This window comes from Micrasema longulum, unplaced genomic scaffold (assembly GCF_059751315.1).
Source record: "Micrasema longulum isolate JH-2025_06_02 unplaced genomic scaffold, ASM5975131v1 h1tg002270l, whole genome shotgun sequence".
Lineage (NCBI taxonomy): Eukaryota > Metazoa > Arthropoda > Insecta > Trichoptera > Brachycentridae > Micrasema > Micrasema longulum.
In genome coordinates, this window is record NW_028279428.1 from 1 (window position 1) to 54,408 (window position 54,408).

The window sequence follows — 54,408 nt, forward strand, 5'->3', positions numbered from 1 at the left end:
TCCATGTCTTTCTCGGTCTTCCTCTATTTCTGCATCCATGAACATTCGCATTGTAAATATTTTTAGTTCTTTCGTTGTCCATTCGCTCTACATGTCCAACCAGCGCAAACCTCTTTTTTACACATTATAGATATTTACAATTGGCGTGTCCCTACATTGTTTCGTTTAAAAAAAAAATGGTTTATTATGGGAACTAGAACCATTCAAACCCCCTAAAAAATCACAGTTTTATCTGCTGTCTTCGGGCGCACGGCGCACGGTATACAAACGGCGGCCTCCGTGGTGTAGTGGTCAAGATGCTTGACTCGCGCACGGAAGGTTCCGGGTTCGATTCCCGGTGAGAATACAAAAATTAGAATGTGATTTTTCTCAAGCCTGGTTGTTCTGTAATGTAATTCACCACTGTAATTGGGCCTCCTGGCCTGTTGTGGTGCAAAAAAAAAAAAAGAAAAACAAATATAACTATTTTTGAAAAACGCAGAACATACCGCTACATAAAGTTTTATTCTAATACTCTGTCTAAAAAAATACAAAATCGGTTCAGTTTTGATGTGCGGAAAACGGTAGCGCGAAACGTAGATTTTGTTTTTTTTAACAAAAGGTCTGACATGCAGTTATCTTTTTCCGCTCATTAGACATTACATAAAAAATAAAAAACAAATATATATTACTAAAACCTTTTTGATAGTGATAGTTATTAATGTAATTTATACAGGGTGTTCATTAAACCCTGTAACACCCGACACCACGGTGATCAGTATGAGCAAGAAGACATATTGGCACATTCAATTATTTTTTTAGAACGAATAAAATTTAAAAAAATAAAATATAAAAAAAAGCAATTGGTTGCTTACTTCTGCTGGAGCGAACGAGGAGGAGGAAGGGGGGAGTCTGACACTGCGCCGCGCTCCCCTCACTTCTCCCGTGCAGAAGTAAGCAACCATTTGTTTTTTAAATATTTTATTTTTAAACATTTTCTTGGTTCTAAATATTTTTTTAAAATGGTAATATGTCTTCTAGCCCATACTGATCATTGTGGTTTCTGATGTGACAGGGTTTAAATAACACCTGTATAGATGTTGTAAAGTACTGTGTTTTATGTTTTTTATATTATGTTTTCTTACTTTTTCGGATGTATTAACTATGTATGATATTATGTATTGTCACAAAAATGTTTTCTTTATATGTGCGGTCCCAAATGTGTTTTTAAAAATAATTCATGGGAGTATAATATGTGCTACACGTATTGTATGTTTTATTAATAATAAAAATAAAATAAATAAAAACGTACTGTATGTATTTTGAAAATAAAAACGTGTGCATGTCAATATTTTTTTTTTTTAATTGTAATACTTTCTCAATTTTTTAAATTGTTTAATGAGAGAGTCCAGTCGTTTTATTAATTTTTATATGTCGTATTATCAGCGCTACGATTTTTAAAGTTTTGTTTTTCTGAAATAACTTCGCGTGTGACGTCAGAGGATCTTTTCCGGTTATTTTCGATCAGTTCTTCCCATTGGTCCATCCAAGGCAAGCAAAATGGAAATCTTCCATAACTCTCAAATCATAGGTTGATTCATATGAACCAGTGACGTCATTCAAAGTAGTTCGTTTTTATTAAAATGTTTTTATAATTTTTTTTCGTACATTTTCTGGAAACTTTGCCGTACAATTGAATGCTCAAATTTTTACCTCGCGCAAGAAAAACATTTATTGTATTCAATTTCGCGTAAGGCTAAAGTTCCTCATTGTTTATTTATTTTTTATGTGTTACTCATTTTTGTTTATTTTCTATATTTATTTATGCTTTTAAATTGTTTGCATTCTATTTTTCATACATAATAATGTTCCCCCACTGGGGTTTCCCGTGCCGAGGGAAACATTTTACAAAATGTGAAACATGCCTTAAATTAGTTATTAAACAAAGTTAATATAATAATAATAATAAAAATACGTAATTAATCTAATCAATCGAATTGTTATTAACATAAAAAACAATATAAACTAAAATAATCATAACAAACATAACCAATTTATTCAGACCAATGGAACAAATTCCATAAGCAGTACAGGGGCATTTTACCTATTTGGCTTTATCCACTTATCGATCCGTGCGCAACCCACCTCTTTTAGTATTACTAAAAGTCCAGTTAAAATAAATAAATTATAAGGAACTTAAGGAAAGAATCTGATGGAGATCCACAAAAACAAATGCTGTTTGTAAACATTCAAAAACAAACTTTTTTATCACAAAAAAACATCTTTCCATTTTTTGTAAATGCATTCTCCTCGAATGCAACCCTGGTAGATCGAGTAATAAAACATTTATGCTCCTTTCTTCTTTTTTACATATTAGATTGAAGATTTTAATATCTACGAACACGCACAGCGCAAAGATCTATATTTTTCTGAAAATCGCACGTAAATCGGTTAAGCCGTTTAGGAGAAGTTCAGTGACGTCACACGTACAGAGGAAAGATAAAGACATAGAAATTAGAATAGTCCAGAAACCGCATACGCACATCAAACAGAAGGCGACTGAACTACTCATAAATGATTAGGTTTACGTTTTGACCCATTAGTTTCTTTGTAGACGTCGCTCAGTACGCAACTCTTGATTTGAATTCAACTATGCCGTGTTGTGTCCCTTTTAAATGTAGAAATACTGCTAGGATCTTAAAGAAACAGGATAGGATCACATTTCATATGTACTTAGCAAATGAATGTGTAAGTAGCAAATCCATTACTTAAAAATTGAATTATTTTTCCATCTCTCAGATTGTTGAAGAAACAAAATGAACATTTCGTTAGTGTTGCCAGGGTAGTAAATTTTTTTACCCTACTTTGCTCATCTAATGAAAGAACTAATGAAAATTGGACCTTGGATTAAACAACTCTGTGGTGGACATTTGACCGACTTTTTCTTTAAAACACGAAATGTTATTAAACATGATATAAAAATATCCGTTTTATGTAAAATAAAATTTGTTTTACATTTTGAGTTTAAACTTCATTAATTAAATTACTCTTATTAAATGACTCTTTACTTATTCACTCTGTTGTGTCAATCAATATTTCCGCGTGCACAATACAATTTTAGGGAAATTAACAGATTGCTTTTTTTTTACCTTACATTTGTGTTATAATAATATCTTTTACCATTGTGCAACATTACGCGGCGACATCACGAATGCGCGCGGCGAAATTGGGTCAAAGTGGGGGCATTATTGGACACAGTCCGATGTATTCAAATTTGATTCTACTCTTCTTCTGGACTATTCTTCATTCTATGGATAAAGATAATAGAGCAGAATAAATCAAAAATAAAATAAGAATGAAACAAGAAAGAATAAAAAAGAATAAAAAATAAAAAATATATTTAATGTGAGATTAAAATACTGAGTTTCTTAAATGAATGTTTTACGCAAATAATAAATCAGTATAGAAACATTATGTCGACTAGTATTGGCAATTTAATGAATTTGTACTTGAAATACAGAGTAAATATGGAGATCTTCGCTGCGTAACATGTGTAGGGTACAAGAAAAAATAGTTTAAAACATGAAGAAATCTGGCTCTCAAAACGAATCTTAATTGTCGTACTTCTGATCTTTGGCTCTTTTGACTAATGAGTTTGCCGACCACTGATCTTGTGGAACAGTAATTATCCTTTGTATCATTGGATGGAATGCGTTATGTTTATGAGCAATTTGAGGAATTATGAATAATTGCGTCTGTACATGTTGGTTTACTTACATAAAAAATACTTTTCGCATAATCGATCATTTACAATGGGTCTAATAAGTTTGTGACTAATATAAGTTTGTATTCTTTGTCATCAGATCTCGTCTTGTGGACCATGCCTACAGAATGTACTTCAAGAAGCAAACCTACTACAGAGTCGCCAATTTGGATAGCAGAATAGAAAATGCCGATCATAGGTAACGTATATTTTGTTGCACTATTCTGGATTCAAACTGAAGATATGAACTCTTTTTTTATATGATATATTTTGTTGCCCTTTAATAATAAGGAATATTTTTATGTTTTTTTAATATTTTTTTATTTCCTTTTTTAATTACTATAAAATAAAAGAGTACCTTATAATCTTTTACGGAATATTTTCTTTTCTCTTTCATAAGAAATTATATTACACAAAAATATTATACCTGTCTATGTATTGTAGGAGCGAAAATTTATAAACATTTCTTGTATACCCACGAACAGGCCATGCCTTTGTGGGAATTTTATGTTTACTAATCTTTTTGTTAATATGTATTTCATTAAAATGTATTTCATCGCTATGTAATTTAATTATCCTTTATTTTTTCGAAAACTCTGTTTTACCTCTTATGTATATTAAAAAAAAAAAATATAGTAGCCACGCACATAGTAAATTGTTATTAGCAAAGATTATGGAAATATCACATACTACATATCAGGGGCGAATCGTGTATAGAAGCGATTATGCGCAGCTTACCATTATATTTGACTAACCATAATAATGTTTTGCCAAGATTGTAAGATTGTAGTAAATGGAGATAGTTTGAAACAGGTCGAAGAATTTGTATATCTGGGTAGTATGTTTACTAGAGATGGAAATATGGACAAGGATATTGAAAGGAGGGTTAGTGCCGGTAACAGAGTTAATGGTGCCTTAAAGTCTGTCGTAGCAAATAAGTGTCCATCGCAAGAGGCTAAATTAGCAGTTCATAATAGAGTTCTGGTACCAACCCTAATGTATGGAAGCGAATCATGGAGTTGGAAAAAAAGGGACGAAAGTAGACTGAATGCTGTTGAAATGCGATCCCTCAGGCGAATGTGCGGAAAAACAATGTATGATAGGTGCCCTAATGTCGAAATTAGAGCAGAATGCAAGGCTGAGTTAAGCATTATTGACAAAATTAAGAAAGGTCTTTTGCGATGGTTCGGTCATGTGGAGCGAATGAATGATGAAAGAACGGCTAAAAAGATTTATGATGCGAATGTGTCTGGTTGTAGAAGTCGAGGAAGGCCGAGAAAGACATGGCATGATCAAGTACAACAAATTCTTGAAAGTGGTCATGTGAAAAGTCGGAATAATCGACGTGCGTGCATGAGAAGATGTATGAATGTGAAGGAAGCAAAGGAAGTGTGCCAGGACAGAGTGGTGTGGCGTTCTATCCTCTCTGCCTACCCCTCTGGGGAAATGGCGTGATGGTTAGTTAGTTAGTTAATAATGTTTTATTGTAAATTTATTTACAGAAAAACAAATAAATATTTAACATTTATTTTAAATCATTTCTACCGTTCTACTTTTTATCTCAATATAAATATGAATTCTAATAAAGCGCGCCCAGCGCCTGCGGTGAGCCAAGAAACTAGCCGATTATTCCAGTTTATTTTTTCATACAAATAAGTATACTATATTTTGAATGTATTAACCCCAGTGCGGGTTTTTTCTCCTAGATTCAACTTGCAGATTACACAAATTATTTGAAGATTCTTGATTTGAAAAGCAGTATTTCAAACATTGTTTCTTAAGGACTATTTTTCTTTGAGATGGTACTTTTGACATAAGACCATAATTACTTTCATCCGTCATATTGCAGGACATATAGCGCTCCATGCGCCCGTTTTTAGCACATTTAATTACTAGAACAATTCGGTCAGTTGACATTTCAATGGAATACCTAATATCGACTGAATTCATAGTGGTATTTTTTATTTATTTTTTAATGAATTATGTATTAAAGTAATGGATAATATATATATTTAATATAATATATCACGAAGTTACATCGTTTGAGTTGATTTCATGGATGAGAGTTGTTGTATCACACAGAACCACAGAAAAATATAAATTTATAGTACGTATTACTTACCTTATATTATGTACCTAATAATAATAATGTTTGGATAATTTATATAGCGCAATTTTTGTGAAAATCACCTAAAGGTAGCTCCTATGTAGGTTCAAATATATGATATTTTATAGCTTACCTGTTAATAAAATCACCATTCGCCACTGCTACAAATACCGTTAAAAAAAAAATTAATACATTTAGAAAAAATGTGTTTTCAAAATTCAAATATAGATATTGTGGAGAAATGTTGTTACACATGACTTTAAAAAAAGAATTGTTATGTTCCTGTCTAAACGCCATAATTGTGACGTCAAGATTCGTGACGATGTTCTATTTAAATTTAAACGGTCGCGAACAAAGTTCAAAATTTACATGAATCGTGACGTTTTAGGGGCGTGGCCAATGCAATGACCGTTTTCGCGGGATTTCAAAATTAAAAACATTTTTTACGCTAATGATAAGTAGTATTTTTTTTTACGTGACAGCATTTCATAGGCCTTAATTAATTTAAAAATTGTAAAAAATGGTGATATTGATATTTCTCTAATCAAATAATTCAATGAATTTTAAATAATTCTCGAACGGTAGCTCAATATAACTCACCTACTGTTAGATTACAGAATACCGGGAATGAATATGCATCATATTTCGATATATTTAGTTTATCTCCGCCTAACTTAAAAAATAAAGTGATCAACATATTTTTCATCAAAAAGAGCAAATCATCTTCAGGAGATTGGGTTGGAATAGTTATAATTTGATTGATTTATGTATTTTGTTATTGTATAATTTCTTTAAAATATATATGTATTTCAAGTAATTAATAATGTGTACAGTACGAGTATATTAATATTTCATTATCGATTTTTTTATATTTTTATTTTTAAGCACTCTTTATACCACATATATGTAAATGGCAGAAATGCCGTATATAAATAAATAGATACTCTGATACTCTAAAATGGCTCATAATAGTTCTCAATAAAACATACCATTCTTGATATCTTTGACAACAAGTTGTCTTCTTTCAAACGATCACTGAATCAAATTCAATTAAAACACTTCTCTTCCGCTTCCACTCCCACCAAGTCTACTATATACCATTGTGTCTTTCCATTTTCCTTAATAATAATTTTCTATGCATAAATATGCCATATGTAAAATGAACACAAATATAATGGAAGATATAGGGTTAGACCTTTTTATATCCTGTAATTATTTTCATGACTAAAAATTGTGTTGCTTTTAATTGAAAAAAATCTCTTATTGTTTTTATGTATATTTCATTTTTACTTTCTATGTTTATTCATTTACATATGTTTTATTTTTCTTTTTAATACTAGTATTTTACACGTATCTTATTTAAAAAAATATATAAATGGGATATTCTGTAATTTATTTTTGTTCTTCAATTTTTAATTACTAACGATATATTTTCAAATTTGTATTTATTTTATGTTATTTTATTTAACTTTTTGTACATAATGTTATTTGTACATTGGCGGGCTTATTGCCAAATGGCAATTTCTTCCAACCAACCAATAAAATAAAAGTTTTATTTTTATAATTCAAGTTACAGAACATATTCAATAGAAAAAAAAAAGATTAAAAAGTTAAAAATATATAAAAATAGAAATAAACGTATTCGTTTATAAATTACCTTAAATCAAAACTATTACTCAATGGGAAAAAGGAAAAAAGAGGAAAGAGGAAAAAGGAAAGGAGGAAAGATTAAGGAAGAGAAAGGAGATGTTTTTTCAGACGTGATTTAAACAGAGATAATGTAGTAACATCTTTGATGGTGGATGGGAGATGATTCCACAGTCGATTTAAGCTTCAATTTTTATTATTATCGGTATGTTTTCCAATTTATATTGTTGTTTAATTTCTTTATTACTAATTTTATATTTTATAATGTGTATTTGTGGTTCAATTTTTATTATCATCGGTATGTTTTATAATTTATAATAATTATGTCTCATTTATTAACTATTAATGGCATATTTTCTAATTTATTTTTATGATTCAATTTTTATTATTATTACTTGCATGTTTTCTAATTTATATTTATATTGATTTTTTCTAATGCTATTATTATTCTTTGAATTTATTAAGCGTCATTTCATGAAATAAAAAATAAAAAAAACACATGAAAAAAATAAGGTCCTTCCTAAACACAGGAATTTCCTAGCTAATCGGGACCTGAAACAAATAAACTCTGTACATTTTAAAACTGTGAAATACATAAATAAATAAAAATAAATAAATAAATAGGTTCCGTGTCCAAAGTCTAAGAACAATCTAACATGTTTATTTAATGCATATCTTTTAAATATTCAAAATAAATTATAAATGTATTTAATAAATACAGTTTAAATTTGTTTACAAAATAAATAATAATCTCCTGATAAAAACAATGATTTTTTATAATAAATACCAACTCACCAATACTAAATCAAATTCTTACACTTTTTTGAAAAAAGCATCCAATTTCATTTGCTTTGATTGTTGCTTCCTTTCTTGCAGAATCATAAACTACAAATATTTGAATATTCTTTTAATTTTAATAATAATAAAATAAAAAAAAATAATCATATATATAATCCTTTTTATTTTTCCTTAAAACAAAACGAAAACTAACTCGGTAACACATTCACATACTCACCCTTGAATACAAACGTCACACACATACAATTACGTAAACTCTTTTCTCATATACGCTGTATTATTAGATAACAAGGGATTTTTTAAATTTTCTCTAGTATCAATATATTTCTACTTATTTTTTAATGAAATAGCTGTAATTTTTTTTTTTTGCACCACAACAGGCCAGGAGGCCCAATTACAGTGGTGAATTACATCACGGTATACCCAGGCTTGAGAAAAATTACATTTTAATTTTTGTGTTCTCACCGGGAATCGAACCCGGAACCTTCTGTGTGTGAGTCAAGCGTCTTGACCACTACACTATGGAGGCCGCCATAATCCCTAATAAAATAAAATAAATAATTAAATAAATCATAAACGCTGTTCTGTTGTTGTTAAAGTATTTGTGTTAACAGTTTTGACATATACATAGAAGCCCAAAATGCATCAACCCAAAGTGCGTAAATAAAAAATTCAATGTTAGCAATACGGCTGTTAGTTTGATACTTAATAATTTTAGTAGATTATCCCATAATCGAGCAGCTACTACTGTGAAAGAGGAGGCAAAAAATAGAGCGATGAATGGGTATTGAAAGAGTTCTCTCATTATTAAAACGAAGAGATAGCCCATGCTGTGATAGAGGTTGGAAGAGCTCTCTCAGATAAACAGGCGAAGTGGGATTATTGTTATTGTTTTTAAAAAGAAAATATTTGCGTTCTTATGATTTGCCCAAATATTTCATTTTGATGGCCATTTTAAACGAGTTGTAAATAACTCACTATTAGAAAATGAGAATCAAGTTGGGGTAGAGTGGGATTCGAACCACGGACCTTTAAACCTTGAGTCTGAGACACTAGCCACAGGGTCACAACCGGATTCAAAATATTGTGAAGAAGTGATAGAATATAAATGTTTTTTCTATGCCTGATACTGAGCCAGTGGTCAAATTTGCGAAGATTAAAGATCTGATGACAAACATTCTGCAATCGTTCCAACTTATCAAGCAGTTCAGAATTAGCATCTGGATAACATACATCTGCTTAATCAAGGAGTGGAACATATACATCTAGATACAATGTGAACGAAATAATAATGTGATTAATTTGTCTTCTTGTTTTTCCACAGATTGACAGATGACGTGAGCGTGTTTGCTTCATCCTGTGCCCACCTGTACAGCCACCTCACCAAGCCGTGCTTCGATCTCCTCCTCATCTCGCTGACGATGGCGAGATTCACTCACAAAATGAAAGCCAACATTATAGCAGGTACGAATCTCGCCCTTTGTCATGTCAAGTTCTGTGGTTGACACGGTCAGTCTACATTGGCATCCGATTTATGCCTTTTGATATGCTAGTATTGCCACTTTTCATTCCTCTTTGTAATTAAATAGCCTAAGGGTTTTTGTTTTAAATAGCAATATGACGACAAAAGAGATGACTACTCGACTATTATTGACAAAATCCGCATCTTTTCGGCGAAATAACAACACATAATTAATTTTAAAAATCAATTTAAAATAAGAAAAATCTGATTCAGGTATAATTGATAAGACTAAGAATGGGTCTCTGAGATGGTTTGGTCATGTAGAACGAATGAATGATGAAAGCATGGTAAAACAAGTATATATGGCGAAAATGAACGATAACGTAAGACGAGGACGACCAAGGAAGACGTGGCATGATCAGATAAACCAAAATCTTAAGTCTGGTCATGTCAAAAGCAGGCAGAACCAAAGGGCATGTATGACAAGATGTATTTATTTATTTTATACTTTTACATTGTTTGTATTCTTTTTTTTATTCAGAATAATGTTCCCTCACTAAGGTGTCCCGTACCGAGGGAAACATTTTACAAAATGTGATGAAACATGCCTAAGATTAGCTATTTAACAAAGTTAACATAATAATAACATTAAAAAAAACGTAATTAAACCAATTAACCTAATTATAATTAACATAATAAATAATAAAAAACAAAAATATTCATAAAAAACATAACCAATTTATATATACCAATTAAAAAAAAAACATTAACAGTGCATACATATTTGGCTTGATCCACTCATCGATCCGTGCGCAACCCACCTCCACTATCCATTTCTTAATAGCGATTTTTATATTTTGAGAACTTACTAATTGTCCTTATGGATAATGGAAGTAGATTGTACACTTTAACCGAGTAGTAGGTCAATCCTCTTTGACCGAAGGTTGTATTTTTTATTTTTTTTTGCAGCATCAGGGTGGAGTATCTAGTAACTCTTGTATTTGTAACGGAGGGTAGAGAATAATGTTTGTGTGCGTATAGTAACAAAGTTTTTACATAAAGTTGTTTTATAGATTTTACATTAAGATTTTTAAATATACCGAGGGAGCTAGTTCTGATTGGGACTCTTAAGATAATTTTTATTAAAGCTTTTTGTGAAGTGTGAAGTGAAATAAGCTAGAAATGTATGCCAGGACAGACGTGTGTGACGGTCCATTCTCTCTGCCTACCCCTATGGGGAAATGGCGTGATGGTAGTTGTAGTAGTAGATAGTCACGTACTTAGAATCGGGTTGTTGTCCCGTGGCTAGTGTCTCGGACTCATGGATCAAAGATCCGTGGTTCGAATCCCAGTCTACCCCAACTTGATTTCCATTTTCTAATAGTGAGTTATTTACAACTCGTTGAAAATGGCCCTCAAAATGAAATATTTGCGTAACTTATAAGAAGGCGAATATTGCTTTTTATAAAAAAAAAAAACATTGAAAAAATCTACTTGATTTAAAAAGTCTTCTCATATAAAACACCGAATCTGATACTAAAGATATATGAATCATCAGACCAACTCTCGAATACGGGTTTTAGATATGGAAACTCTATTTTTTAAGGATACCAACTTGTTTGAAAGAGTCCAAAGATGAGACACAAAGCTGTCAGACTGTGCAAACTAAAACAAGATCCTCGACTTTGAGCCCACAGTCTCAGACTGGAGAAAACCAGATTCAACATTAACCCACTGAAGCATTTTTTGAGTAATAGGGTTGGTGATGGTTGGAATAAGCTGCCAAAAGAGCTGGTCTTAAGTGTGGAGTCTCAATAACTTAAAAAATGGGCTATATTTGTTTTGGAAAACTTAAAGTACGCTAACAGCCAACTTTTGTTTGAATAGATTTTAGCATATCAGCTTTAATCAGACCGCTTAAAATTAATTATAATAACTATATTTTATACTGTGTATTTTAGGATATACCTTTTCTTTTTTACCTACCTTAAATGCCAAATTGGGTTATTAGTACTACCCCTTTGGGATCTTTCGACTCTCCAACGTCCAAAAGATTATCAAACAACCTAGCTCTTTAAGAGATGTAACCAGAAGGGCTGGCCTCGTCCTAAACTCATGAATATATTTGCCAATTTACATTAAATAGTGACACATCCCTAAAATAACTATTACTAATTACAAAATGTTTTTTAAATTGACCTAAATTTATTGTCTTATATTTCACATAAAGATTCTTCTCATCGTTTCTTTGAATCCCTTAAAATAAATATTTGTAGATTTATGTTTTTCCTTTTTTTAAAAAAATGTTATTACTATTTTATTTTATTTTTACATCTGAGCATGTTTTCCATTCTTTATTTCAATTCTTAATTTTTAATTACTCTTACAAATTTTCTTCATTTTTAATATTATTTCCATTTGTAAATACTCACTACAAACTACAAACTTTAAAATATCTTTTTTTCACTTAAATTTTAATTTTTAAACAACTTTCATTTATGTTTTTCTTTTTCCTTCTCTTTTTTTTTACATATAATTGCTTTATTTATTTATTTTTTATTTATTTATTCATATTTTTTGCTTACAAACTATAAATTAATAATAAAAATAATGTGACCTCACTGGGGTTTCCCGTGCCGAGGACACTTAACACTTTAGTTTTTTTTTATTACATTTGAGAATAAACAAAGAAGACTCACTTATAATATGGACACTTCACTGGTCCATTAGAATTAAGTCTAATTGTGTAAAATATTAAACTTTGTAACTGTACTGTATGTTTCCTGAATAAAAGAAAATAAAAATAAAAATAAAAAAAAATTGTTTAGTTTGCGACTCGCCAACCCGTAAAATCTTTCCTACACAAGCTCCTTGCATCGTTATTCTAAAATACATCAAAAGGGCAGTGATAATTGGAGTTATTGTATTTGTTTCCAGGGCCGCTGTTTGCAGTGTGTGTGGTGGCGATAACCGGCAACATAATGCGCGTGCTCAGCCCCAAGTTTGGGCAGCTGGTCAGCGAAGAAGCCCAGCGGCACGGCTACCTGCGCCATATCCACTCGCGCATCATCGCGCACGCGGAGGAGATCGCCTTCTACGGCGGGCACAAGGTAACCGGGAAGCATATTCGAAATACCCGACGAATTATCTGTTATTATTTATTATCAATTGAAAGTTCTATCGAGACAAAAAAGCGCCTGTCATAATTTATTATGTCTGATGGTATACTGCTGAGGGGAAATGCTGCAGATATTGATTATGTTTATGTGCCGCAGAAGAGAGCTGTTCGAGTAATTTACAATATGAATCCAAGAGAATAACTCAGAGATAAGTTTTAAGAAATCAATATATTGACAGTCACATGTGTAGTGAACTCTTTTGCTGGAATGAAATGGTTAGTTTGACTTAACGCCGTTTTGTTGTAATGTTGCGTGAAATTGAATGAAAGATTCACTTAAATTGTTCTGTGATTTAAAAAATAATATGATGAATACAATATTATACAAATAATGATTCAATTAAATACAACACTGAATGAATTAACTGCGACACGAATTTTTTATGTGGGTATTTAAAAGTCTTAGAGAGAGAGAGAGTAAAAAGCTAACTGAACTGTAGCCGACACGGGACACGGAGATTCTATTGAGTTTCGATCGTGTCGACGTCGAGCAGTTCCAGAGGGCCTTACGCGTTGTTGTTAGCGGTAAAAATGCAGCGTGAGTGCGTGCCCATATATGTCAATATGATAATGAAAAATTGATCTGTGTGCGTAAAAATATTGTTGATTTTAAGAAGAACAGAGATTTCCATAGGTTTAACATGAGAAATAAAGATATGCCAGTTGTGTCCACTACTAATAATTCTTTCGCCTCAAACTGCATACGATTCTACAACAAAATACCTCTTGAAATTCAGGCTTTTGCCAACAAAAAATTAAGTCCAAGAACCGAGTCTGAAGCCTTCTATAACCAACGTCCGTTTTACTGTCAATGTAAGTATGATAGTAATAAAACATGATCATTCTCAAATGTATGTTACAGGTGGAGCTAAGACAGCTGTTCAGCGCTTACGATGGACTGGTTTCCCAGATGAACGTCATCTTCGGCCAGAAGCTGTGGTTCGTCATGCTGGAGCAGTTCTTCATGAAGTACGTGTGGAGCGGAACCGGCATGGTCATGGTCTCTCTGCCTATCCTCATGGGCAAGGCTAGCTCAGGTACCTTCTTCCGTAATCTGGCCCGGCTGGCATTTCCTCAAATATTAAGTTGATATGAGATGTTGTTATAATCGATTCCCTATACTGCTGCCATAAGAAAGAAAGATGCGTCTAACATTTTTTTCGAAAATGAGTTTAATACATATTCGGAATCAGGAAAACAATATGTATCTACTAAAAATACATCTATCTTCCTAAAATAACCACAACCCTATTATTTTCACTAATAAATGAGACTAAACTGCAAAAAGTCGCGAAGATTACCAAATATTAAAGGCTGTTCTGACTTATATAATTACTTAAGACCGATTAAAATACTTATTTTTTCTTCTATTCCGTTTTTAAAAACATTTGAAATGAATGTACCTACTCGTTTTCAATTTAATTTAAGATCTGCTGGTAATTTCGAAGTTAATGGATTATTAGGTCGGCGTTACTAGTTTGAAAAACAGTAAATGGCCAGTAGCGTCTATTTGATTTAGTTGAGTAGAATCAATTGGCATATGAACACTAAAAAGAAAGACGTTTACTTAATTACTAAATAAAAAGAGCGTTTCTAGCAAGAAACGTCTTTTCATTGCAGTATAACATATTTTCTTGTATTTTTTTTTACTAAAAATAAGATGAAAATGTTAATTTTTAAATATATAACATAAAATTTATTAAAATTATTATAAACAAGGGTTGCATAAAAAATAAGGTTCTCAATTTTTTTTAGGTTTAAGGCATTTTTTATTTGAACTGAAAAATAGATCATTGGAAAGCTTAATTTCTTAACTATTTTTCAACATAATCACCAGATTTTTCAATGCATTTTTGTTGACGACTAATCCACTTTTGGAATCCAGCTTCAAAGAAGTCCGCCGCCAGTCCGTGGAGGAATTTGGTGATCGCTTCCTGCACTCTTTCATCAGTTGTGCAAGATCACTCAGTGCAAGATCAGGGCTGTTTGTTTAACGAGATCCCAGCCAAAATTTTCGATTGAATCCTTGGTTTGGCGAGAGACAGTGCAGTCTAACGCCTTTCGTCAGTCTTTCACTCCAGTGATTTTGGATGGCTCGTTGCTATTTTCGAGTAAAATTTTAATCGACCTCTACTCGATAAAGTCTCAAACTTTATATGGCTGCCTAGTGCGGCCCCGACATATCGCCCGTAATCAACCATCATTATCAACAGTAAACATACTTTAATTCACAAATTTATCCCCTAAATTAAGAAAAAATGGTATCTGAAGTAAATATGTTGATATTAGCAAAGTTTTTAAGCAACATACAAAATCAGTGTAAATATTGGGAAAATATTCGAAATCAATTACCTGTGAAAACTGACTCCTTTAACACTTTTGACGCTCCTACTGCTGCAACCAAACATACTGCAATTCACCATAGTCGATTTTTTTTTTATTATAACGTAAATATCCAAGTTATTTACAAACAAAGCCAAGCACAGCGACAAAAGCATCCGATAGAACCGTTATGCCTATGTTGTCAAATAAAACAAAATGGCCACCAATTTTTTGCCATTCAGATGAGTCCATTCTCAAATCGCTACTTTTATAAATGTCTTCAATAGTTTTCACATGACTGCAACAAATTATTGTGTAAGCGAGCTTTAAGCATCGTGGCACAATACCGTCAGCTGCGAATGCTAGCGAACTACTAAATAAGCACCGCCCTTTTAAAACTATAACTTATTAGTCAATATAACTTGTTTGCGGCCTCCGTGGTGTAGTGGTCAAGACGCTTGACTCACACATGGAAGGTTCCGGGTTCGATTCCCGGTGAGAACACAAAAATTTTATGTGATTTTTCTCAAGCCTGGGTGTTCTGTGATGTAATTCACCACTGTAATTGGGCCTCCTGGCCTGTTGTGGTGTAAAAAAAAAAAAAATATTTTACAAAAAACAGTCAAGAATAGGGAAATATCACATACTACGAATACCGATAAAAATATATGAAATAGATTTAGAATAATTAATTGTATTTTCAAAATCTATATGGCTATTGAGGAGAGATGTTTTCAGAAATAAATTTAAAAACGAAATTAAAAAAAAAAAGCGTCATTAGAAAAACGCGACAATTTTGGCCTTCATAGTTGTGACGTCAAGATTCGTGACACTTTTGAATGGTCAGGAAATAATAAACATGAATCGTGACGTATTAGGGGCGTGGCCAATGGAATGACCGTTTATGCGGGAATTCAAAATTGCAATTTTAAAAATATTTTTTACGCTACTAATAAGTACCAAAATTATTTCTTTTAACTGGACAGTATTTGATAGACCTTTTTTACTTAAAAAATGTTTAAAAAAACGTGATTTTTACTTATTTATGGCGTCTACACTGCGCAAATATCGCAAACAGCTCTAGGAGCTTTATTCCCTCGATTGAGTGCGAACGGAACGAGGTGTCGAAAATGCTCTCTTTCGTCAAGAGTCGTTTAAAGGCAATGCCGCAAATATGCCATAATATGTAACTGCCAGTTTAATTGTCATAATTCAAAAGGGACCGTGTCAATCAACCGAGGTACATAGTCCCGGGATGGAACGACAGAGTTTCAAATGACTACTCAGAATCTAGAAGTGCATTTATTAAATGGATAGAAGCAGGAAAACCAAGATCAGGAGAAATTTTCGAATCCAGAAAAAGATTAAAAAAAATATTTAAAAAATCTCTCAAACAATGCCAACGTAACTCTAATCAAATTTAAATGGACAGTATGACAATTGCCTTACAAAATAAAGATTTCAAAAAGTTTTGGAGAAAATCATCAGCAATACTTAACAATAAAACAAAAATGCCTCTTTGTGTTAACGGAACTACTGGTGATGGAATTATAGCCGGTTTATTCAGAGAATACTTCTCTGAAACTTCCGGCTGTAATGATAATACAAAACCAGACTCGATTTATCTGTCAGCTAAATTTGGTAGCCTCGCTGCAATCAATAGTAAAGACATTGATGTTGCCATAAAACAAATTTCACCAGGAAAAACTGCTGGACACGACGGTATCAAAATAGAACATATACGTTACGCCGGCTCAAACATATCACAATATCTTTGTGTTCTTTTTACGGCGATACTAAACCATACACACCTACCGAGAGATATGACAAAAACATTGGTGATACCTTTAGTTAAATCTGGGCAGGTAAACTTGTCGGAAAAACAAAATTACAGGCCAATATCACTAACAACCATGATATCCAGAATCTTCGAAAAATTGGTGTTAAGAATTATTTCGGAGAAATTAAATACTTGCGGAAACCAATTCGGATTTAAAGCAGCTTTGTCAACAGATATGGCAATATTTGCCTTAAAACAAACAGTGGCCTACTATAAATCAAGAAAAACAAATACATACGCATGCTTTCTGGATTTGAGTAAAGCATTTGACCGCGTAAATCATAAAATATTATGGAATAAAATGGAGAAGAAAGGAATTCCATCTTGTATTATTAATACGTTGGCAGCCTGGCACACACAACAGGAAAATATTGTAAAATGGGGAGATGCTACATCTTCGCCTTTTTATTTGAAATGTGGAGTCCGACAAGGAGGTTGTCTGTCTCCGGCACTTTTTAATTTATATATGGATGATCTCACCGTGCTTCTTAATTTATCCAAAGTCGGATGTCATGTTAACGGCGTCTGCGCTAACAATATTAGTTATGCAGATGATATGGTATTATTGACTCCATCTATTAATAGTATGAGATTGTTGCTCAATATTTGCGAAAAATATGCAATTGACCACAATATGATATACAATGCAAAAAAATCTGCCGTACTTATATTTAAACACAAGACGTCACTTTCTGAGTTCGTGAACCCATCACCACCTGTATTCCTAGACAACAACAGTTTAATGGTAACTGCAAAAGTCAAATATCTAGGGCACATACTGACTGATAATTGTAAAGACGATCAGGACATAGAGAGACAGAGAAGAGCCATTAATGTCAGGGCCTCTATGCTAGCGAGACGCTTCTTTCAATGCAGTAACGAAGTGAAGAAAATCATATTTACTTCGTATTTGACGTCCATGTATACAGGTGAACTTTGGAACAACTATACGCAAGGAGCGTGGAACAAATTAAGGATCACATATAACAACTCATACCGACAATTATTCGGATTGCCCAGGTACTGCAGTGCCTCTGAAATGTTTACAGCTGGACGAATAAACACCTTCGCTGCCCTGCTTCGCCAAAGAGCCTGGAGCCTATGGGAACGCCTAAAAAAATCTAATAACGAAATTCTCCAAGCCACTGCAGAGTGGATCCAATCACCGCTGTTGAAGCGATGGCGCGATATGTTAAGACCACCATAAGTGCTGCAATATAAAATTTTATTTTATGTTTATATTTATGTTTATTGTTATATTTATGTTTATTGTTATATTTATGTTTATTGTTATATTTTTGTTTATATTTATATTTATGTTCATGTTTATATGTTCATATGGTAGAATTGGCTCTGCACTTTATAGCCATTTTACTGGAATAAAAATTTAAATAAATAAATAAATAAATAAAATAATGAACTTTGTATAGACGCATACGATAGAAAAAATAGATTTTCAAATATACACGGTTTTTCAGGGCCAGACCGCGAAACTTCATAGGAATATTCCTCATGGTAAGCTTTAAAAAAAATCCTAATAAAATTTTTCCAAAAAATCATTTGAAAAAAATTTAATCTCACAATGTAGTAAATCCTTAAATTCTCGGACAAGCAGTCCCTCCACAAACCTCTACCGCTCTCCTACCCAGCCGCTTCACTTGTACGCGTCGGGTGCGTATCGCTTCGTTGGTCAAATACGTTTTCATCACATTTTTTTTTGTCGAAGAAGGGTAGGGGTTTGCGGAAGGGATGCTAGTCCGAAAAATTTAGGATTTACTCCATTTTGAGATCATAATTTTAAAACAACGTTTTGGAAAATTTTTATTAGGATTTTTTCAAAGCTTACTATGAAGAATGTTCCTCTGAAAGTACAGTGTTTTTGTGTTCGGGTGAAAATTATTAATTCCATTTACCTGATAATTTTTCATTTAGTTAATTAAATAGGTGTAAGTAGGGGCTAGATTTCTTATTGTCCATGCGCTCTGTAGCTGCAAGACGTTCCGCTATCTAGCTCATATATATCATAATTGTAATATATCATAATTGGAGACGAGGAACTAGAATCCCAACCGTCCATGCGCTCTGTAGCTGCAAGACGTGTTGGGATATTTATTTATTGTACAGCGCCCTTGAGGTGATTTTCACAAAAATGGCGCTATATAAATTATCCAAACATTATTATTATTATTATTATTAAAGAATTACTCCATTTTGAGATGGTAAAAAAAATTATTTTTTTAAAAATTAATTTATGGAAAAATTTTATTAGGATTTTTTTTAAAGCTTACCATGAGAAATGTTCCTCTGAAGTTTCGCGGTCTGGCCCTGAAAAACCGTGTATAATAAATCAATGAGGAAGTTCAGTGGTTTATTTCAAATTTTTTATTTGTTAATAGACTGTAAAACTAAGTCAAAAATTTTTTTTTTAATTTTTACATGTATTATCGGCGCTACGATTTTTTAAAGTTTTGTATTTCTGAAATAACTCCGCGTGTGACGTCAGAGGTTCATTTCCGCTTATTCTCATTCAGTTCTTCCTATTGGTCCAGAAGCGACAAGCAGACCGGAAATCTTCCATAGCTCTCAGATCATAGGTTGATTCACATGAACCAGTGACGTCATTTAAAATAGTGCGTTTTTATCAAAATATTGTTTATTATTTTTTCTGTACATTTTCAAGAAACTTTGCCGTACAATTTAATGCTCTAATTTTTACCCCGCGTAAGAAAACATTTTTTGTATCCAATTTCCCGTAGGGCTGAAGTTCCTCATTGCACAAAATAAACAGCATTTAAATTTATTTTTTATCTTTTTTTTTTATACAAAATCGCAAGGTTTTTTTGTCCCTTCTGAACATTTTGACAAATGGTTCATCCACGGCATTGAACTCACATAGGCGATGTAATGTGTTCTGGTGAAATATTAAATAAATAAATTCTAAAGAGTTTCATATATGTACTTAGCAACATGAAAACACTTAGCATTGAATACATTTGACCCTGATATTAATGTCGCTTTATTTGTGGATAAAAAGGATGTCCATTAAATAAATTATCTTTATTTGGGATAATTATCTTTTAGTGCTTTTTCACACATTCAATATAAATCAAAGTCCAAATGTCTACTGCATATGTACGAATACATATTTTTCTAATTTCACCATACAAAGTTCAAACAGATAGCAGGTACGAATTGTCAATACTCATATTACAGTCATATTGAACTATTTTTTATTTTTTTAAGTAAATGTACATATTACAACAGAGATGAAGAACATTTAAGAGAAGGTTATTTAGAAGTCTAGGCATCTCTACAGGGCTCATGACCTGTCAATGGCTGGTTTAAGTGGCCACTTTACACACTGTGTAACATTCACCATTCTGCCCATATTTGAACATCTGTATTCCTTCAATTCTTTCATCTGTTGATGTTTGTGAAGTTAAAGAGCTGAAACCTTTATTTATGCGGGTGAGATTCATCCAATTGAATTATTTTACTTACATGCTAGGCAACGCCTGAAAATGTTATTTTTTCAATTTCTATACTTCTTCATGGACCAGGTAATTTATCATATTTATAAACAGGGTTTAATGAACACCCTGTATATAAAGAGTCAATATTAGTTCTACGTTTTTGTAGACTAGAAATATTTATGAATATTTGCCTCTCTCTAGTCCAAGCATCCACGCAACTTTTTGAAGCAAGCAATGTTGGACTGATTCAATGTGATTTAAATACATGTATACTGCTATTATTATTATTGAATAAATCTGTTATTGTTAGTCCAATATTTATTATACATCCCAATCACCGTTTGTATTTTTCATTCCCCTGGACACAGAGATAAATAATAGGAAGATGAGATTGCAACAAGAACAATTGAATTAAAGATTGTTTTGATTTGCAGCTCGAGACCAAGACGGTGCCATCAGCGAGAGGTCTCAGTACCTGACCACTTCTAGGAACCTTCTCAACTCTGCCGCTGATGCTGTGGAGAGACTCATGTCGAGCTATAAGGTAAATTCTTCTTTTATTAGATCAGAGGAGTATTCCATGTAAAGGCATCAATAAATGTTTCAGCTCACTAACTTTACAAACATGTTGATGTTGAGATGGAAGAATTGAAGGAATACAGATGTTCAATACACATTCCAATTGAAGAGCTTAACTATAAATGTTTAATGAAGCAGTTAAAATTAATATGTATTAGTGATAGAAGGGACATTTCAGATTTAGTGCTGCTTTTCAAGTTATTAAATAATTTTGAGTTTGTCCAAATTTTTGTAGACAAGGATTGGATTCAACTCCCTGGGGAGCTGTTTATATTAACATATTACAACAGAGATGAAGAACATTTAAGAGAAGGTAATATAGAAGTCCAGGCATCTACGAAAGAATTGAAGGAATATAGATGTTCAAATATAGGCAGAATGGTGAATGTTACACAGTGTGTAAAGTGGCCACTTAAACCAGCCATTGACAGGTCATAAGCCCTGTAGATGCCTGGACTTCTATATTACCTTCTCTTAAATTTTCTTCATCTCTGTTGTAATATCAGCGGCGGCCTCCGTGGTGTAGTGGTCAAGACGCTTGACTCATGCACGGAAGGTTCCGGGTTCGATCCCGGTGAGAACACGGAAATAAAAATGTGATTTTTCTCAAGCCTGGGTGTTCTGTGATGTAATTCACCACTGTAATTGGGCCTCCTGGCCTGTTGTGGTGCAAAAAATAAATAAATAAATAAGTAATATGTTAATATAAACAGCTCCCCAGGGAGTTGAATCCAGTCCTTGTCTACAAAAATTTAGACAAACTCAAAATATTGTTGATAAATTACCTGGTCCATGAAGAAGTATAGAAATTGAAAAAATAATATTTTCAGGCGTTGCCTAGTATGTAGGTGAAATAATTCAATTAGATGAATCTCACCCGCATAAATAAAGGTTTCAGCTCTTTAACTTCACAAACATCAACAGATGAAAGAATTGAAGGAATATAGATGTTCAAATATAGGCAGAATGGTGAATGTTACACAGTGTGTAAAGTGGCCACTTAAACCAGCCATTGACAGGTCATAAGCCCTGTAGATGCCTGGACTTCTATATTACCTTCTCTTAAATGTTCTTCATCTCTGTTGTAATATGTTAACTATTAAATAATGTTCTAGACAGTCCCGAACTTTTAAATTGTGTGAGTTTTTATGTGACACAGCGTGGGATGAGACAAAATACTTCTTTTGCTGTTGATTTGCATAGTTCAAACAATGCTAAATACTCACCTATTCCACGGCTCCACATGTTAGCGAACAAACATGGAAACTTAGATTTATTTCATTTATCTTTATCCAAATTAACATCAATACTTTTTAATCACTTCTTTTCCAAATTATAAAAATGTACCAAGTGTTATACTTGTTTTACTGTTTATACTATGATACATCGCCTCTGTTACTTCAATACTTTTTAGATTTAAACTCTTTATTTATTATTAATTTTCTGCATACCTATGCTAAAATTTCTTATTTATTTAATCTTTTTTTTCTGCTGATTTTATTTTATGTGACAATATTTTCTATACTTGTGTACAGGTGTTTTGTTTCATTATAATTGTTTTTAAATATTATTTTATACTTTGTCAAAGGCGTAAGCCGTCGAAATAAATAAATTGTTAAAAGGAAAATGAATATCTGTTAACACAACTGTTTCTTGCAGGAAATAGTGACTTTGGCCGGGTACACTCACCGTGTGGCGTCCATGTTGGTTGTGTTCGACGAGGTCTCCGACGGGAAGTATGTGAAGACATCCGTGGAGCAAGGAGCATCTCCCAAGATGAACAGCGTCAGCGGAAAGGATGACTTTAGGGTCGACTTCCTCAACGGGCAGCCCATTGCTAAGGGTATTATTACAGTTTTAACGAGATGCGTTTGGTTCAATCAACTATATTTGAAGTGAAAAAATTATGATATTTTAAATATAATTGCTAAAAATATGATAGCTGACGTTCATAACACGAGCGAGTGAACTACCCTCAAAGAAGCCCCGAGAGCTACTGGTTACTTGGCTACTGGCCTGCGTGACACGTGAAATTGTCTCTCTCGCTCGCGGGTATACCTATAGTATCAAAAGTGAGACATAAAAAGAGTTTCAGACACTCGTATATTCGGTACCCTTTATATTCATTAACTTTTAATGTATATTTGCAGTCTGCATTACATAATGAGTTAAAGAGCCCGTAAAGTAATGCAGACTACAATTTGTGAAATAAATAAATAATTACTGTCTCAAAAATGTTTTCCCTCTCTGTTGCAACATATTTAGATCTAAATAATTCTCTAGAGAGATCCAGCCTGTCTACAAACATTTGGATATACTTAAAACATTGTTTTTTTTACATATATCGGATGAAGATGGATTGGCATGGTTGAGCTAGAAGTCTTATATGTTGATTGTGTTTATGAATATATTGTATACCATTATTTGATTGCCCTTGTTTGTCCCTGCTACAAAGTTTTATATTCTTTTTGTTCGGCTTCTTGTAAATAAGTTCCTTCATGTAACTCTTGTAATTGGCTTAGGCCGTATAACAATTAATAAATAAATACGTATCGCGATACTCGATACGCGATATTCCATTATTTGGTCGCCACGTGAGGCTCGATACTCTTTAACGGTGGAGAGAGTGCAGAAAAAATTTCTGCACTATCTGTACCTAAAAGAGTGTGGATATTATCCTCGGCTCTTCCCAACCGACTTTTTGCTGGGGATGCTAGGCTATCAGTCATTATGGAGGAGGAGGGACGTTCATTTGGGTGTTCACTTCTTCCAGGTGATCGGTGGTCGCATACATAACTCAGAAATTCTGATGGATGTAGGTCTGTTTGTGCCTGATAACTATCTTCGACAAAGAGAGCATCGATTGTTTTACCTACCACGATGCAGAACCAACCTGCCAATGGTTATGCCGGTTGGTAGAGCAATCTTGCTACTTAATCGCATCGCCTCGGATGTCGACATATTTCACGACAGTGGGCCTTCCCTTAGGAAAGCACTTTCTAACATTTAATTTTTCTTTTTACATTTTGCTATATTATTTTAATAACATAACTATCTACTGTAATTTGTGATCTATTATTGTATTTAGAATGAATTAAGTCTTTTTTCTGTAATGGTTTAAATATCTGAATAAATAAATGAATATGTTGGATGTTTTTATATTTAAAAATAAATATCACAATATTTTTAAACCCTGATATTGAATATTGTTTACGCATATTGCAGGTAAAATAACATACCACGATGACCTCTCCATCGACCTGATCGATGTCCCGATCGTGACACCCAACTGCGACGTGATGGTGACTCGCATGAACCTGCACATCGAGCCGGGCCAGCACCTCATCATCACCGGGCCCAATGGCTGTGGGAAGTCGAGGTAGGTAAAATAACGCACCGCGACCGCTTCATCAACCTGATCGATGTCCTCGTTGTGACCAATCGGGTCTTCAAAACAACAAGGGTTCAACTAACATTTTTTACTTTTGACATTTACATCAACATTTTTTTAGCATTCTATGATGTACGAAAATTTCTAGTTTGTGTAATGTCTAATTTTGCTAATACAAACGCAAGATGGTTTTAAACGCCGACTGTAGATTCAAATCATTAAAGAAAACCGGGTTGTCTGGTTGGTGCAACCGGCGAAGTTCCAAGTGATTCACAAAGAACCTCGTTCAAATAAAACTGTCGCTCCTAACAGCTCGTTTAATATCTACGTTTCTCTTCTTCTTGCGGTGCCTTATCAGGTCCCCCCGGACACTGGCGATCACTACAGCGAAAGCATCTTGGTGCTGTGCTACTCTTATATTCCGCAGCCAGGACTACTGCTTATTGGATGTACTCGCCATAGTGGTTTCCCGTTGCCTTTTCTGGTGGATTTTTCTGTCTGAGTTACCTTAGCCGGTTGGTTCTGGTTTTTTATATTTTATACGGGAGTTGCATTATTTTTTACCTTGCTTATAAAATACAAGGTTTATATTTAAAAACTAGGCTTTTTCTGCTGTTATATTACTTTATTTTAGCTAAACTGTTGGGATTAGGAAGGATATTCTAATGTGAGCCAATCAGGTACTTCTCAGCATTTGCTCATGTAGCGAGGAAACCACTTAAAACTCTTCAGGAGAATCCGGCCTGTTGACAGTTGTAAACAGGCCTTCCGTTCCACTAGAAGAGTGTTCGGCATTTTGTTCCCTACTTTGGTTTATTTTACCAATTGCCTGCACTATATTGATCATGTGTGAGATGCTACCTCTCGTGTGAGTTCTTTATTGCCTATCACCGATCACCGAATGTCGCAACCAGGCTTCTGCATCGCGCCTCCAGCTGTTGTCTTTGAAAGCTCCAAAAAGGGCAATGCATCAACAGGTGAGGGACATCTTGAGAAGTTTCATCGTCGCATGGGCAGCTGTCGATCTCGGAAAGCTTGAAGCGATGCAAATGGATGCTCATGAACCCACCGCGACCTCCCTTGGTAAAGCTTACACTGCAACACATGGTTCTAGTTCGGAGGCACCAGAAACTCACCTTTCATCCTCTCGTTATCTGCTGTGATCACACCGTTATGAGTGTGATCCCGTTGCCCGGGGTTCGCGACGTGGACGCTAACGAGTTGGACTAGTCAGTAGTGTTGCACACCCTCCAGCAAGATGCGACTCACTGCGACCTTACCGACAGATCGAACCCCGTTCGTTTTTCAGTTTCTATCATTTTTGCTACTTTTAAATATATATTATTGGGAATATAATGATTTAAATTGTTTCATTCTTTCATATATGGAAACATATTTCATGTTTCATCTACGAGATGAACATTTTTTTTATTTTCATTTGGGGAACAAATTTTTCCCAGCTATTAACCCAATCCCAGCGGGAACTATTTTTAGACAGTCTGAAAAATCGTGCCCCGTAAGCGGCAACTGTCTTTAGACATTTTCGACTTTACAGGCTGATACTTTGATAAATAGACGATAGATGGCCAAAAAGTTTGCATCGAAATATTCCCTGAACATTTGTTAATGAGTGACATCTCTGAATAACTCCTAGGATTATATTTGTTTAGATTATAAAAGATTTTAATCAGAGCGGGCGAAAAAATGACCCAGCAGTTTTAAAATTCCCGCTCGGCAATGACCTCGCGCCGTATCTCGAGTGTCGTATTTCGTTATCTTTATAGAACTGTGCGTTGATCGTGTTATTGAATATCTTGTGTTACTGTTGTACTGAAAACATGTCAGAATTATATTTGTAATAATAACGACTTTAAATAAAAACTACTATATTAATTACATTAAAAACCTCATTTTGTATAGTTCGTGTTTTGTTTTTCTAAAAATATACATTATTTAAAAAAAAAAATAATAATAATAATCGTAATACCTCAATATGTCAAACCAACGAAAATGGTGAGTAGATTTGTGAAGAACAGTTTTTAAAGTAAGCTAGAATAGTCTTTCATTTTGAAAACGATATTCGAAATATTGTTGTTTCTGCCACGGAAAACTCCGATATTAACCGACGTTAAATTCACTTTTATTATTTTATATGTAGAATCCTAAAATTATAAGTATAATTATTTTTATTTTAACAATAAAAACAACATAAATATGTGTTTTGCTCCTCGCGCATCTTGAAATTTGAACCGATGCGATGTTAAAAAAAAAAAAACAATATTAGGACATAATATTAAATGAATTTTGAACAAATAATATTTTCGTTTGTTGAGTTATATTATAAGCAAATGCGTTCAATATGTATAATCTTAGAATGTAAACACTAATAATTACTGTGCTTAAGTGTCTCCGCGCTGTGTTCCATCAACACATTTATACACATGAGTGAGTACCTATAGTATAATGCTAGCGCTCTGTTCACAAATCGGTTAGAGCGCTTTTATTTGATTTTTTTATATTTTTTAAAATTTATTTTTCAAAAATATTTACAAAATATTCTTAAATTAAAGTCCTGCTGAGTTGCATATGAGTACATACAACTCGTCAGCAGGTTCTTATAAATTACATCGATTATTTACACTTAACCTACATTAACAATAATTTTACTTGAAAAACAATTACAGATTACATTATGAAAAATTAAAAACTATCACTAATACGAAAACTTTTTTCTAATAACCATAATTTGAGCAAACGTCGCACTCCTGTATTTAACTCAGTATTTTTAATATTGTTTGGTAACATGTTAAATATTTTAGGTATACTGTATTGCAGTGTCCTTTTGCCATATTTATTGCAGTATCTAGGAACAGCTAGCCCTTCCATACTAGTAAACCTGGTGTTGTAATCATGTACCAACTTGAGTTTATACTCAGAGTGCGATGCATGCTGACAAATTAATTTGTACCAAAGTAGAGCCCTAACAGATAATTTATTTACAGATTTATACATTAATGATATTGAAATATTGTGTCTCTGGCGGTATACATCTTTATGTAGTAGCAATTTGATCATAGAATTTTGCAAGGTTTGAATAAAATTAATATTAGTTTCACTTGATAACCCCCAGGAAGTTATGGCGTATCGTATAATTGATTCAGAGAGATAAATAAATGATTCGTAAAGTATTAACAGGGACATAATATTTTAATATGTACATTTTATTAGTTATTGCTCTTAATCGCTTACACAATTTTCTAATATGTACATCCCATTTAAAATTACAATCTATAGTTAAACCTTAATAAACATACTGCTCAATATTTTCACACATGCACGGTTGCATAATATCACTATGGATACACGTATAGTTATGTGATTATTGATGTAATTTCTTTGTGTACACATAAAAACTTATTTGATTATTGAAGTTCAAGTATTTGGGAAGATAACTAAACGATAAATTATACGGATAAATGCTTTTGTCTCTTATAACTAGACGATTTAAAAATCTCTTCCGTGATATTTAGCGCTTAAAAAAAAGCCGCCGCGTACGGGTGTCGACAAACGTAATCTATGCTTAGCGGGGAAAGAGTTAATGTTTGCTTCATCTGATTGGCACTTTGATTTAATTTAATTCATTTTGACCCGGTTTCACTAAGGCTGGACCGGAAAGCGATCTTTCGTCTTTATTGAGGGTCCAGCACTTAGCTAACAGATACCGGGGTCCCTAGCTAGGACTTCCTACTCAGCATTTACTTTTACGTCACCTCTCATTTTTGCTTCTCAGATTATTGTATTTTCATTCCAGTTTATTCAGGATAGTGTCCGGGCTGTGGCCTGTGTACGCCGGAGAGCTGAAGATCCCCCGTAACTACGCCGAGGAGGAAGAAGCCAGACAGGCTGACTCCGGAAAGACCAAGGCGATCCTCGTCTCCGAGGACCTGAAGAGACCAACCCTGTTCTACATTCCACAGAGGTACACTAATATTTGATTTTAATTAGTGCATATTGTACGGGATTTGTACTCCAATCGCATCATATCTTAATCATTGGAAACATGAAGACATGATCAGCCATATGCGACAGATGCACTCCAGAAAATATGAAATATTAACTTTTAAAACAGTCCTGTAATGTTGTGCTGCATTTTGCGAAAGATGACATGTTTTTAAATTCAGTTATATAAAAATGAAAAATTAACATGCATCTATACAGTCGAACTTAGTTACTATGAGGAAGATGGGACCAACTGAATTTGCTCGTTGTAAGAGAGAGGTTCTTTTTTAAAGCCAATAACCATTGTGGATGTGCCACAAGTAAACAAATTTTCCTTCTCTTTTTTATACTTTCATAATTAACCTTACATATAATTGCTTTATTTTGTATTTATTTTATTTTCTTTTATTCAGGAAACATACAGTACAGTTACAAAGTTTAATATTTTACACAATTAGACTTAATTCTAATGGACCAGTGAAGTTTCCATATTAAAAAGCAATTATATGTAAGGTTAATTATGAAAGTATAAAAAAGAGAAGGAAAAAGAAAACATAAATGAAAGTTGTTTAAAAATTAAAATTTAAGTGAAAAAAATATATTTTAAGGTTTGTAGTTTGTAGTGAGTATTTACAAATGGAAATAATATTAAAAATGAAGAAAATTTGTAAGAGTAATTAAGAATTAAGAATGGAAATAAAGAATGAAAAACATGCTCAGATGTAAAAATAAAATAAAATAGTAATAACATTTTTTTTAAAAAAAGGAAAAACATAAACACATATTTATTTTAAGGGATTCAAAGAAACGATGAGAAGAATCTTTAAGTGAAATATAAGACAGTAAATTTAAATTTAGGTCAATTTAAAAAACATCTTCAAAATTAATGACACATTATAGTAAGAGCAGCAATATATTGATTTTATTAACATATATAATATAAGTAATTAAAAGTAGTTTAAAAGTACAAAAACATACCAATGGCAGCAGAGAAAAAAGAAAAAATAAAGAAGGAATAACAAGTATAGCAAGTAATCTTTAAAATTTAAAAAAGCAATATAAGGAGAAGATTTTAAACCAAGAGAAGTCGATAAAATTTCATTATATTTAAATTTCATTTCATTATAATATGGAAACTTCACTGGTCCATTAGAATTAAGTCTAATTGTGTAAAATATTAAACTTTGTAACTGTACTGTATGTTTCCTAAATAAAAATAAATAAATAAAAAAAAATATATGGTGTGTTCAGAAAATAATGTGAATTTTGAAATTTTGCAGGTTCTGAGTGCCCGATTTTATTATGTTGGTATACATGCCCCTGAAGTATGCTAAAATTTTCAGCTTAATTGTTTACTTAGTCTGTGGCAGCCGCTAAGGTTAGACATGTTTTTATGAGCTCGGTGATTTTTGTTTGTTAAAAAAAATGGATCAAAGAATTTGTATAAAATTTTGTGTAAAATATCAACACCAACACATCAACGACCAATGAAAACTTAGAAAAAGTTATGAACGAAGTTGCTGATGATGTTGGCATATCGATTGGCTCATGCTATGAAATTTTTTCAAATGTTTTGGGTATGAAATGCGTGGCAGCAAAATTTGTTCCAAAATTGTTGAATTTTGAACAAAAACAGCGGCGAATGGAAGTCGCTCAGGTGTCACTAAATGAAGTCAACAATGATGCAGAGTTACTGAAACGTGTTATAACAGGTGACGAAACATGGGTTTACCGGATATGACGTCGAAACTAAGGCTCAATCGTCCCAGTGGAGTTCTGGATCGCCAAGACCGAAAAAGGCTCGACAAGTGCGGTCGAATGTAAGGGTGATGCTCACTGTGTTCTTCGATTTTAATGGCATAGTGCATAACAAATTCTTGCCACGAGGTTGAACGGTCAATGACGAGTAATACCTACAAGTTCAACGCCGTTTGCGTGAAGTGATCTGAAAAAAAACGCCCGGATTTGTGGCAAAACAATTCATGGCTTTTGCACCACGATAATACACCTGCTCACACTTCATCGTTAGTTTGTGAATTTTTTGCCAAAAACAATACTGAAACGATGCCTCAGCCTCCATATTCGCCAGACATGCCTCCATGTACCTTTTTCCTATTTCCAAAATATATAGAGAACTTTAAAAGGCTGTCATTTTACAAGCAAGATGACATTAAAAGCGCATCGCTGAAAGAGCCACAGGCTATCCGAAAGATGGAGTTAGAAGTGTTTGGAGGATTGGAAGAAGCGCTGGCACAAGTGCATAATATCTAATGGGGACTATTTTGAAGGCAAAAACATTCATGTAGACGAATAAATATATTTTTTTTTTCTGAACACACCGTAATGTAGTTTATACAGATAATTAAAAAGAATACTTTTAAGGAAAATAATAGATTCTTGCAAACAAACCATTTTCTAAATTTCAAATGCAGATAAATAAAAATGTTCTTCAAATTGTCTCCATCCAGGCCCTACATGTCCATCGGCACGCTATTGGACCAGGTGATCTACCCGGAGACTCCCGAGGAGTTCAGCGCGCGGCCTGAGGGGGAGGCCCGCGTGCGCTCCATCCTGTCGCTCGTGTCCCTCGCGCACGTGCTCGCGCGAGAGGGGCTTCACGCGCTGCGCGACTGGAGGAACACGCTCAGTGGGGGGGAGAAGCAGCGCATGGCTATGGCGAGACTATTCTACCACAGGTATACCCGATCTATTCTTGTTTTTGGTGATGGGAGTCGGTGCCTGATAAATTCCTGACTGAACGCTCAGTGGGGAGACAAGCAGCGTAAGATATGGCAACTCAATTCAATCGATTTATTAAAAAAAATAACAGGTACATAAGAAACTAAAATTTAAGACGTACATATTATAAAAAGAAAAAGAAAACACGAAAGAGACTCTTGTCAAAGTAGTAGGAGAATCCTGCTTCGTAAAACCCCTCCGGGTACATGGATCAGATGAACATCTAGAGCGATGTTGTTCAGCTTAGCTGTAGCCCTTCCAACAGGCAGGGTGGTCCTGTATATCGGAATATTACAATATAAATCTCCAAACTCGAAGGAACATGGCTGACGCCATTTTTATGTATAAAACTTTGAATAACATGATAGATTGCCCTAAGATTCTATCACTTATTAATTTTAGATTCCCAGTAACCAATCTCTTTTTAAAATTTCTAAATGTTCCACTAAATCTTTTCAAAATTCATTTGTAAATAGAACCTGCCATATGTGTAATCAGAAATTAAATTGTATTGATATTAATAACATATCTTTAACTTCCTTTAAAAGTAAAATTTCCAAAAAGAATTCAAGTTATGATGTTGCGCCTTGAATCCGCAGCCTATATTATGCAGGTTATGTGCAGTTCTGTATGTGGGCACATAATAAATGTACACTGTATGGTCAACTATAGTTGTATTATATGTATATTATAATGTGCAACTGTATGACCAATATTCAAAAGTAGATATATTTTGAATAATATGTATTACATTTACATTTCTAGTAATATTATAAGTTTTGTGTGATTAGTTATTTTATGGTATGTATAATTTTTATGTGACAACATTTACACTAACAGTATTATGTGGAAGCCTCTAATTGGACTTTATGATATGAATTTATGGTATAATTGATTCTTATAAATGTATAAATGTCTGTTGGCTTTCCAATGAAATAAAATAAAATAAAATGTGAAATAATCTATGCTGACGTACAAACCAATGCTCATCATAAGTGCTACAAAAATTCCCAAATTACTCAAAAGGATGCCTTACCACGGTAGATTAAAAGCATTAGAACTTACATCATTGGAAGAACGATGGAAAACAGGAAACTTGATAGAAACATATAAGATTCTCAATAATTACTATGGCCCCCTGCGTGAGATGTATCAATTAAATCCCAACACAAATTTACAGAGTCATAACTGGAAGCTCTATCGTCCCCAATTCCACCTCAATCCCAAGATAAACTTCCTTTCCAGCAGGGTGGTTTAATACTGGAATAAATAACCAAGTCTAGTTGTCTATTCTATTTTGGTGAACCAGTTCAAAAGCCGTTTGGATGCTTTTTTGAAGGAAGAAGAACTTGGACAAAAAGCAGTACACGAGATATAGGCGCATCAGCAAAAGCTGCCTGCCTATAACAAATAATAATAATAATCTCAGGATTATCGACTATACCGCGCAACAATCGATAAAAATGTGTAGTCAAATACACATTACTTCAAGTATCTAAACTGTTGTAGCCGAGCATACCCCGGAGAAACTCAGTTGGGTAGAGCCAAGAATAATATCCGCAATAATACTAAAGAGCTTAGGCTAATCATTGTAAAATTATGCTGACAATCTTGATTACCAATTGCAAAGCATCCAATTGTTTCTGTCTTGGTGAATGATGCAATGGTAAACTTGTATCTCGTGATCAATTTTCACCTTCAAAATAGAAACAAAACCTTTTCTAACTAACTAACTAACTAACCATCACGCCATTTCCCCGGAGGGGTAGGCAGAGAGGATAGAACGCCACACCACTCTGTCCTGGCACACTTCCTTTGCTTCCTTCACATTCATACATCTTCTCATGCACGCACGTCGATTATTCCGACTTTTCACATGACCACTTTCAAGAATTTGTTGTACTTGATCATGCCATGTCTTTCTCGGCCTTCCTTTACTTCTACAACCAGACACATTCGCATCATAAATCTTTTTAGCCGTTCTTTCATCATTCATTCGCTCCACATGACCGAACCTTTTCTCCCTCCGGTAATACTTTTTGGCCCATCAGTTTAAGGGGATGTTTCTCTGTGCATTTAATGACAACATTTGCAATATTTTTGCCATGTGTTTGAACTTTCAGTGACAATAATCCTAAAAGTTCTTCATTAGGACCATTGACAAGATACGCAAAAAGTGAAACTTAGGCTGTGTGAGCCACACTTGAGTGGCAAAGAGCCTCATGCGGCTCGCGAGCTTCGTTATGAGTGTGATCCCATTGCCCAGGGTTCTCGACGTGGACGCTAACGAGTAGGACTAGTCAGTAGTGTTGCCGGTGGGCTTTTGCAGCATTTTATAGAAACACACCTTCCATAAAAATGTTACTCACTGTGACCCTACTGAGAGTTTGAACCCTTATGTGCATAAACGTAAATAAATTAATTAAAATTGGAAATCTTAATGGTTGCTTGTGTATAATATAATAATTATTGATATTTACTTATCTTTTAGGCCCGTATACGCACTGCTGGATGAGTGTACCAGTGCCGTTTCTCTGGATACAGAAATAACGCTCTACGAATCTGCGATCAAAGAGGGGATCACACTCTTGTCCATTACACATAGGCCTAGTTTATGGTAAGTAAATTGACTCATAGAATGAAATCTAAATGGCTATCACTCTGAATTTAAGTTTTGTTTGAATGTATATAAAATTTTGTTTTGTTTTTATGTTTTTTATGATTGTTTATTTTTATTTTTGCACCACAACAGGCCAGGAGGCCCAATTACAGTGGTGAATCACATCACAGAACACCCAGGCTTGAGAAAAATCACATTTTAATTTTTGTGTTCTCACCGGGAATCGAATCCGGAACCTTCCGTGCGTGAGTCAAGCGTCTTGACCACTACACCACGGAGGCCGCCGTTTTAGTTTATATTGCTTTTTATATTGATGATAATTAGGTTAATCAGATTAATAATGTTTTTTTTAATATTATTATTATGTTAACTTTGTTAAATAACTAATTTAAGGCATGTTTTACTTTTTTTTTAATGTTTCCTTCGGCAGAGGACACCCCAGTGAGGGAACATTATTCTGTATAAAAAATAATACAAACAATGTAAAAGTATAAAAAAATATAATAAAAACTGGAGAAAATTATATAACAATGTTTCCGTATGTTCAAATGCTTGCAGACTGGCTGGATTTCCTCCCTAGGTAGTTATTCATACTTAAATTTATTTCAACAGAGAGGGAAAACATTTTTAAGAAGGGAATATGGAAGTCTAGGCATTTACAGGGCTTATGACCTGTCATTGGCTGGTTTAAGTGGCCACATTACACACTGTAGCCCTGTAAATGCCTAGACTTCCATATTCCCTTCTCAAAAATGTTTTCCTCTCTGTTGAAATAGATTTAAATTTGAATAACTTCCTAGGGAGAAAATCCAGCTAGTCTGCAAGCATTTGGACACACTCAAACATTGTTGAATCAACTACCTGGTAAAAGAAGCATAAAAATCGGAAAATTGTTTTCAGGCGTTGCCTAGTAGGTGATTTGGTTCAGCCGGATGAATCTCACCCACGTGATAAAGGTTTCACAGCTCTTTTACTTCACAAAAGTCAACATAGGCAGAATGGTGAATGTTACACAGTGTGTAAAGTGGCCACTCAAACCAGCCAATGAAGGATCATAAGCCCTGTAAATGCCTAGACTACCATATTCCCTTCTCAAAAATGTTTTCCCTCTGTGTTGAAATATATTAAAAAATTATATAAATATATGAAGTTTATAATGAAAATGTATTTAAATTACATGTATTTATATTTTATTAAAACTATAAAAGGGGCCGCTGGTTGGTAGTTCCATCAACAGCTATGTCCTCGGGCCCGAGGGTAATTAAGTGATTCTTTGAAAGCAAAAATTCCTGGACAATTACGAAGAAAAGTCGTACCTTAAAATGTCTAATATTTTGTGTTTTTTGTTTAGGAAATATCACACCCACCTCTTGGAGTTTGACGGGGCGGGAAATTGGTCCTACAAGCCTCTCAATCTGGTGGATAAGCAGGCGTCGTAGGGTCACTGTAATTAATTACTTCTAGAAGTTACTAAACGTTATCTAAAGACAATCACCCAATATTCAAATAGTGGACAGCGCCCTCGCCGTGACTTGCACAAAAATGACGCTGCGTAAGTAACTGTAAATAAAAATACGAACAAGAAAGAGGTCAACAATATTTTGAGTTTGTCCCATAACAAAAATGATCAAGATCGCTGCGATTGGTGTACCAATGCAGTGCCCTATGCACCATTAGGTGCGGAAAGGGAATGATCAATTTACAGCTTGCCTTAAATATTATTTAGGATGGCAGGAATTCGCTCCAAAACAAACAGGCTAGCCATCAAACTAAAAATGAAACAATTCTGCGACTACCAACATAGGCAGAAAATAAAGAAACTTATTAAGGGATACCAGTTATCAAAAAGTAAACTCGCCGTAGGTGGAGTAAATAAATATTAAATTTTAGGTCATTTGAAAAAATATAAGTGCAAAATTATGTGATATTTAAAATGAATTATTGTTTTTCCTATACTGTCTCGAAGAGAACAAAATATTCTTAATTATTTTGATTTATTTTTTTTATTTTTTTATATATATATTTTAACTCCCAGTGAGTGAGGCTCGATATTTTGTTGGATTCAGCATTTTGTGAGATTAATCATTTGAAAAGTTTTGCAAAATAAAAATATTGTAAAATTGATAATTTGGTAAAATGCGGGATTGATCATTTTGTAGAATGTGTAATTTTGTAAAATTAATCAGTTTGGAAAAGATTGATCAAATTGTAAATGTGATATTGATCATTTAAAAAAATGTGATATTGATAAATTAGTATAATGTGAAATTAATCATTTTGTAGAACGCGTAATTTTTTCAAATTGATGATTTAGAGAAATGCATAATTTTGCTAAATGTGAGATTGATCAGTTTGTAAAATGCGTAATTTTGAAAAAAAAAAACATTTAATAGAATGCATAATTTTATGAGATTGATAATTTTATTAAATGTGAGATTGATCATTTTGTAGGATGCGTAATTTTCTAAAATGGATGATTCTGTTAAAATGCACGATGAACATAATTATGTAAAATTGATAATTTTGTTAAAACTGAGATTAAACTTGTAAAATGCATAAATTAGTGAGATTGTCAATTTTCTGATATCAAAAATTCTTTGAAATTGATAATTTTATAAAATTAATGTTTCTTTTGAATATATCATTCATGACTGCCCACCATTAATGAAGCAGTAATGTCAAACTGTTGATTTTTTATATTTTCTAATTGACTTTTCTGTGGACATTTAAATTATTTAACTAATTTATCTATTCAAATTGTCTGCAAATAATTTGAGAACAATTTATAAAAAATATATTGAACCACCAAAAACGTTTATGGATGTATCAGTTCTTATTAAATTCTTTCTTAGATATTTTATCCAAAGTAGAAATTCATAGTAGATTAAATTAATTAAGAAAATATTGTATATTAATATGCAAATATCAGATTTATGTAACTGTTTTCAATAAATAATGGATACATTAAGAACCAAGGACCGTTTTTATCTAAAATTACATAATAAAAAGTTGTAAGTTCTTATGCGAGAGTTGCAAATCTGCTAAAACTAAACTTTACAAAGAGAAAAAATATAATATATTTTTTGCCTTGTTGTTAAACAATTAATCGAATTCGACCAGAATGGTGAATGTTACAGTGTGTAAAGTGGCCACTTAAACCAGCCAATGACAGGTCATAAGCCCTGCAGATGCCTAGACTTCTATATTACCTTATCTTGAATGTTCTTCACCTCTGTTGTAATATGTTAATAATTACTATGATATATTATTTATACGAGCAACTTCTAACTCTTTTTCATTTTAATTATCCGATAAAACGCCGCGTTGTTTTCGATATAAAATTTCTGTATAAAATATTAAACTACAAAGTAGATACTAACCTTCTAAATAAAATACAAATAAATGCGGGATTGAGAACACTCAGACATCGGGAAATATTTAAACTGCCTTTGCTTTCAAATAATGCTACATACCACACACCTATGGCCCGCATGTGTCGGGAATATAATATAGGTCATAAGCCCTGTAGATGCCTAGACTTCTATATTACCTTATCGAAAATGTTCATCGTCTCTTTTGCAAACAGATATTACAATATGTTAAGACTAATTAAATGCTTAAAAAGACAATGACACTTCTGGATTTTTTTATTCGATTTTTTGTGTTTTAGCTCATCGGGCATTTTATTAAATTCTGAATGGCCAATATTTTCCAAAGACCTTTTGCCGAACTTTGTTGAGCGAAACTTGGACACATGAAGATTCCCGGAGCAACGCATATTGTAGTTGTGAATATCATGACCAAATGTGTATTTTAAATTTGTGCGAGCAGAAAAGTTAATGATATTCAAAATAGTATTGGTTATGTCATGCAGTGGCATCACCTTGAAAGGAAGTATTTTTGTCTGTCGGTAGATATCCTTGACACGGGAATCCCATTTCAGTCCAAATGTTTCTCAGAGCTCTGTTCTGAAGAACTTGAGATCTGATTTTTGCTGGCAAAACCCCATATACATGATAGATAAGATAGGTGGGAATGAATCATAGCGTAGTAGACGGCAAACAAAACGGAATGAGGAATTTTGATTCTTAAGGTTCATTTGTCCGGTAAAAGTGTCACCCTGGATTACTATAGTAGTCCTCGCGAGTACTCTAGTGTTAATTATCTTGCAATGTATGTTTACTCGATCTAGATAGTTTAATTTTAGTGAAAGATATTTCAAATTTGCCTCAAATATCAATTAAAAGGATAATGGTGAAATCGCTTCAAAACAAACAAACCAAACTGACAAATTATATTTTATGTGTAATGCGGACTTCCAACATCATCAGAAAAAAAAGACGTTCTTGCCGATGCCAGTAATTAAAAAATAAACTTGCCGCTTTTTAATTTCGCTAGGTACGGGAGTAAATAAATCTTAAATTTCATTTACATTTTAATGAATACCCGGGCTGTAAGGGTTAAGAACACGACTGTAGTTTCGGGAGAGCACTCCTTATTTTTTGATTTGCAACTATCACATTAACCTTACAAAATACATAAACAAGTCATATTGTATTATTAATATTTAAAGCATTAACTTTGTGGTCAAAAATTTTAATAAATGTTATTAAATATTTGTATATAACCACTTACCGACTCTTCTATGTCTACCGGTTTCGAGACGTACCTGCCACTTTGTCAGGACACCAATCAAACCAACATGCAAAACCCACTATACACCTTCACCATAGTTGTTGCACAAAAATATAAAACCAACACGACATGCATTTCAATAAGCACATGCACTGATTAGGACAAACATGCACCGATTAAATTATGAAAATATTATTTTGTTTGAGAATTAATGAAAAAAGTAGAGGGGATGGAGGGAGGAGGGAGGAATATTTACAACTATGGTAAAGGTGTATGGTGGGTTTTGCATGTTGGTTTGATTGGTGTCCTGACGAAGAGACGGGTACGTCCCGAAACCGGTAGACATAGAAAAGTCGGTAAGTGGTTATATACAAATATTTAATAACATTCAGTAATATTGTATTTATTTCCTGGGTAAAAATATCCTTTTCACACATTTAAATGTTGTATATTTCTAACACTTTTTTTGTTAAAATATTATTTAATTATTTGTTGTAAAAATATCCCTTATGTATGCAGTTTTGTTGTAAAAATATCCCTTAGGTGCAAAGTTTTGTTGTGAAATTATCCTTTACCTACACATTTTTAGTCGTCGATATATTAATGACCTACTCTTAATTTGTGCTAAAATAAATGCATTAAATTCCATTTCATAAAAAAATTGTAAATTATTATCTACAAATAATATGATTTAGACATTTTTTATTGCACAATATCCTTTACAATGCTGATCCGGAGAAAAAGTATACATTGTATTTATATTTTCTGCATAGTGTAATTATATTTTAGCTTAAATTCAATTATTTAATTATATTTTACTGTTTTACAACCAGTGAAACGCCAAAGAAACATTATTTTGAAAAAATTCCAAGAATTTATTCAAAATACGGTTTTAACAATGATGTCTATACGACATTTAAAATCCATACCAATTCATGTGATTATGTATGTTTATTTTTAATTTTTTACTTATTGAACAATAACTTGTAAATAAATCAATAAATATGTTTTTATTTCAACAATATTTTTATTTACAAAATGGAAAATAAACTAATTGAGTTAAAAAACCATATTTGCAAGTGTATCTAGGAAGTATGTTCACTAGGGATGGAATGACTGAGAAAGATATGAAAGGAGGGTGAGTGCCGGGAACAGAGTAAACGGTGCACTTAAATTTACCTTGGCAAATAAATGTTTGTCACAAGAGGAAAAATTGTCAGTTCACAACGGAGTCCCGGTCCCGTCCCTGATATATGGGAGCGAAGTATGGACTTGGAAAAACAGGGATGAAAGTAGGCTGAATGCTGTCGAAATGCGATCTCTCAGGCAAAAGTGTGGTAAAACTATGTACGATAGATGCACAAATGTTGAGATCCGTACATTATGTAAGGCTGAGATAAGCATTATCAACAAAATCAAGAAAGGAGCTCTGCGCCGGTTTGGACATGTAGAACGAATGGACAGCGAAAGAACGGCTAAGAATATTTACAATGCGAATGTTGATGGATGCAGAAATAGAGGAAGACCGAGAAAGACATGGCATGACCAAATCCAACGAATACTTAAAGATGGACATGTCAAAAGTCGGAATAATCGGCGCGCGTGCATGAGAAGATGTATGAATGTAAAGGAAGCGAGATCTGTATGCAAAGATAGTGTTGTGGCGTTCTATTCTCTCTGCCTACCCTTACGGGGAAACGGCGTAATGGTTTAGGTAGTTTGAGAATGGCAAAAAGACACGCATTGCTTCCTTGCTGACAATAGGATAAATGGCATAATTTTTAATATGCATTTTATTTTCGGAGCCGTCGCACCCCAATGGTTAGGAACCCCGGCTTTAGGTGATGGCTAAAATTTAGTACTTTGTCTTAAAAGGAAAGAATCAAATAATGACTGCACCACAAAATTGCATTTTTTTCCGTAATAACCAATGTAGGATAAGGCTATCAAAAAAGTATGGTATTTATACAAATACTGGATAAGCCCATCAAAAAAGCAACAAAACAATATGGTATTTATACAAATACTGGATAAAGCTATCAAAAAAGTAGTAAATCAGTATGGTCTTTATGCAAATACTGGATAAGGCTATCAAAAAAAGAGTAAAATAGTATGGTATTAATACAATTACTGGATAAAGCTATCAAAAAAGTAGTTAAAAGTATGGTATTTATACAAATACTGGATAAGGCTATCAAAAAAGTAGTTAAAAGTATGGTATTTATACAAATACTGGATAAAATAGGCACCTACTTTAGTCGATGGTATTCATTTTCAAACCAATCTACCCGTACTGAGCTAATTAGTTTGTAAAAATCATTATTTTGTTCCATCATAATATCAAATATCACATACTTCTAAAATCTTCATAAAATTTGATGTAAACTGGCATAAACACTGTTAAATGCTTTTGCAAAAAAGACCACATGGAATTTATTCTTCAAACTGTTACATTTTAAAAATTAAACTATCGAAATTTGACGATGGTAACGATTTTAATTTAGCATTGAACGCAGAGTACAGTTTCAGCGCTACCTATTTGTTGAATTTTAAAACTTGAGTAGTGATTATATGACATCTGAGATGACGTAATGAAACCGTGTTTCGACTTGTTGGTAGATTGAAATTCGCCATACCTCCGTAGATAGATAATGGAAAAGTTAACCCCTTCAGACCTGAATTATTTTTTTTCGAGCCCTGACATCATTCCTGCTGAATCTTACGTAAAATGACATCCTAAATCCGAATATAATCCCGTTTTTCCCACCACCCGCCGTTTTCGGGGAAGCCCCGAATAATACTTTTCAATAATATGTGTAATTGTAACAAATAATAATAAGTAAATGTAATAAACCGGGCGTTAATTGGAGAGGACTCCATGGCTCCGATGACTAGTCTCAGGGTTTGGGATTGTACCCCGTCGAGTCTTTGGAGATTCTTTTTTAAATATGGTTCTAAAAGGAACGAGGCATAGTCGAGATGGCTCCGGATATACGCATAATAAAAAAGTCTCTGTATAAAAGGGTGGCTCCACACCATTCTTGCGAGACTGCTCTTAACGTATTCAATCTGGTTTGACACTTCTTTACCATATGATTGATGTATGAGTTTCATGTAAGATGAGTGTCCACTCGCAAGAACTTCATCTGGGTCATAAAAGGGACTATCTCATCTCCGTGCTTAATCTTTATGGTTTGGATTTTTCACTCTCTACAAAAGATTATGGTGTTACTTTTACCAGTTGATTCGAATGATGCACAATCCATTTGATTGTAGATTGAACTTTAGTAGGTGTAGTGATATATGGTAATGTGTTAGGATCTGTGAGATACCTGGCGTTGCAGGAGCCAGGGGTCGAGAGGTTGATGGTTTGTGAGGGAGGGGGTGGTTTGAATCAGAACTCTATTTTCTTTTCGTATTCATGAGCTTCGGTTTCTGTGATTTAACGTTTACCGTTACGAATTCGGCGGGGTCTGAAACTGAATCTATAGTGTCGCACGATGAATCAGATTGAGAGCCATCCGGTGGATCCTCATTTTTATCTTTCAATAAAAAGAAATTAAAATAAAGTATATTTACGAATGTTAAAAAAAAAGTTTTGTTACCTACCCGGTTTGAGGTTTCAGGACGACTGGAATAAAACAAAGTTATTCTGCTGTAGGCACTTAAATAGAAACAAAAAATATAACATTAACCCACTGTTTTTTTAACAAATTATTCAAATGAAAATATAAGAAACACAATAATATTTTTATGACACACAAAATCAACCGCCACCAATGAAAACCATAGACAATCCTGCTAACTTTGACGACTGTCATTGTAAAATTGACAATAAATTTGTATGTTGACCAAAATTGATCATAGATGGCACTAGTTTGATAATTTTAATTAGAGATGAAAATAATCGACTAAATTTACTAATCGAACTAATGAAATAATCGAATGAATCATTCGAATGAATCATTCATTTCCGGTATACCATAGACAGTAGACACAGAAATTTATTCAAAGACAAACTCCGTTTTACGGGAGAAATGTCCATGCTTTGGGAATGCTAGGTACTTTTTTTTCCTTTATAAGAAAGAGCTTTCTACCAAAATGTAATAACATCGGCCAAAAACAAGTGACATAGATTTACAAATGAAAATGAAAAACAACACAAATAGGAAGGAATAACAATATGAACACAAGCAAAAAACGATAGCTACATCGTATGAAAACTTCGAGTTAGTTACATTCTAGAATATTTTCAAATGTTTTGAATTTTTATTTTACTTAAACTAATAATATTATATGAAAAACAGAAGTCACGTTCTAATACGGATTTTATTTCTAAAAAGCTGGGACGTGAATACGAAAAAAGTCGTGTGTTTATTGTAAGTAACCCTAATAAAAAGTAACACAAGAAATATTTTTTTTTAAAAAACAAATATATACTGATTTTCAAACAAACAAATGGGAAAATGGAGACATGGTTTGAAAATTAAAAAATACCACTCGTAGAGCGACAAATTATAAACCTGCATGGGTAGGTACGTCAGTTTGTTTTTTTTAAAAATAATAATGTAAACCATGATCCTTACTTTATGTTATTTAGAATATTTACATGGGTATAATTATGGTCTGTGGTTATCATTGCTTGACATAACCTAATATTTATCTGTCAAACAAAGGATGAAAATTAAAATATTTTTGTTCCATATTTATTGTTTAGGTCTCGCATGTAAAACTACAATCAGCTGTTATTGTGTTGATATTTCAGATCGGATGTATTTGATATAAGATTTATTATTATTAAGTACACAAATAGGCTAGCAGCAGTCCTATAAACAAACGTCACTTTATTTTATTGTTATTTTTATTGCTAAATGATGCACTTTATATATTAATATACATTTTTATTTTACCTGTGCTGACATAACTACAAAAAACAAAAGCATTTTATTTCAACTATCACGTCTGCCAGATCCCAGCGCCCATTACGTCATAACGAATTAGTTGGCGATGAAAGTAGTCGAATGAAAGCAGTCGGCGTAAAGCTCGCCCATTGGTCTATTTGTAGTCGAATGAATTTAACGCACGCCTATTGGTCTATTTGCATTCGAGTCAATTCATTAGTCTGGAAATTACTAATTCATTCGATAGTCAGCGTAAAGCTCGCCCATTGGTCTATTTGTAGTCGAGTGAATTCATTCGACTACATTACTGCATTCGGGCTTTGATTCGACTGAATTAAGTAATTGAATGTAGTCAACTACTTTCATTCGACTACTTTCATGGCTAATTTTAATACAACTTGAGTGATCATGTTCATGAGCAGAGAAATGTATTTATTTATTCGCGGACTTTTCAGTACATTCAACAATGACAAACACATTTCTTTATAATGCATGTACGTACAATTGAAATAAAATACAACTAAAGAAAATTAAAGCTATGACAAAAAAAAATAACCAGCTCAGGGCCAAGATCTGGTCTATCTTAGTAATTGTTTAGATCTAGAAGGACTTATACAAAAAAAGTCCAGATCTTGTCTTGAGTTTACAATGTGACTTAATCGGGACATTGGTGCATGCAAGACATAGTTTGTGTTTTCTGCTGTTCTGATAGAGGAACAGCACATTATTATTTCGCAACTGGCGGATCGGAATATTGAATGTCATTTGTTCCAGTAGGTACCTAATGATGGTACATCAATTAAGCCATTTAGTAAATTAAACATAAATATGGAGTCAGTGTTATTTCGACGTTTTGTGGACTTGAGATTTTGAACATTGACTCCATTTCTCCGTAAGTGTAGTCTCCCCTCTCGAGGCCGATCATCCATGCTACTTTTCTTAGCCGACAATGTTGCATCGATTTGATATGATTTATCTGGCCTACATAGAAGGAAGACCAGATCACGGAGGCATATTCTAAAAGAGGACTGACAAGTGAGCAATATAATAGAGTGCTTTAACTGAAAACATATCAGAAATATCACTATAATCCTTTAAATATAGCTTGATTAGAATGACAGCTGTCAAACTAATTTCATTAGTGGTGAGAAATTACTTATCACTGATCAAATCGATTTTATCAGTTATTTCATGCAACCATGAAAACTCTGTTTCCGAAAATTTATAAAAAAACGCAAAAACAAGCCTATTATAGTGTTGAATACAATTATTTACCAAAAATAAGACATTTATACTTTTTCGTGAACATTATCAAACGCAAATTTTTTTTATTGGATCAAATTAAATTGATCAATTTGTCCCATCTCTAACGTTTTTGCAAAATGATGTAACCTTGTAAGAACGTCGTTAATAATTAGGTTTATTTTTTTTTTTTAGTTTTAAAGCTGATTTTATATATTTATGTTCATTTATATGTCAAGAATTGTATTTAAAAAATAAATTAACTTACCAAATACGAATGATTTTTTGTGTGTTAATATGAATCACTCCTTAGACTGTACTACAAAGTTATGTCGTCAGTTTTTCTGACAACTGTCATTCTAATCATCATACATTTTAAGGACTATAGATATCCTGCTAACAAAACCAAGAGTTTTAGTAACGTATTAACCATAGTATCAGAGCCGGTTTTAGCACTAACAGCGCCCTGGGCGGGATTTCTACGGCGCCCCCTATCTTCCACCTCTTTAAACCCATACCGTCAAACGTGACAATTTTGCCCAGTTTTAACAAACTTTTACCATATCATATTTTTTTTGTATGGGACTACTCCTATCCATTTTGTTGAATAGTGATACTAATTATTCTGAGCATTTTTACAAGTACAAAACGTTTGCTTTTATTTTATTTATGCAATTTTAGAAGACAAAACATGTTGGGCAAAATTTTCTCCACTTGTTGACAATTTTGCCCACTTGGTAATTAACTGTAATTTTTGGTTTTATCATCCTTATCATACGGTTTATTACTACTTTTTGGGCGAAAAAAACTGTTTATGTTTAAACAATAGCATCATTGAGGCATCACCCTTATAAAGAATGACTAGGTGGCGCCACTTCTGCTTCTCGCACCTTCAATTTAACATTTTTATATCAAAATACACGCGGCCTTAATTCTAAATGTATAGATTTCTACAATGAAGTGGTCGGGTGTGAATTTGATATAATATGTTTGACAGAGACATGGCTCAGTGCCAGCGTTTTAAGCTCGGAACTTTTTACTCCTGACTTTGTAGTGTTTCGGAGAGATCGTGTCACTTCTAGTAGTGCTCACAGGCAGGGTGGGGGGTGTTTGTTGGCCGTGAGACACAGAGAAGCGATGAATATTCAGCGGTTTTCTGAGTTGGAAACAACCAATGAAGACTTGTGGCTTAAGCTAACCTACAATGACACGATTATTTTTATCTGTGTGGTTTATTTTCCACCACAAAGTACTGTAGAATCTTTTAAATTATTTTTTGATAAATTGTTATGTAATTTACATTTACTTGTTGATAAGCGTGTCATTGTGTTGGGTGATTTTAATTTGTACTCTGCACGAGGGGGGGAGGTGGATACTGACCTTTCTTTCCTCTGCTCTGTGCTGAAACTCACTCAATACAATGGCATTCTTAACAATAAGGAACGAACGCTAGATTTAATTTTCTCAACAGTTCCGATATCCATTTTTCGAAGCGAGTCTCCTCTCACTAAGGAGGATGCTTATCATCCTGCATTGCTTTTTCAGTACAAAGTTAAATCTCTAAACACACGCACCGCCGTTCCCATAACGCATATAACATCGGAAAGGGGATGGGATTTTACTAAAGGTGATTTCCGCTCCCTTTACGACTCCTTTTTTAATGCTGATTGGGACGGCATAATAGATTTAACTGATGTTAATGAGGCTGTTCATTATTTTTATAACACTGTTTACAATTGTTTAGATATGTGCTTTCCGAGGAAACACCCGGCTGTGAGTAACAGGAGATATCCGAGGTGGTTCTCTCGTGATATTATCAGTGACATCAGAAAAAAACACGGATACCACAAAAAGTGGAAGTCTTCTGGTGATCCATACTACTACTCTCTTTTTAGTAATCTTCGAACCGAGGTAAAACAGAAAAGAAATGCAGCCTTTGACTTTTATATTTCCGATATCGAATCAAATATCTTGCGAAATCCCAGTGACTTTTGGAGATATATTGGCTCTAAGCGCCGGGATGGAGGGATCATGGACTCCATGACCTGGAAATGTCAAGACGTTCGAAATGTGGATATTGTGAATGCTTTTGCTAGTAATTTTAAATCTGTTTACTGTTCTACTCCGAATAAAGAGGTGCATCTAAATAAACAAAGTTCGTCTCAAGGCTCGCAAAATATTTCAATAGATTATTTCAGCGAAACTGATGTCTTCAAATCTATTAGTTCTTTAAAGAACACTTGTTCACTTGGTCCCGATTTTGTTCCAACCGCTGTGCTGAAGAGTTGTGTACACATTTTCAAAAAACCACTAACTGTTATTTTCAATCTGTCCTTAAAAACAGGTGTCTTTCCGGAGTTATGGAAGATCTCCAAAATTTCTCCAGTGTTTAAAAAAGGGAATAAAACATGTATCGAAAACTATAGGCCGGTGGCAATTTTATCTGCTCCTGCAAAGGCATTTGAATGGTTGATATATCATTTTGTCTATCCCCAATTAGAACCATTCATATCAAACGAACAACATGGATTTCGGCCTGGGCGTTCAACCAATACAAATTTGATGGTGTTTACGAATTTTGTCACTAAGTCACTCGACAAAGGTGCTCAAGTAGACTGTTCGTACAACGATTTTTCCAAAGCGTTTGATAAGGTAGATCACCAACTTTTGCTTCTGAAACTTCAGAGGATTGGCTTTAGCGACATTCTTCTGAAGCTATTCACAAATTATCTTACAGATCGTAAGCAATATGTGTCATATGGACTGTATCAATCTGAAACATTTAATACCTCTTCAGGGGTTCCTCAAGGATCTAATTTGGGACCATTGTTATTTTTAATCTTTATAAATGATATTAGTAAAGTCATAAAATTTTGTAATTTTCTCTTATTTGCTGACGACCTAAAATTTTTTTGTGAAATACTGACTTCTTCTGATTGTATTAAACTTCAGTGTGACATTCAAAATATAATTCAATGGAGCAAACAAAACAAATTGTTCTTCAATGTTTCCAAATGTTTTGTAATGGCATACACAAGAGCATCTAAAACAATATACTATCGTTATCTCATGGACGGAGTAAGACTTGAAAGGGTTTCAACGTCCAGAGATCTCGGGGTGTTGTTTGATGCTCAGTTATCTTTTAATCTTCATATAGTTAATCTATGTAATGACTCCCTTAAAATGCTTGGTTTTGTTCTTAGAAATGCCAAGATCTTTTCTAGCACTCAGATTTTGAGGACATTGTATAATTCCTTGGTAAGAAGTCGTTTGGAGTTTAGTTCCATTATTTGGTCGCCACATGAGACTCGATACTCTTTGATGGTGGAGAGAGTGCAGAAAAAATTTCTGCGCTATCTGTACCTTAAAGAGTGTGGATATTATCCTTGGCTCTTCCCAACTGACTTTTTACTGGGAATGCTAGGCTATCAGTCATTATGGAGGAGGAGGGACGTTCATTTGGGTGTTCACTTTTTCCAGGTGATCGGTGGTCGCATACATAACTCAGAAATTCTGATGGATGTAGGTCTGTTCGTACCTGATAACTATCTTCGACAAAGACAGCATCGATTGTTTTACCTACCGCGATGCAGAACCAACCTGCCAATGGTTATGCCGGTTGGTAGGGCAATCTTGCTACTTAATCGCATCGCCTCGGATGTCGACATATTTCACGACAGTGGGCCTTCCCTTAGGAAAGCACTTTCTAACATTTAATTTTTCTTTTTACATTTTGTTATATTATTTTAATAACATAATTATCTACTGTAATTTGTGATTTATTATTGTATTTAGAATGAATTGGGTCTTTTTCTGTAATGTTCTAAATATCTGAATAAATAAATGAAATAAATGAAATAAATGAAATAAAATCAATGAAAAAAACCGGTGGGCAAAATTGTCAACTATTTCCTCAATTTTTCTATACAATGTGGATTTGTGGACGAGGGTTGGCACATAATTGGATTTTTAACAAAACCAAAGGAGTTTATCTCTAATCCTTTTAATTTGTTTGCCAATTTATTTTTTTTACAAACCATTTCAGTTCTGATGCGATTTTCGTAATTAAGGGAGCTTGCCCCCAAAACGATTTTTTTAAATGTGTATGTAGAAAAAAAAACGATCTTTATTTTTTTGTACAGCAGTGCAATTATTTGCTAGATTACCTATACTTTGAAATTGTATTTTATGTACAGAATTCATAACAAAATCATATTCAAACTCAATACTCATTCATTGGATCAAACTCAATACTCATTCATAGATTTAAACTCAACACTCATTCATAGATTTAAACTCAATACTCATCCATAGATTTCAACTCAATACTCATTCATAGATTCAAATTTAATACTCGTTTATAGATTTAAACGTAATATTCATTCATAGATTCAAACTCAATACTTATTTATAGATTCAAACTCAAAACTCATTCATAGATTTAAGATCAATACGCATTCGTAAATTCAAACTCAACACAGGACTTCGGCGTTGCTAATGCCAAATTCACGAACCAGTAAAACAAGCCAAATTCGAGCATCCATCTGGTATCTGACGAGTGGCGCGATTAACATATGCATCTAAATATGTGGGGTTCATAATCCAAAATTGATGACACACATGTGCTAAAACATCTTACCCGAAATAGAGCGATGATTGACTGTCGTGGTTATAGAATCCAACATAATATTATGCAACTCTAACAGTATTGCACATAAATAAGAGATCGTCATCCTACATTATATTCACATCGTTCCTTCCATGGAAAAATATACAACAAAGGAACGTGTGGCATATAAAGAGACCACAGGACGCAGTCAACGCCCAGTCAGCCAGTCAGTTCAATTCAGTCCAAATCAATGCAGTCACTCAGTTCCAGCATGTAGTTCAAGTGCAGTTACTTCAACTTCTAATCGTCGTTACCCCTTGTGCAAGATAATTCATTATTTATTCGCTATTTAATAAATAAACATCAAACAGCAACCTCATGTCTTCTGTCAATCTCTAACTGGAGTAAAACCTCCAACCCTCAACAATCTAATCCTTCAAAAATGTACCTTTTCATTTTTTGTTTACTTAATTTTGAAGTGGTTATCGAAAGGCGCTGCGTGCCGTGTTAATAAATAAATCACTCCTTACGCTGTGTAGCATTCACCATCCTGCCTATGTTTGAATACTATTTTGTTAAGTTTCTTTCCCCAGTGTTGGTGCACAGCGATGAATACAAAATCTACCCGTCTTGAAGTCTCCAGGAATCCCCACACAGTCCCAAAGTTCAGAGTCATAGGATCAGTTTCCAACTCCGAGGAGTTTGCCAAGGAGTTTAACTGCCCGCTGGGATCCAAGATGAATCCCGTTCGCAAATGTCCAGTGTGGTGACCTGAACTTATCGGAAGACTGGCCTAATGACCTGATGACTGATTGAAAGGAGACTTTATGGCTCACCTGTTACAGACCTACTCATCGGGCAACTTACAGCATAAATTGCTTATTGGCACACGTGATACTAATCTTTTGAATTCCCTACTATTTTAATAGGTAACCTACTGATTACTAAACTGTACTGATTTTATTACTGACCTAACGACCCGATGAGTAACTTAATGGGTTACCTAATTGACCACCTGATACTAATCTTATGACTTACCTACTATCTTAATAGTTAACCTACTGGCTAACCTGTACTGATTTTATTACTGACCCAATGACCTGATGAGCAACTAAATGGGTTACCTTATGGGCCACCTGATACTATTTTTTTTTTTTTAATATGTGAGTTGCATTCTTTTTTTACCTTGCTTGTGATGTACGAGGTTTATATTTACTTCAAAGCGATAGTTATTTATTTGTAAACTTAAAAAAATAAATAAATATGTACACATTAAATTTACTCCCATGAAAAACTTTGTTTAGTTATTTTATATAAAGATTGGTGGGATGTCTCGGCTGTGACCTGTTTCGGGAGCTTCTGATCCTGACAGGAAATGGCGGATTTATGAGTTATTTACACAGATTCAAAATATCTGAGATCAACACTTGCCCATGCGATGATGTTACTCTTCAAGATGTCTCCCATCTATTGATGCATTGCCCCTTTTTTAGTCTGCAGAGAATGCAACTGGAGGCGCGATGCAGAAGTCTAAATGAGGATTTGCACGATGTTCATGTAGTAATTAGTCATAAGGACTGGTCAAGAGAGGTAACATTATACATGATAGATATATTAAAGGCAATAAAAGGTATCAATGATAGCGGGACACCAAATGCCGAACACTCGTCAAGTGGATCGGAAGATCTGTTGACGAATTACAGCGGTCCGCCTTCTCCTGACGAGTTTTCTGTGGTTTCCTCGTCACTAGAGCAAATGCGGAGAGGCACCTGATACTAATATTATGACCTACCTAATATCTTAATATGTAACCTACTGGATAACCCGTACTGAATTTTTACTGACCTAATGAACTGATGACGTCTTTAAAATGTGATTCTTGAATAAAAGTATGTTTCCTGAATAAAAAAAATAAAAAAATGTGAATTAATGGCTCACAAGATGCTTAAGACTAAACCACTCATTTGATGACTATCTAATTGGATTACCTATTAGCATACCTTATTATACTAATGTTATGACTGATCTATAGTCCTTAAAATATAGCTTGAAGAAGAGAGAGGAAATGACAGCTGCTAAATTGATGTCAATAGAGATGGAAAATTACTGATCACTGATCATGTACCAATTAAATCAATTTTATCAGTTTTTTCATGCAAACATGAAACTCTGTTTCCGAAAATTGATATCAAAACGCAAAAACAAGCCTATTAAGTGTGTCTGAGACAATTACTCACCAAAAAATAAAACATTTATACTTTATTCATAATCAAATGAATTATTTTTTTATTCGATCAATTTACATTTTTCAATTATTCCCATCTCTAACGTTTTTGCAAAATGATGTAACCTTGTAAAAACGTCATTAATAATAGGGTATTATCACTTTGGGAGGAATATTGGATTTAACCTACTCTACAAATAAAAGATTTTTAAAGATTCTCTTAGTGTTTATATAAACCCTTATAATGAATATTTTCAATCATTATTTTCGTTTGGAAAAAGAGTTCTTTCGAAAACCATCGTTTCGTAAGTTGGTAATAAATTTTGTCACGTTCACGAGTAATGCATTCATTTTAATGTTGGTTATGTCACAAGCCACATATAGAAATATAAGATAATATGTTGTCCATGCATATTATCTTAAGCTCCCCCTTAACCACTCCACACTCCAGTTCCAGGCACTGACAGATGAAAGTGAAAACGGATTACATCTTATCTAACCTCTTCTAAATTAATTCAATTTTTCATGAAAATTATAAACCACAACTCGTAGAGTTTGATAAGTGACAGGACGCCGTAAATGTAAACAAACAACACATTGAAAAAGGAAGCTATCTACAATACTTTATGAAATCCATAGACATTGAAGAAAAAAAATCCGATGACGTCACAAAACATCCGAAGACGTCATACTTGATGACGTCATGAATTGTTTGTTTTTGGCACCATTCAAATTACTAGAATTTAATCCTTTATATCTCCCTTATTTCTTAACAGATTTTAATAAAAATAGTACGGATTGGCTTGTGATTTTTTAGATTAATTTATTAGCTAATAAAAAAAATCCAGCCCATTAGGTTTATTTTAGTTTTAAAGCTGATTTTATAAACTTATGATTTTTTATATTGTCAAGCATTGTATAAATCACTCCTAGACGTTACTACAAAGTTATGTCGTCACTTTTGCGGACAACTGTCATTCTAATCAAGCTATATTTTAAGGGCTATAATGACCCGATAACTAACTTGATATAATACTAAATGGCTAACGCGACACTGATATTTTGTTCTATTTTTGTTTTATTAGCTATTCGGCAAAATTGCCTTTTACAAAACTTATAATAAAAACATATTACAAACATTGGAAGGTGCATTTATTATAACTTTCCTATCTTCCTTTCCTTTATTTCTAAATAGCTGTTACATAAGTGGAAAATGACAATCAGTAGCAAATTCGTTTAAATATACACAATTTAAAAAAAAAAACGCATTTGACCAACCAAGCGATAAGCACCAGATGCGAACAGAGGAAGCGGCTGCGTAGGATAAGGGTAGGGGTACGTCAAGGGACTTATTGTCCGAAAAAAAAAAGGATTTATTACATTTTGAGAATATATTTTTCTATATTTATTTAAACATTAAACCAGCCAATGACAGGTCATAAGCCGTGTGGATGACTAGTCTTCTGCATCCCCGTCTCTAAAATGTTCTTCATCTCTGTTGTAATATCTTAAAATTAACAGCTCTCTAAGGGGTTGAATCCAGTCCTTGTCTGCGAAAATTTGAACAAACTCAAAAAATAAATATAATAATTTTGAATCGGGTTGTGGCCCCGTGGCTAGTGTCTCGGACTCACGGCTCAAAGGTCCGTGGTTCGAATCCCACTCTACTCCAACTTGATTCCCATTTTCTAAAAGTTATTTACAACTCGTTGAAAGTGGCCTTTAAAATTTTGGATTTAAGTATACCATACGAACGCAAATATTTATTTTTATTAAAAAACAAAAATGTATCCATAGTGCCTTTAAATAAATATTTAGAAAAGGACATTAGGTGAAATAAATTGTATTTTATACAAATAAAGTAAGCAATGGACACCATGACATATGTAAAAAAAAATACTGTTTGTTTGTTTGGCGGCCTCCGTGGTGTAGTGGTCAAGACGCTTGACTCACGCACGGAAGGTTCCGGGTTCGATTCCCGGTGAGAACACAAAATTTAAAATGGGATTTTTCTCAAGCCTGGGTGTTCTGTGATGTAATTCACCACTGTAATTGGGCCTCCTGGCCTGTTGTGGTGCAAAATAAAAATAAAAAAAATATTTTCTTAATTTTTTATTTATTTACCTTAATATAAAATTATAAAAAAAAAAAAAACTGCTTTTTATTGATTTTTTTTCCTTTTTTTTCCAATTGCAAATCATCGGCATATAAATGGTACGAACAGGGGAGGTTTTTTATTATTGGCTTGATAAAAAGGAAAAATAAAAGTGGAGAAAGTAACCTCCCTTGTGGCACACCGGCGGTAAGATCAATCCAATCTGGTAAGACATCTGCCATTTTAACGCATTGACGACGGCCACGTAAATACGTTGAAAACCAATTTATCGCGGATGAAGATAGATTTAAGGACTTAAGTCTAGCGAGAAGCAGGTCAAAATCAACAGAGTTAAAAGCTGTTGATGTTTGAAAGGTCATAAGCCCTGTAGATGTCTAGACTTCTATATTACCTTTTCTAAAATGTTCTTCATCTCTGTTGTAACATTTTTTAATTTGGACAAACTCTGAAACTCAAAATTGGAAAAATAAGTTTTTCAGGCGTTGCCTAGTATGTAGGTGAAATAATTCAATGATATGAATCTCATCCGCATAAATAAAGGTTTTAGCTCTTTAACTTCACAAACATCAACAGATAAAAGAATTTAAGGAATATAACAACAAATGGAAAAATTGAAGAAATATGGATGTTCAAACATAGGCAAAATGGAGAATGTTACACAGTGTGTAAAGTGGCCACTTGAACCAGCCAATGACAGATCATAAGCCCTGTAAATTCCTAGACTTCCATATTCCCTTATTTAAGGTCTCCGTGTTGTAGTGGTCAAGAAGCTAGGAAGGTTCCA

At 33.5% G+C, this 54,408-nt stretch overlaps 1 protein-coding gene across 1 annotated transcript; it reads left to right on the top strand.

The window, feature by feature from the left end:
* Window positions 1-3,842: 3,842 nt before the first annotated feature.
* On the top strand, window positions 3,843-35,673 carry LOC148272618 (ATP-binding cassette sub-family D member 1-like; the record flags this gene model as incomplete). The annotated part of the gene is made up of 11 exons (XM_088239810.1): window positions 3,843-3,941; window positions 9,619-9,758; window positions 12,694-12,866; window positions 13,797-13,971; window positions 21,004-21,113; window positions 22,808-22,991; window positions 24,374-24,527; window positions 28,351-28,518; window positions 31,007-31,234; window positions 33,769-33,894; window positions 35,249-35,673. Coding segments are annotated over 11 exons (1,645 nt in total), but the record flags the coding sequence as incomplete, so codon positions are not given.
* Between the last annotated feature and the right edge of the window lie 18,735 nt (window positions 35,674-54,408).